We start from the raw sequence: 54,430 nt of genomic DNA on the forward strand, positions 1-54,430 counted from the left end.
GCCCAAAAACCATTTACCATGGTTCAGTAGTGACAACCTGATTTTTCCTTTGGGAACCACTCCTCCTTCATCCTCTCTGTGAGTCTCTAGCACTTCCAGCTCTACCCTCAGTTCTAGGGCTGGGCTTGTGACCTAGGTTTGGCCAATCAGAGAATGGTAACTCTAGACCACAGCCCTTAGTTTGGGGATAAGCATATACATGTATGGCCCATCAGAGTCAGCTTTGGGACTTTTGCCAGGACTTTTGGGAAAAGGACACTTTCTTCCCACTGATGTCACCAGGAATGCAAGCCTGGAGATGTTGGTGGCCATCTTTGTCACCGCTTGGGGAAAGCCAGCCTGAGAACGAAGCCTACACATAGGAAAAGTAAAACGAACAGGAAGGAAGGATGGAGGGATGCTGTGGGAGTCAGATGTTCCCTGGGATGCATGCCTTTGTATAGTCTTTTCCCACACTAAGTCAGAGTCAGAGCTGTTCTCTGTGTCCAATAGAATATGGTAGAAGCCCAGGTCATAAAAAGGATTGCAGTTTCTGCCTTGCTTTCTTGGATTGCTCGCTCTGGGAGAAGCAGCTGCCATGTTGTGAGGATACTCAAGCAACCTTTCAGAGAGGCCCATGTGAGGAGAAAGTAAAATCACCTGCCAACAACCAAAACCAGTTTGAATGGGCCACTTTGGAAGTAGACAGTGCAGCCGCAAACAACATCTGGCCTGCAACCTCATGGGAGAGAACCATTCAGCTAAGTTGCTTCTGAATTATTATTATTATTTTTTCAGGTATAATTGATTCTTGAACTTCAGAAATAGTGAGAAATGATAATTGATTGTTGTTGTTTTAAGCCATAAGTGTTAGAGTGATTTGTTACCCAGCATTTGATAACTAATACAGATGGATTGATTCCTAATGACTTACTCCATCCCTCAGCTGAGGCAGGAGTGGGAATGTGAGCCATACCTGGCCAATCAGAACACTGCCTCTCTCTGTCCTCAGTGATTGGTTCAAAATGAACACCTGACCCAAATCAAACCAATCAGAGGCAGCCCCAGGATTTTTGCTGGAATCTTCAAGGTAGAGGCTTTCTCCTTCCACAGAAGTTGCCTTATTGGTAAGAAGTGAGCATGGGGCTGCTGACAGCCATCTTTAACATCTGAGAGAGTAAACCTGCCTGGGAATAAAGACAATGCAGATTAAAAGCAAAGTCAGAATATGAGAAAGACAAATTTTAAGTGATACTATTTGAGACCTGGGATCCAAAGACACATAAAGTCAGAACTACCACCTCTTCTTTTCAGTTACTTGAACCAATAAATTCCCTTTTTTTGCCTAAGCCAGTTTTAGTTGTAACCAGAAGTCCTAACTGATGCAAGACTTCATGTATTGTTACCAGGAAGTTCCTAAAACAAAACAAACAAAACAAAACAAAACAAAAACCCTCATGATCACTCTGTAAGTCAGTAGCTTAAAGTAGGGAAATAATGACTTTAGAAGCAGGAACTGGAAGAAAAAAACAGCAGTGAACTTGAATCAGGAAACCTTCAATTCCATCTTGGCCACCGACCCCCCCTCCCCCCCCCGCCAGTGTGACCATGGGTCAGGGGCTCAGCTTCTGTGAATCTTTTTTTGTTTTAATTCAAGTTATTTAACATATAGTATAGTATTGGTTTTAGGAGTAGAATTTAGTGATTCACCACTTATGTATAACATCCAGTGCTCATTACAAGTGCCCTCCTTAATGCCCATCACTCATTTAGCTCATCACCCCACCCACCTTCCCTCTAGCAACCCACAGTTTGTTCTCTATTGTTAGGAGTCTCTTATGATTTGCCTCCCTCTCTGTTTTTATCTTATTTTATTTTTCCTTCCCTTCCCCTATGTTCATCTGTTTTGTTTCTTAAATTACACATGAGTGAAATCATATGGTATTTGTCTTTCTCTGACTGACTTCTTTTGCTTAGCCTAATACACTCTAGTACCATCCGCGTTGTTGCAAATGGCAAGCTTTCATTCTTTTTTTTTTTTTTAAAGGTTTTATTTATTTATTTGACAGAGACACAGTGAGAGAGGGAACACAAGCAGGGGGAGTGGGGGAGGGAGAAGCAGGCTTCCCGCTGAGCAGGGAGCCTGATGCGGGTCTCGATCCCAGGACCCTGGGATCATGACCTGAGCCGAAGGCAGATGCTTAACGACTGAGCCACCCAGGCGCCCCAAGCTTTCATTCTTTTTGATGGCTGAGTAATATTCCTATGTGTGTGTGTATGTGTGTGTATATCACATCTTTTTTTTTCTTTTTTTTTTTTAGAGAGGGAGAGAGAGAAAAAGGAGGGGCAGAAGGAGAGGGAGAGAGAGAACCTTAAGCAGGCTCCATGCCCAGCAGGTAGCCTGACACAAGGCTCAACCTCATGACCCTGAGATCATGACCTGAGCCAAAATCAGGAGTTGGAGGCTTAACCAACTGAGCCCCCTGGGCGCCCCCACATCTTCTTTATCCATTCATCAGTCGATGGACATTTGGGCTCTTTCCATAATTTGTCAGTCTCTATGAACCTTAATTGCCACACCTCTCTAGGGAGGAGGAGCACTCACACTGGCCAGCTTGTTGCGATAGCTGAATGGGGATGCATTTGAAAGGCCAGAGCCTGGCGGCACCTGGGTTGTGTAGTCCTTAAGTGTCTGATGCTTGCTTCCTACTCAGGGTCCTCAGGGTCCTGATCTCGGTGGAGTCTGCTTAAGACTCTCTCTCCTTCTGCCTCCCCCCTCCCCACATTCTCATAAATAAATAAATAAATAAATAAATAAGTCTTTAAAAAAGAAAGAATGAACCAGAGCCTGGCATATGGTTAGGACTCAATCTACAGAAATTTGCAAAGAAACTTTCCCATATAGACGCACTCCCCTTTCTCAGTAATTTCTACACATCTGCCCCAGTTCTCCCTGCACATCTGGGTGTCTTCCAACCACTTTGGACTAGAGCAGAAAGGCACCATCTTCTTGCCCTGGCTTCTGTCTTTGTACAGTTGGGGCATCGGTCTATGGGATGAGAAGTCGGAAGCCATCAAGTTCCTGCTCACAAATGTATGGATACCCACACACAACACCCCACTTCTCTCCCGCAGAGACTTGGGGCATAAATTTCAAGAGGTGGCAGAAGTGCCTGTTCAAAGACAAGTTTAGTGGATCAGAAGGGTACTCAGCCTACCATCCTTCACTCCTCCTCAGTTGGTGGCACCATTTTTCTCCCAGTTATTCAGGCTGTCACCATGGAACCTTTGTACAAATGGAAGCCACTCCTTCCTCCAGACTAGTGCTATCTGGCAGAACTTTCTGTGATGATGGAAATATTCTCTGTATTGTCCAATACGGTAGCCACACACGGCTATTGGCTCTCCTCAAATGTCACACCTTGAGACCATTCCCCCCTCACACTTTAGTATTTTGTCTTAATGCCTTAATAGCACTTATCACTCTCTGAGACCATCCTGTTTGATTATTTATAGGACTAACCCTTACCACCCTTCTAGCATGTAGGCAGAGAGCTTGGCTGTCTTGCTGACACCACTCTATTCCCCAGCACCTGATTCAATGCCTGGCACAAAGCTAGTGCTCTGTATTTTTGGATGAATGAATGGATAGGGATCAGAGAAACCTGGTTGAATTCGGCTCTGCCTTACTCTTACTCGCTGAGTTTGGGCAAGCCTCCGTTTTCTCTTGTGTGAAGTGGGGTGGAGGGAGTAGGATGTTGGCCTTGTTTTCTTCCGAGCTTCTGGCCTCTAGCCAGCCGCTGGACTTCTCGCACTTCTGTTCTCCACCTGTATAATGGGTGTGAGCTCACCCCAACGTCTCCGGTGGTAGAGCTGCCTTATAAGGCAGCAGAGCCGAGGGCGGGCGAGGCCGTGTGGGTGGAGAGAAATCACAACATCCGGCTGCGGGGGCAGGGCGGGGGCTGGAGGCCGAGGAGCCGCTGGGGAGGCCAACCACCTCCTCTGGACCTCTCCCCGCTTCCGATGTGCGCTCTCCAGAACGGGCCAAACCAAAGGAATACGGCTGAACACATGGCTCAAAATAGTTCGCAGCCGGCCCGCAGGAGACCCAAGACAGCAAGTGCATCCCCTACAAACCTTAGAAAAGCCAAGGCTGGTCAAAAGGACCCGGGCCACACCCCCATCTGATGGCCCAGTTAAAGTGCAGCGATGAAAATGACTGACGCTCCTTTTATCCAATTAAACATCCGCCCTCCAGGGCGTGACCCAGAGGACCCACCTCTGTTGTCCCAGCAGAGGGCTCGGCCCTAATTGGCAGTTCGCTATCCTACGAAGGCCCAGAAATTCGAACCTAGGGGCTGAACCCCACCTCAGACCAACCAGGAAGAGGTGACGTATTAAGTCCCGCCTCCCTGCTCCTTTGAGCGAATCTCTGGCTCGGAAGGCGGGGGTTAGTGAAGAGGCTGCCTAATGGGAAGACGGCGCGGGGAGCGCCCGCCTAGTTATTGGCCGCGTAAAGTAAACAGAGGGCAGGGCTGGGCGGGTCGGCGCCGGGGTGGCCCCCGGGAGGGGGCGGAGTGTGCGCGGCGGGCGGCGGCGGCCGGGGAGGCCCGGGAGGCCGCGGCGCGGTCACTGCGAGCCGAACCGAGCCGAGCCGCGCCGCGCCGATCGCCATCCGGCCCCGGCTCCCGCGAGCGATCCCGGCCGGCGGCGCGGCCCGGCGGGCCCGGCGGCGCCGCAGCCCATGGAGCTCGAGAACATCGTAGCGAACACGGTGCTACTCAAGGCCCGGGAAGGTGAGGCGGCCAAGCAGGCGGCCGGGTGCGGGGAACACGGGCGCGCGGCCTCGGAGCTCGGCTGGGCGCCCCAGTCACCAGATCCCCTAGGGCAGCGCGCTCCGCGCCCCGCACCCCGCGCAGAGGCGAGCCCTTCCGGCCGGTAGTCCTCGGCACCTGCCCCGGGGTGTCGGGGCCCAGGAAGGGGCGGGGGTCAGGCCACCGCCCTCGCGGCGCGGGGGTGTGGGGGGTTGCGGTGAGGAAAAGAGAGAGGAAGGAAGAGGGAAGGGTGGGACCTGGGTCCTTGGAGAGCCTCTCTGAGGCCTCTCCCAGGTTATAGGTGAGAAGATGCCCCAAGAAAGGGTAGCCTATCCCACGTGCCTCAGGCCCAGACCCTGGCGCCCAGCCTGGATCCGCACAAAGTTGGTGCAGGATAAAGGTTTGGAGAATGAATGAGCGGAGCCACTGCGGTACCACAGCCCACCCGGTTTGGGGAAACTGCTGGTCACATACGTTGCTCCGTGCCTCAGGACACTGGGGACAGAGGCTAATCGGGCATGATTTTTGCCCTCGGGAAGCCCACGGTGTAGTGGGCTAAATGGGCACAGGAATTAAGTGGGAGCTGTGCTTTGAAGGAAGAGAGCATGTGGGGCTGGCAGGACAGTAAGTGCAAGGCCTGGCAGAGGGAGCAAGTCTGGTGAGTGTGTATTGAGCTCCTCGGGGCTCCCACCCCAAATGTTACAAGGCACCTGCTCTCTGAGGGTTCTGGGGGACACAGAGGACCAGACCTGGTCCTCACTGCCTTGTGGTCAGTCTGGCCCTCACCTGCCATTGTCCACCTCAGTAACATAATCACGGAACACTCATTCTGTGCCCTGTCCTGTCTAGGGTGCTGGGGACCAGCGGTGAACAAGACCCTTCTTTTTTGAACTCTAGGGCAGGGAGGTCATGACATGGTCATTTTCCACTCTTTGCTGGGCTTCCAGGCTGAGTCATCTGTTTCACTTTTCTGCTCCGTTTTATAGGTGGGAAACAGGTTCAGACTAGGGACTAGCCCCCAAGTCATACAGTGAGACTGTGGTTGACCCAGGCCTAGGACACAGGATGCCCCCAATATAGTCTGTAGGCAGCCCAGAGGAGCCCTCAGATGGCACAGCATCTGGTACCCCCTGCCTTCCTAGTGTGTGTTGCCCCCTGGGAGGTGCTGCCTGGAAGTAGGCATGGCAGGCTGGGTCCTTAGTGCCCAGAGCCTTCCTTATCTCCTGTCCCTTATCAAGTCTCAGGGCTAGGCCTTCCTCCTAGCCTCTGGGGGCATCTGCCGATTCTGTTCTGCCTCGTCATCTAGCCAGCTAGGGAGGAGGGGTGGGGAGAGCCTGGCCAGGCCTCCCTCCCTAGGGCTGTAGCCCGTTCAGGCCTTAGACCTGCTGAGAGCACTGTCTTGCCTGGCCAGAGAGTGTGGCACCTCCCGACAGGCTTCCTCAGGCCCTGGGTGAGGCGAAGTGGGGTATGGCCGGACCTGGACTGCTGCCTCCCCTGGAGAACCCTTACCCAACCTGGTTCTGCCCCTCCCACCTGCATGCTTCTAGACAGGTCTCTTCTCTCTAAACTTTAGTAACCCTTTTTGTGGAATGGTTGGGGATGGGACATTAAAACTAAAAGAAATCCCTGTTGTCACAGAGTCCTAAACCCTGGCCCATAGACTGGCTGCATTGGAATCCCTTCATTAGCTGGCTGACAGCTTGGGGCCGGGCCTTTGCCACCTTCCCAAGGGATCTGAGGCCCTAAATGGTTTGGGAACGCTGGGATGGCCAGCATGGCGGGTTTGGGGTTGGAAAGGAGCATGGGTTGTGGTCCCAGAGAGCTGGGTTTGAATCCTGCCTCTGGCACCTCCAGGCTTTGTGATCTTGGACAAATTGATTCCTCATTTCAAGGCCTCCGTTTTCTCATGAGGTTGTGCCTAGCGTGGCAGTGTTGCTGTGAGGATGAAGTGGGGCAGCGCTGGGTGGGGGAGCCCTTGTTTAGTCCTCCTTCCTTGCCCAGGTACCCACAGGCACGGGGCGGGGGTTGCGGGGGCAGGCTAGGCCAGGGAGGAGCCCCACCAACTCTGGTGGCAGTTCCAGGACAGGATATTTGCATGTGACTCTTGTTGCTGCCTTGATGTGGCTGGGAGGAGGGGGAGGAGGAAGTAACTGGTGGGGGGAGGCCAGCGGATGGAGGGTTGGGTGAGGGACCTGTGGGGGTGGGGGAGGAGTTCCCCTTCTGAGGAGGCCTTGCCCCGGCTTGGGGGTGGGGGTCTGTTGCTCATTCACAGTGGAGCAATGACTGTGGGGTACGCTGGGTGCAGGCCGCCGCAGGGCTGCTAGCAGGTTTCCCAATGGGTGTCCTGCAACATTTCCTCCTCCAGGCAGCTTAGGTCACAGAACCCAGGGAGGCGCCCAGCTGTGCTCCCTCCCTGGAGCAGCCCCTTCCCCTGTGCCACCTGCCTTCAGCCAGGCCAGATGGAAACAAGGCTGGCTAAACCGAGGGGAAACTGAGGCCAGGCAAGGGAAAGTGGCTGCCTGAGCTTGCCATGAGTTGTTGGAGCCCAGCTTTTGCCCCAGCCCTGCAGAGTACTAGACACAGACTCTCCAAGTCACCCTGACAACACCTCTGGAGGTGGCTTTGGATCCAAGGTCCCTGTGAGGATATTGAGGTTCATAGAGGGCAAGGGATGGGCCTAAAGTGTGAATTGGAGATTCAGACCTATGTCTGTAGGGCTCTAAGACTCGGGCTCTTCCATTTTCCACCTCCTGGCCCATGGGCCACATCTGGCTAGCTCTCTAACATGTTTAATTCATTTGGCTGCAGTGGGTTTTTACAAAAAATATGAACCAGTATTTCATATAACAGTCCAGATTCCCAGCTGAACGCACTAAGCCTGCATTCCTGCCTGGCAACAACCAAGCGGCAGCCGCCCCTGTTGGAAGGGGCATGCACGGCCCAGTTCACCACACTCCTCACCACTCCCTATTGTCTCCCATCTGGCCCACATTTACCATACCCATCTGGCTCTGTAGGCACCTGGGCTGCTACTCTGGTCTCAGCAGCTATAGATAGGGAGTCAGCTAGGTAAAATGAGGCGGGTATTGGGGTCATGGAAGCCCTTGTGTACTGAAGTGGGCATCCCGAATGCCAGCCCTCTTGCCACCACGTTGTCCCGAGTTTCTGATAGCTGTGGTGCGGGGCCAGGTAATAGGAGTCTGAAGCCTTCCCAGGGACCCAGGCCGCCCTGTGCCTCTGGCATGTCTCAGTTATGTCCCACATGTCCTGGAGTCTCTCCCTTCTGCACCTTGACTTACATAGTTCCCACCATTGTCATGTCCTCTGCTTTCTTCCCCTGGGAAACTCTTACCTGGTAGGAAGCAGCTAAGGCTTCCCAGAAGCGCCCCCTCCATACACACCACCCCAGTCCCCCACTCCTGGTGGCCCGTCCCTGTCCCTACCACCCCTCTTGGATCTTCCAGCCCAGGAGCACCCCCCCCTCAGGAGGGCCCAGGGGACCATGTGTGTCCCAGAGCCCAGCGAGGGCATGCTGAAGCATGTAGAATGAAGACCTGAGGTGCCTCCTAAAGTGGGCTGTGCCTGGGCCGAGCCCAGAAGGCCTCTGGGTGCCCCGAGTGGTGAGGGAAGTGGGTGGCGGTGGGACTGGAAACCCAGTGCCTGTTTGCTCCCACAGGTGGTGGTGGGAATCGCAAAGGCAAAAGCAAGAAATGGCGACAGATGCTGCAGTTCCCCCACATCAGCCAGTGTGAAGAGCTGCGGCTCAGCCTCGGTGAGGCCTGGGTGGAGACTTGGGGGTGCTGGGGGAGCCTCCCCTGAGACCTCACCCTGGGGCAGGCAGGGTTGGGGGTTCTGGGGAGCAGGAAGATTGAGTCTGCACCACCCAACCCAGTTTCAGTTCCTGGGCTTGAGATGGGTGTAGAGCACAGTGTAAACAGGACAGCAGAGGTGGTTGGGGTGGGTGGGTGGGGGGACTAGGGCAGGGTCAGATTTGGGGCAGTCTGAGAGAAGCAGAGGAAAGGAGGGTCAGGCCTAGGGTTTGAGGGACAGAAGACTCAGTGGAGGCTGGAGCCAGCCCACAGGTGGACTGCATGAGGAGCCCCAAGCCCGTGCTTAGCACAGCCCAGCCCGGAGCAGGGTGAGTGGTGGGGGCAGCAAAACCTGGACCAGAAGGGCCAGGACCCCAGGTCCTGCTTATCTTGGCTGAGACCTCAGGTCTGCGCAGCCCCTAAGGTTGCCTAGGCCCCTCTGACAGCCTGCACGTGGGCAAGGAGTATACCATGGCTGCTTCCACCGCCTGGGAAGGAGGCCTAGCCTCAAGCTCGCCGGAAGCCACAGCTTCCTCCTGCACTTTCGCCAGGCAGGCAGCAGGTTTGGGCCTAGCCTGGGCCGGGCCGGAACCTCACAAACCACACCCAGGCCCAGCGCTGTGACGTATGTAGGTGGTGTCAACGAGGAGATAGCAGGGGGAGGTGAGGGCCTAGCTCCAGAGCCAAACTCCTGGCTGTGTGACCTTGAGCTAATTACTTGGCTTCTCTGGGCCTCAGAGTCCCAGGCTATGATGGAAATAAGAGTAATGTTGGGGCGCCTGGGTGGCTCAGTCGGTTAAGTGTCTGCCTTCGGCTCAGGTCATGACCCCAGGGTCCTGGGATGGAGCCCCACGTCGGGCTCCCTGCTCAGTGGGGAGCCTGCTTCTCCCTCTGCCTGCCGCTCCCCCTGCTGTGCTCCCTCTCTGGCAAATAAGTAAATAAAATCTTAGAAAGAAAGGAAAAAGGTAATGCCCCCCCTCAGTGTTGTGGTGAGGGTTCTGCAGGAGCTAATGGCTTCCATACCACAGGGCTGGAAGTTGCTGTTGGGGCCCAGGGCCTGGCGGTGTGGACAGGAGGGCCCCGCCGGCAGGCTCCAGGTCTGGGAACCCAGTAACTCCCACCCCTGCTTGCAGAGCGTGACTACCACAGCCTGTGTGAGCGGCAGCCCATTGGGCGCCTGTTGTTCCGAGAGTTTTGCGCGACAAGGCCCGAGCTGACCCGCTGCATTGCCTTCCTGGATGGAGTGGTGAGTGCGGCCCAGGCCAGCCCCGAGGGTGGGCAGAGGCCCCCAGGTCAGGTGTGCTCCATCTCCCCACACCTGCCGTTCTGCCCAGAGCCCGAGCTGCTCTGCCTCCCACCCTGCAGGCCGAGTATGAAGTGACCCCTGATGAGAAGCGGAAGGCCTGTGGGCGGCGGCTAATGCAGAATTTTCTGAGCCACACGGTGAGTGAGCAGTGATGGAGGGATGACGGCAGTGGGCAGAGCTCAGTGATGGGGAGAGGAATGACCACAGCCTGGGCAGAGAGTGCCCTGGAGCTGCTCCAGGTTCGCCAGGCAGACTGCGGGCAGGGAGCCTAGGAGGGTGGGCCAGGCAGGGCGGCCTCCAGCGGCTCTGCTTCACCCTGCCTCAAGGGTCGCAGTGGACCTGAGTTCAGCAACTAGGCGGGCTGGCGTACCACCAGCCTGCAGCTGCTCCTAGCACAGGCTTAAGATACCGGCTGTCTCTGCCCTGGGAGGGGGCAGCTGGCCGAGGGAGCCCCCTGCACTGACCTCTTTATTGCCTGTCCCTAGGGTCCTGACCTCATCCCTGAGGTCCCCCGGCAGCTGGTGACTAATTGCTCCCAGCGGCTGGAGCAGGGGCCGTGCAAAGACCTCTTCCAGGAGCTCACCCGGTAAGCCTCTCCCTGCCCACAGGCCTGGGATTGTGTCCCGAGGACGGGGCTTCTGTGGGCCCGGAAGGCTGTGAACGGCTCAGCAGCTGGTGAGGGAGCTCAGCCTCTCACCCTGGCCTTGCACGTGCTGTGTGAGCTTGGGCAGGTGGCCTTCCCTCTCTGTAGCATCTTCAGCTTCTGCATGGGTGCATGTCTCCCGCCTAGTCGGGTTAGCAAGAGGGTTGGCTGATGATGCTGCCTTTCAGACTGAGCGTGCACATAACAGGGGGTCTGGCCCCATAAGCCGAGAACCTGGAGGGTCAGGGGCTGACCCATGGGCTGGGCCCTCTCAACAGGCTGACCCACGAGTACCTGAGCATGGCTCCTTTTGCCGACTACCTCGACAGCATCTACTTCAACCGTTTCCTACAGTGGAAGTGGCTGGAAAGGTGAGCTCCTTGAAGGCTGGGCCATGGTAGGCCAAGTTGCTAGGACTCTCATGGCCTTGGGCCCCTGCTCAGCCTGTGTTTGCTCTGAAATCCCTTGCCCACAGGCAGCCAGTGACCAAAAACACCTTCAGGCAGTACCGAGTCCTGGGAAAAGGTGGCTTTGGTGAGGTAAGCAGCCAGGCCAGAGCCCCTAATGGAGTGGGGAGGTGGGGTACCATGGGCCCTGGACTGCTAGCCCCCCTCCCCGAACTCCTGTAGCCTCAGGAAGGGCACAGCTAGTCCCTATTTGCCCATCTACTTTGGCTACAGGTGTGTGCCTGCCAGGTGCGGGCAACAGGCAAGATGTACGCTTGCAAAAAGCTGGAGAAGAAGCGGATCAAGAAGCGGAAAGGGGAGGCCATGGCACTCAATGAGAAGCAGATCCTGGAGAAAGTGAACAGTAGGTTTGTAGTAAGTACAGACAGGAGACCCCTCCCTTCCCCCTGGCCACACACTTGCCCTGCCCTCCCCACTCACCAACTAGGTCTCTTCCTGCCCCGCCCCGTCCCCTCCAGGCACCGCCTTCCCGCTCTCAGAGATGCCTGGGAAGGGCGGGTTTGGGGTGTTGACACCAGGCCTGGGGAGCAGGCTGGGCCCCAAGGAGCGGCACTGAGAAGGATTTTTTGGGCGGCTGGTGCCAGCCATGCCACCGGGTGGCCCCTGGCCCCTGCTTGAGGGCTCGGGTCCCCTCGGCCACAGGTGAGCTTGGCTTATGCCTATGAGACCAAGGACGCGCTGTGCCTGGTGCTGACGCTGATGAACGGAGGCGACCTCAAGTTCCACATCTACCACATGGGCCAGGCCGGCTTCCCCGAGGCGCGGGCTGTCTTCTATGCCGCGGAGATCTGCTGCGGCCTGGAGGACCTGCACCGGGAGCGCATCGTGTACAGGTGCCGGGCCCGGGCCTCCCCTCAGGGGGCTGCAGCGGGGCACGGGTGGAGGCTGCCGGAGGACGTTGGTGCGCCGGGGCTGCCACGGCATGCAGAAGCTGGTTTGAGCCCTGCCACGCTTGCGCATGCCTGGTACACTTGAGAGCCTCTGGGTCTGGCTCACACGAATGCTCGTGTCGTCACCCCTCTCTGTGTGACCCTGGGCCAGTCGACTCCCTGCTCCCTACGCTCTTGCCTTTTCTGGGAAGCAGAGACTATAATTCCTGCCTTGCAGGTGGTTTTAGGGACCAAATGAGATAATGCAGTAAAGTGCACAGAGCCCGGCATGGGGGGCTTGGCAGTGGACAGCTCTGCCTGTTGTTATTGGCAGGGATTTCATTTGAACCTCACAACAGCCCCATGGAGGGACAGATGAGTTGCCCCATTTGGCAAGAAAGGTAGAGTCAGCCGCCAGAGTCAGGGGGAGGGTGGGACCCCCTCAATACTAGTGGTGAGCAAGGCTACTGGCGCTGTCTCCCCATGGGGGAGCTGCTCTCCACTTGCCTAGGGACTCCCAGGAAGGGTCCTGGCTGGACAGATCCTTGGGCTGCTCCCTCAAGTCAGGGCTGCTGTGGGCGAGGGCAGGGCCGTCTCTCAGCCTGGCAGTAAACGGCTCCCGCACCTTGCTGCACATTCCATCCTGGGAGACAAGTGAGCCAGGAGGTGGTGGCGTCCCATCTGGCTCCTCTGCAAACTGAACAACGTCTGACCCTGCCCTTCTCTCCTCCCCACAGGGACCTGAAGCCAGAGAACATCCTACTGGATGACCACGGTGGGTGGGTGGGGCCACAGAGGTGGGGTGCCGTGGAGTAGGGCAGGGTCTGGCCCACCTGCTTAGTGGGCCCCCCTGCTTCCCCACCCACTTTCAGGTCACATCCGAATCTCCGACCTGGGGCTGGCTGTGCATGTGCCAGAGGGCCAGACCATCAAGGGTCGTGTGGGCACTGTGGGCTACATGGGTGAGTCTCCCTCCACCCTGACCCCCTTGCTGTCCTGGGCTGGGCCCCACCACTTCTGTCTGGGAGTCTTCTGTGTCTCGGGGAGTAGAAAAAGCTGATGTCCCTTTTTTATAAATTAGGACCGAGACTCAGCCAGGGCCCACACACCTGAGAATACTCATTCATTCACCAAATACTTACTGAGCTCCTGCTATTAGCTGGGCTTGCAGGTGGCTACCAGAGAAGGATGAGAAGGGGCTGATTTGGGGTCTCAGTCCTGCCCTCCCCTGAGCTGCCCAGGTTCCGAGAGGGAGTGCCCACCCGCAGTGCCAAGATGTGCCCCATATTTCCCTTGGGAACCGTGTGATACAGCAGACAGAGTCCCAGTTACAGGGCCCACCTCTTGTTTGTGGTGTGTCCTTGGCCACATACTGCTGCTCCCAGCCTCACTTTGCCCCACTGGAAAGCGGTCGTACTGGCTCCCAAAGTTGCCTTGAAGATGCGAAGAGGTAGGAGAGGCAGAAATCCCCGTGTGCCCAGCCTGGCAGGGCTGGGTATGCAGCAGATGAGTCTCTTCTTTCTATATTAAATCCAGAGATTGCAAACTGGTAACCACACAGGCCTGATGTGGCCTCCATTTGTGTTTAAATCAAATTGTTTTTAAAACACTTGGAATGGGTTGCCAACATTTGATAGGCCAGACAGCGTCACATTAAAAACACGGATTTCGGACTTCTCTTGAAAAGTCTGCAGACCCGGTCCCCTGCAGGGCCACATCGGCTCCCTTTGATGGGGGCATGTGCTGTCCCACGCACTGAAGTCCCTGCCAGGCTGAGGGGGGTGCCTGCTGGCATCAGCTAATGCCCCACCTGATGTGTGTTGGGCCTTCCCGGGGCCCAGGGCTTGGTTCCTGCCTCCTGGCCCGCCCTCACTCCTGTTCCACCCTGCCCAGCTCCGGAGGTGGTGAAGAACGAACGGTACACATTCAGCCCAGACTGGTGGGCACTGGGCTGCCTCCTATACGAGATGATCGCAGGCCAGTCCCCCTTCCAGCAGAGGAAAAAGAAAATCAAGCGAGAGGAGGTGGAGCGGTTGGTAAAGGAGGTGCCTGAGGAGTACTCGGAGCGCTTCTCCCCGCAGGCCCGCTCGCTCTGCTCCCAGGTATGGTGGCCATCAGGAGGCTGACCGGCCAGGCCGGGGGGCAGCGGGCACCTCTCCCGCGCCACCCTGACCACCCCTGCCCTGCTGCAGCTCCTGTGCAAGGACCCTGCTGAGCGCCTGGGGTGTCGTGGAGGTGGTGCCCGTGAGGTGAAGGAACACCCCCTCTTCAAGAAGCTGAACTTCAAGCGGCTGGGAGCCGGCATGCTGGAGCCACCCTTCAAGCCCGATGTGAGTGCTTTCCACTTCTGCGGAGGGCCGGCCGAGCCGGGGCGGGCGCAGGGGGCTCGGGGCTCCTGGAGGCGCGGTCAGCACACCTTCAGTGCAAGTGTCAGCAAACCCACCTCCAAGGGCTTGGCCGACAGAACATAATTCACTGGGCTCACACAGGTGAAAAGCCTCAGGATAGATCTCGCCTTGGCATCCCTGGATCTGGGGCTCTGTTGCAGGAACTCTCTCTTCCTCTCCCTCCCCGCCGAACCGGCCAGTGTGCAGTCTTTGCTCCCTGGCCGCTCTCCCTAGGGTATGGCCGTGGTGGACCCAGTGTTTCAGGTCCACATCCTACCAGCTCAGCCAGCCCAGGAGACCCAGTGTATCTCTTGCCCAATCATTTCAAAAGAAGTCCTGAAAGGAAAAAAAAGAAAGAAAAAAGTCCTAAGGCTAGTGCTGATTGCCACTGATTGTTCGGAGGCCCCTCAGCAGCCACACTTGGATCACTTGCCCACCCGAACCACTGCCGGTGGGGGAGGTCAGTTTCCTAAAGGAAAGCCAACATGCCATTGCCAGCAGGGTAAGGGGCTGAAGATTGGCTCCCCCTTGTAGAGTCTCACCCATTTCCTGAGCATCTCGGTGGGTCAGGTGTTCTGTGGGCAGAGACATCCTCGAGTCCTCATATTCCAAGTGGCAGAAGCCAGCTAAAACTTATGTCCAACATGGAGCTTATTGGTTCATTTGGCCAGATGGTCCTAGCGTCGGGCCCGTGTCAGGGTTTCACGCAATGTTGCCAGAACTTCATCTCTTGGCTCTGCTTCAGCCTGTTAATTGTCCTCCCTCTGAATTCAGGCTTCTGTGTGTGAAGTCACAGGGAAGGTTGTGAGTGGCCAAGATGAAGTTATGTGCTTGTCCCCCTCCCATGTGTAAGAGGACTGGGTCCTGGCATTGACAGTTCACCGGCAGGCCAGACTGATGGCTGTCAGCCACACAGTGACTGTTTATTGGCTCAACAAATATCTGAGTGCCCTTAAGTGCCAGACCTCGGAGAGAAAGAGGTCAACAGGACCCAGTCCTGCCTTCCTGTTGTAGTGGGGAGCATGGCGAAGGAAAGCACTAAGAGAAAAAGCATGTCAGGTAATGTGAAAAAAATAAATCCGGCTAAGAGGGAGATAAGGAATGATGGGGGGGTGGGAGTATTTTTAGACAGGGTGGTCTCTGAGAACCTGACGGTTAAACAGAAGCCTAAAATACATGAAAGAGAGAGCCATGCTGAGTTTTGGGGTGAGAGCATTCCAGGGAGAAGGAGAAACCTCGAGTGATCAGTGAGGAGGCCAGTGTGGCCCGAGCGAGCATGGGCTGGGAGAGGCGCAGGGTTTTATTCCCAGTGTGATGGGGGGCCTTTGGGGAATGTTGAGCAGGCCTGTGAGGTGTAGGGGCAGTGCTAGAGGGGGTGAGTAGAAGCGGGAGGCCAGCTAGGGAGCCGCTGCTTAGGAAGGATTGTGCGTTGTAGGCCTCACCAGCACCCTGGGGTGTGGGCCTTGCTGTGAGTGATTGAACTGAGAGCAGCCTGCCTCGGGGCTGACCCCCCCATCAAGTTTACCCCTGCTTCCAGTGCACATCATCTCATTTAACCTTGAAATCATCCCACCGCCCCTGAGTCTTCAAAGATAAAAAATCAGTGCCCCGGAATTTAACTTTTTTAAAAATTATTTTAATTTATTTTTTATTTTTTTTATTTTTAAGATTTTATTTATTTGACAGAGAGACAGCGAGAGAGGGAACACAAACAGGGGGAGAGGAAGAGGGAGAAGCAGGCTTCCCGCTGAGCAGGGAGCCTGATGTGGGGCTCGATCCCAGGACCTTGGGATCATGACCTGAGCTGAAGGCAGACACTTAACGTCTGAGCCACCCAGGCGCCCTGGAATTTTTTTTAGACGCAATAGATGAGAAGCAAGTTTGATGCTGATATCATTTTTAGTAGCTTTATTGAGATATATTGCACATACCATATAATTCACTCATTTAAAGTGTGTAACTAAATGGCTTTTGGCATATTCAGAGTTGTGCAGTCATCACCATAATCAATTTTAGAACATTCACATCACTCCTTTCCACCCACCCAACAAAAACCCCATGTCCATTAGCATTCATTCCCCATTCTCCTCTCCCTGCGGCCCTGGCCATCACTAATCTACTGTCTCTGTATATTTGCCTGTTCTGGATATTTCATGCAAATAGTGTTATACAATATGCGGTCCTTTGTGACTGTCTTCTTTCACTTAGTGGAATGTTTTCAAGGCTCATCAATATTGTAGCCTGTACTTTGTTCTTTTTTTTAATATTTTATTTATTTGAGAGAGAGAGCACATGTGTGGTGGGGAGGGACAGAGGGAGAGGGAGAAGCAGACACCCCCCTGAGCAGGGAGCCCGATGCGGGGCTCGATCCCAGGACCCTGGAATCATGAGCTGAGCCAAAGGCAGACACTTAACCAACTGAGCCACCCAGGTGCCCTACTTTGTTCCTTTTTTATTATTGAATAATATTCCATTGTATGAATACACCACATTTTGTTTATCAGTTGATGCACATTGGAGTTGTTTCCACTTTGGGCTATTATGAATAATTCTTCTAGTATGAACACTGACATGCAAGTTTTGGTGGGGACATATGTTTCCCTTTCTCTTGGATATATACCTAGGAGTGGAATTGCTGGCTAATATGATAACGCTACATTTAACCTTTTGGGGAAATGCCAGATTGTTTTCCAAAGCATCTGCACCATTTTACATTATGATGTTGTTTTAATTGACATCCTTAATAGTAGGATTTAGAAAACAATGGAGATGAAAAAGACAGTGGCCTTCTGGAGTGAGGTGGGCTCCCAGGAGGGAGGGGCCCTGGGGGTGTGGGGAGTTGGGAGGACCGTTCTAATCCTCTGGTTGGCCATGAAGCTTGAGGGGATGGAGCAGGCCATTGGACATCCTGGGACAGAGGACCTATCAGCTCCAGGCCCTGCATGGGGATGCTCAGCTGAAAGGACCAGCTAAGATTCTGCCATGCGTGCAGTGGTACCCCGAGACAGCCATGTGCGGGTGGAGGGGGTGCCTGTCACTGATTCCGCAGGGCACTGCGGGGGCTGGTTGGCTGCAGCAGGTCAGCTACCATGGACCGGGAAAGGCATGGCCTTTATGCAGCCTCATCAGTCAGGATCAATGAGGGGTAGTGATCCCCAGTTTACAGAGTGGGAATGACCTCAAAGAGAAGGGACTGCTGTGCTTCGGAAGTGCCTGGGGTACCTAGTTTGTGACTCCAAATCAGAGAGCTGCAAGGGTTGGGGCCCAACCAGGCCAAGGCTGGAGTGATTTTCAGGGCTGAGCTGCCTGCATGCGTGTAGATGGGCCGACGTGCGTGTGTGCCCGCTTGGGAGTCTGTTGCTCCCGGCTGACTGCCGTTTCCATCCCCACCAGCCCCAGGCCATTTACTGCAAGGATGTTCTGGACATCGAACAGTTTTCCACCGTCAAAGGTGTGGAGCTGGAGCCCACTGACCAGGACTTCTACCTGAAGTTTGCCACGGGCAGTGTGCCCATCCCCTGGCAGAATGAGGTATGGAGCTGCCCGGCTGGTGGGCCAGGCTCCAGAGGAGCAGCCCCGGAGCCGGTTCTCACGGCTGTCTGTGCTTGGGCAGATGGTGGAGACCGAGTGCTTCCAGGAGCTGAATGTCTTTGGGCTGGATGGCTCGGTTCCCCCAGACCTGGACTGGAAGGGTCAGCCACCTGCACCCCCCAAGAAGGGACTGCTGCAGAGACTCTTCAGTCGCCAGGTAACCCCCAGCAGGGTCCCTGCTTGGCCCCTCGCCTGGCTCCAGGGGACGGTGGGCGGGAGGCAGAGCTGGTGCCCGCGTGTGCTGGGAGTGGGCGTCTTCCAGCCATGCCACGTGTGCCCAGGGTCTCTGGCCTCATTCCCGCCTGTCCCCTACCCCTGGCTGGGCTCACGGCCTCTTTTCTCTTTCCAGAGGTGAGCAGTGTGGGCTCCCCGTGGGTTGGCCTTGCTGCCCGGCCTCGGGGAGCCACGGGCAGCCCTTCCATGGCAGAGGCGAGATGTGGGCGAAAGAAGTCTGGTGCCCGCTCCCCCCTCCCCCCAACTACTTCGTTCCCTGCACCCTGGCACCTTCAAGCTGCTAGCCTTGCTTAGCCATCTGTCTCCCCATGCTCTGCCTCCACCATCTCCAGGGGAGAAGGTCTGGACAGGGCCTTGCTCTGGCAGAGCCCGAGATCCACCTGGACCCTCTCACTTCCGCCTGCTGCCAGTAGACTCTGCGCTGAGGCGCACACACGTCTGGGCCCCTGGTGGGGAGCCCCCAGCCCCGAGCGTAGCTCCAGGCAGCTCCTGGCAGGGCCGGCCTGGCTGGTGGCACCAGTGGCTAATGGCCCTCGCTCTGCCTCTCTCCCTCCGTGTCTTCCCCATCCCTCCAGGACTGCTGTGGGAACTGCAGCGACAGTGAGGAAGAGCTCCCCACCCGCCTCGAGCTCCCCACCCGCCTCTAGCCCCGAGCCTGAGGCCTCCACCGGTGGTTGGCGGTAGCGGCTACTCCGAGCGCTGTTTACAGTTTTGCACAGTGGTCTTGCCCATTGCCCACGCACGTCGTGGCCTGGGGAACACAGCCGGAGCTGTCCCCGGTGTCCTCTGCCCCTCAGCCCCTGGTCTGGCTGAGTTCGGGCAAGGCCTGGGCTGTCCCTGGGACAAAGGTGCGTCCCTTCAGCTCTTGTCTGTGGAGCTCGGGGCTTTCTGTATTTATGTATTTGTACGAATGTATATATCAACCAGAGCGTTCTTAAGACCCACCCTGGAGCTGGCAGAGGGGCCACTGCCAAACTCAAGGCTCCTTGGGCCCAGCTTGGACAGGCCGAGACTGGGTCAGGCAAGGCCCCTGAGCCCCCAGCACTGTGCTCGCCACCGCCGACCTCCGAGTGAGACTCATGCCTGCCTCTGCTGCCTCGGGCTCAGGCCACCACCTCTGGGGTCCAATGCTGTCCCTTCTCAGCACTTGTCAAAGCTGGATCTGGGGCCTCTGTATACCCTAGGCCTGTGCCAAAGTGTGACCAGAGATTGGGCTGACCCTGGGACCCATCAGTCCACTGCCCAGGTTGTCCCACATGGGTCTGCCTCTGCCTTCCAGCTCCTAGGGCGCCTCGTCCCTCATGCTGGGCCCTGTCCTGAAGACACCTCTTGCAGAAACGCCCCAGCCCAGGCCTTGGGAAGGGGGGAGGAGGTTGTCCCTGGCCAACTCTCAAACATTCCAGACTCCCCTCTTAACAATAGACACATGTGCCCAGCAATAATCCATCCCTCCCTGTGTGTGCCTGTGGGGTGTGTATGTGAGCGTGTGCGTGTGTGTGGAGGGGGTAGGCTGAGATGTGTGTGTGCCTGCGCCCCAGGCCCCAGTTCTGGTCCTTCCCAGATTGTGATGGCCATCCTGGTCCCAGTGTTAGGATAGCATGGGATTACAGGGCCCTGGTTTTTCCGTATTTAAAGCCAATTTTTATTACTCATTTTGTCCAATGTAAGCTGCCACGTGTCTCTGAGTGAATACAGTCGAGCACAAACCTGGCCAGCCGCCCTGCCTGCCTCTTTCTTGCTCCTGGTGTTCCAGGGGTCTTTCTGCTTCCCTCGCCCTGCTGGAAGTGGGAAGGGATCAGAGGTGGGCCTGGTGGGGGCTGCCCTTCTCACATGCCCTGGACATCCCCCCCACCCCCCACCCCCATGGCTGATCTTGGAGTAGCCTCTCCAGGCAGCCAGGCCTCAGTGGCCTTTGGGCTCATCCAGTGGGTTTCTCAGCTTCCTAAATGAGAAGAGGCCTGAGGGAAGCCTTGGGTCCCCACTAGGGTACGAGTCTGGCTCTCCCTGTACTGGGGAGGCAGGTTTAGCTGGAAGGGTCCCCTCCAAGGCCAGGGTGGTCTGGTAACCAGTTGTGGGCTTGGAGCAGCTTGGGGAGCAAGATGGAAGCTGCTGTTAGAAACATCTGCCAACTCTGTCTTACCTGGACACCTGTTGTGTGCTTTGCCTAGGGCCAGTGAATTAAGGCCATCCCTTGGCCCTGGAAGCAGGCAGTGTGGCTGGGCAGAGGTGAGACAGTGGTGATGCTGGGAGTTAGGCTGTGGCAAGGGTGTGTGGGGACCAGCTATGGGGACATTAGGGTTCTCTGAGAAGTTGAGCCAGGTCTTTTTTTTTTTTTTTTTTTTTTTAAAGGAGACTTACCCATCTGGGGACAGAGGGATTGGGGGAGCATTCCATAGCGTTCCACCTATGCAAAGAAGGAGATGACAGTCTGTTGACAAGTCCGTCCCAGACTTCATAAACCTGTTGCCGCACTGTAGTCTCCCAGTGCCCCCAGCCCTCCAGGGATGCTCTGTAACCACAGTAAGGGTTTGTTCCTTGCCTCTGGGCCAGGCACCAGTGCCACGGGCCACATGAGCTTTGCAATTGGACAGTTCTGGGTTCGAGTCTCAGCCAGGCCACTTTTCAAGCTGGCTTTGCATAGGCCCTTCCCTTGTCTAGAAAGATGGGTGTGATACCCATCACCTCACAGGGCAGCTATGAGAATCCGTGAAAGCAGCTGGTCGCCTCCTTTTGCCCCTTTGTCACTGACAGGACTCTTGCTGATTAGGGGAGTGGGTGCTGGGTGCCAGGCTGACAGCTATCTCAAGGGCATCCAGAAGGTTCTAAGCACTGACTTACTAGAAGGGGCCTCTCTGGTGGTGGCCCAGCTCTTGATGGATGTGGAGCATGCGCTGCTGCTTCCAGTAACTTGAGGGAAAGGTCTTCCAGCTGGTGAGTGGCTGTTGCATGGTGGCAAGGAAGGGAGCTGAAGATGAAGCTGGATCCTAGCCATGATGGGTGGTGTTGGGGCCTGAGGTGCATTTGCCCTTCTGTTTTGGTGGGAGGGCAGTTAGGTGTCAGTTGGCTGAAGTCCAGCCCTGAGCAGGTGTACAAGGGTGAGTGGGTACCATTTGGACCAGTAGGTCCCTGGAGCATTCTGCCTGTGGATGGGTCAAGACCTCCCACCAAGCTTCCCCCTTGGGCTAGGTAGGCATCCAGGGAACTTGTTGGCTACAGTTCAGCTCCCTTTAAAACTCTTAGCACAGTGAGTCCAGCTCTGTGGTGGGAGCTGGGGACCCTGATGGAGACAAGGACCCCACCAGTTTGGAGCTCAGTCTGGTAGGGAGACAGAAATGGTAACAGTTAAGACCCAGTGTGATCAGCACTGTGGCAGAGATGATTCTAGAGCTGGTGGGGCTGGGTTCAACACCAAGCAGGGAGGCCTCTTGGCCACAAAAGTCTCAGAATTGGAGCACTCCAGGGTAACAGAACTAGATGTACCTGGGTGGAGGAGCCAGATGGATGATCCAGGGCCTCTAGTGGCTTAGGATGGCTTGGGGTGGGAGGGGTTGGTGATGGGTGGGTGAAGGAAGTGACTGGAGCCAAAGCCCGTGAGCGCCATGCAGGGCTTTGAAAGCCATGTTAAGGATGCGGGGCCTCATCTAGAAGGCAGGGGCATCCCTAAAGGATTTCAGCTGGTTGTATTGGGATGTCTGCCTAGTATGTACAAAAAGCACCCCATGTTTACTTTGGGGAACCTTCTGTCTCAGTCCATGTGATTTTGATGGGGCCGGTTTGCACCCCCTGCATACATATACACCTAGAGTGTGTGACCCAGGTGAAGCTGTTAGAGATCTTTGGTTGCAAGTGACAGAACTGTCCTCCAACTAAGAATGTTAAAAGGATATGGGGGAACATGATAGGAAGAACCAGGACTGGGGTACCTCCAGGGTCTTAGTCACAAACCCCATTCTCATCAGGGTATGATCCCCAGGAGCAAGATGCGACAGCCATGTCTGTGTCCGCATCATTAAGCCTGACTGCAAACCCAAGGAGCCCAAAAGGCCTAGCTGGAAATCTGCCCATGGATGCACTGGGGGAGCAGGGCACTTGGGTTCAAAGGCCCAGCATGATGGCACCCATGGCATGCAGTGAGTCCCCCTGATGAAGTAGGGTGCTTGTACCCAAAGAAAAGGAAATGGATACTGGGTGGCTGAACATATATCCTCTCCCCAGGCATGAAACTGGATTGGTTCACCCATGGACACTAAGCCAAAATGAGTCCAAAAAGACTCTTTTGGGGCACTTGCTAGAACTATTGGGAAAGAATTGAGGTTCTGGGGTTGGGTGGCAGTATATAAGCCTAGAGCCGTGGGGGTCATCCTTGCCACCACCTGGGAATTTTCAAGAATGATGCAAACAGAAGGCAGAGTGGAGAGAACATATATCCGATACCATTGTTGGGACACCTGGAATCAATTGTAATCACAGATAAAATCTACATCTGGACTTCCTTGTTACATGAGTCAAACACCTTTGGGCTCAAGCCTATTTATTTTGGGGTTCTGTCACTTGCAAATCAAAATGTCCCAGCTGATACGGTGGTGGAGGGTGTTTTTGGAAGATCACCGTAAGTGTGATATAGAAGTTGGACTGGAAACAGAGAACCCAATTGAGACTGATGAAGAGCCAGGTTCAGACTCAGCCTACACAGTGGGGCCCTTACTAGGCCTCACCTCTATTCCCTGGGGATGAGCAGGGTCCATGTAAGACCGGGGCTATGGGTCCAGCACTGAGTTCTTCCTGTGCCATTTCTTAGTAGACATGGGGTGATGTATGCTCACTGGGGACGCACTGAGGAGGGGCCGTGAGTTGGGAGGGGGCAATGTATTGGTGAGTTGTAACAACACTGGGGTGCCTGCCTGCTGCAACCCTTGCCCACCGCATGTGTGCAGTGCCCCCTAGGATGTGGCCGGGGCGTGGACGTGTGTGTATGTGTGTTTTCCGGGTTGAACTATGTGTGTGTGTGTGTGTCAGGGTCCTTGACCTCAGCTGCTTGGCTTGAGCATCCTGTGTGCTCGGCCGATTGTGTACACCCCGTCTGCCTGCGTGCGCCCGGTTGCGGACAGCCTGTTGCCAGGAGCTGTGCGGCGTGGCGCGTGCATTCCCTGTGCAGGGTGAGCCCGGCGCCCCGCGTCCGAGTCTCCGCGCGGCAGGTGGGTGCCAGGTCCTCCGCCTTCGGCTCCCAGGACAGCCTCCTCGGCGGCGAGTGGCTGGGGGTGGGGGCCCTCTGCCGGCTGCCGCGCGCGCGCGCACGCCGGGCTGGTACGCGCCGTGTACGCGCCCGTGCGCGCGCCCCACGGCTCCAGCCCAGCGCTCGCAGCCGCCTTCGCTGCCACAGTCAGCTCCCCGGTGCCGCCGCCGCCTCCCCCAGGCCGGGGGCTCTGTCCGCGGGGCCCGCGCCACTCGCCCCGAGCCAGGAGGACGAGCTCGAGGAGGATGCCTGGGCCCGTGAGTACCGCGGCGGCGGCGGGCCGGGCAGGGCCGGAGCGGGGGAGGAAGATGATCCTGGGCTGAGCCCCTCCCCGCGGGCAGCTCCGCGCTCTGGCCCCGGGTCACCGCCCCGGACCCCCCGCCCCGGCCAGCCCCTCCCCCAGCCCACTCCGGAGGGAGGGAGAGAGAGGGAGGGCGCCAGTGAGCGAGGGAGCCAAAGCCGGGCGCGAGCCGCCACCGGTTCGCTTGGAAACGGTTGCCACAGCAACGGGGTTGCGCTCCCCGGCAACGCGGCTGCGGGGCGGCGACGCCCCCTCCCACCCCTCCCCCACTCCGAGCAGCCTAGGGGCGCAGGGGGAGAGAGGGTGCGGGGACTCCCTCTCGAGAGGTGGGGGTAACTTCGCCAGTCTGGGTGTGCCTGCCTCCACAGCTCGTCGAAGATGGGGGTGGGGGGGGGGTGAGCGGCCCCGTGGGCACGAGCTGGCTCCCACGTGGCTGCAGTCGTCGCAGCAGGGCTCCTGGGGTGGCTGCAAACGTGGGGGCGGCCCAGCCCTTGGGCCTGCCGCGGGAGAAGGAGGCTTGGAGGCTGGGTCCGGCGTCTGCACTCCCAACACCACCCCCACCCCCACCACCACTACCACCTCTCGCCAGGGAAATGGCCTGACCCGAGTTGGGTGCCACAGAGGCGATGTTCCTTACCAGGGGGGAAGAAAGAAGCTCACATCCCTCCTCCTCATGGGCAGGGCATGTGCCAAACCGCGGCTAGGGCCTGTTGTGGGTTTCTGCTCCGTGGTCCAAGCCACCATTCTCCCGGGAGTGGTGGGAGCAGAGTGGGCAGGAGCAGAGGAAAGGACATTGCTGAGCCAGGGAAGCTGAAGCTCAGGCCAAATGGGAGCGCCCCGGCCCATTGTCTGGATCACAAGTGTCCCTTTCTTATCTGAGCACAAAGCCCAGACTGTGCTGGGTGGCATGCAGGTTGGCTGGCAGGCAGGCCAGCGCCACATGGAGATGCTCTGTCCTCCAGGGGAGCTCCTCTGGGAGGAGAGTGGCCGCTGAGTCAGAGGAAATGACCTCTGGCTCCTCTCCCAACCTCCCCCAGCTGGCAGCGGCAGGGTGCTGGGGAGAGAAATGGTCCTGCTGCCAGCTGTCCCAGACCTGACTCAGCAGACGCCAGCCTCCAATCACAGACCTTGGACTCAACATTCCAATGACCACAACCACCCTTGGGTTTCCTCTCCCATCCAGGAAGGTGTCCTGGGCACCAGGGATGACCATCACCCCAGGCATTTGAGGCCTTGGCGTAAGATGCCCTTAGATAGATGGTGCCCAGAGCCAGTCTTGAGTCCCCCTCCTGCAGGCAGGAGTGCCTTTGGAATTATTCACAGGCTCCTTTCATTCTGTCCCTGTTCTGTGCGAGACCTGTGTTGAGTGTTCTGCGTCCATTATCCCCTAAGCCTTTCAACGGTTGTACAAGGTAAGTTTATTATCCCCATTTTAGAGATGAACACTCCTAAGGCTCAGGGAGGTAAAGCGATTTCCCCAAGGTCACACGATCAGTAAGCGGTGGAGCTAGGTTTCTAGTGACGGTTTCTCAGCAGGCACAGCTGCTCTGCCTGCCACACACCATCTCTTGCGACCCAGGCAGAAAAGAACTGGAGGGCCTTCTAGAGGAGCATTCTTAACTTTCTTTCATAGTCTTCCGGTGAGGCAATTCCCCAGGTCTTTCAAGCCTTAGTACACCTTTCCTTCTAGCAAAATCAGCTAGATTCTTGCTCACTCAGATGCTCTATGGGACTGTGATGCTGCTGGACGGGCTCCCTTCCTCCATTTTCTCTCTCTGGGTGAACCTGAGCAATGAGGGCTACCTCAGTTACCTGGGAACCCCCCAAGCCCCTAGTTTTTGGTTTGGGGGCTCTGTGGCCTGACCAGCTTGCAGCCTTCGCTGTGGTCGAATTCAGCAAAGATGGGTCTGTGTAGTGCTGGCTGTTGTGGGTGCTCACTCTAGTTCAGGGGCTGGAAACCCAAATGCCTCTAGGGCCCAGGGAGCAACGGAATGAGTGAAGTGGGCCAGGGAGCTACTCAGTGACAGTCTGTGTCACTACGTGAGAATGTGGACTTGGAATGACCAGATAATTTTCAAGATGAGCCAAGAATCCCGACTTTTATGTAAAATCTCCTGGGCTTTAAATTTGGCAACTAATCAGAATATTTTTAAAAAATTGATTGTGGGCCAACAAAACATGCCCATGAACTGTGTCCAGCCTGAGAGTCACAAGGCCATGACCTCCGGTCCGTGGTAAAGTGATGGCAGTTTGTGCTGGGCCACTCCCAGGCTTGTGTTGATGTAGCACCATGGGCTGGTTCCCATATCTGAGCCTCTCGAGGCTGCAGAGTGCTGGCAGTTGGCTTGTCACGTGCGGCTGGGTACACCGGTCTTGAAGTATTTTCACTCCATCAGTTTTGCTCCTCCCTTGGCAGTGCTAGGCCGATCGTATCATCCCTGTCTTACGAGCAAAGAAACTTCAGCTCAGGCATGGGCACAGCTGGGATGGGGCCACACAGCCTGATCAAGGCAGAAGCAAGATTTAAACCCTGGGCTCTCCCTTCAGTGCTCTGTGTGTTACACCATGCTGCCTCTCGGAGAGGCCGTCCTCCTCTCCCCCCAGCCCCTGAGGTGTGGCCAACTCCCTTGGAAGGACAGATAGGAATACAGTAGACACTGAGCCCCATAGGGCCTCTCTGCCTACAAGCTCTCTTGAGACCCCAGTCCCTGTTGTCCTGTTCGCAGTTTCCAAGCTCCGGGTTCCTGGGCCAGTGCCAGGGTGGGGTCACAGAGGCGCTACCTGTAGGCAAGCGTGCCAGGCCAGTACCTTGGCCTAGCTGGAAATGAGACTCTGGTCAGCTCTATGCCTGGCCGACTGGCGGCAGCCCTCTCTGGCCTCAGTTCATGTGTCTTGGTGTGGGAGGAGTGTAAAGTTGTTACCAGGGCCTGCCTGAAATGCCCTTCCTGCCAGGACAGTGGGCTTTGCAGTCACCTGGGCGTCACAACCACCTGCCTGTGTGGGCCTGAACTGCCCCAGCTCCTTCTCTGGACAGTGGGGCTGGCAGGAGCCACCTGCTGGGTGTCACTGAGAGACTGAATGTGAAGAGGCCAGCAGTGGACCTGGCATGCGCTGGGCATGCAGGACAGGGTAGCAGTAACTTCTCCCACCCCATCCTCACTCTGTACACCACATTTCCCCTCCCTCTGCTGTCCCCTGGTCTGAGTCCCTGTCCCTTCACTTGACCAGCAGCTCTGGCCTTATATCCAGGGAACCTTATGACCTGGAGCCCCTGCTGTCTGGGGTTCCCTCTGTCCACTGCAGAGCCCCTGACATATGCCTCCATTTCCTTTTATTCACATGGATGTATGGATCCTCATCTCGTTTGTAGACCACCCTGCGAGGGCCAAGAGCTGGGTGATGGCTTCTCTCCCAGTGACTGTTTGGTGAACGGCTGCCATTTCCTAGCAGTGAGCGGGATGCAGACCCAGCTCTAGAGGTGTGCCCTGTCCTACGGCTAAAAGACCGGACGGGAAGTGGGCGGCTCCAGTTACCCAGCAAGTGGTTTTGGAGCTGCCGCATGCCAGGTGACAAGACCGACGCCACCCCTGGAGGTGCACACAGACAGCCGCAGCACGCTGTCCTACCCCTGGGCTTCCCCTCCAAGCCTGGGCAGTGAGGTGGCCCGGAGCTGACTTGTCTAGCAAAGCGACAGTGAGGCCATGAAGCTGAGCAGTAAGTGTGGGGGCAAGAGCTTTGAGGCTGTGTTGCAGGCCCCTCGGGGGAAGAAAGCAGGACTCTCAGCAGCTAGGACGGGAACACGGGCTGGTTGCAGAGGGAAGGGCACTGAGAGGTGAGGCTGAAGAGGCCTTGGCAGGAACTCATCCCAGAAGCCACTGATCTAGGTCAGTTCTCAAAGTGTGCTCTCTAGACCACAACATCAGTATCTGCTGGGAATTTGTTAGAAATGCAAACTCTCGGGTCCAACCCCAGACCTACTGAAGCAAACACTGGGAGCAGAGCCCAGCACTCTGTTTTAACGAGCCCTCCCTGTGGCTCTGCTGCTCATTCAAGGTTGAGAGGCACCCATCCAGACTGTCTTAAAGAGCCGGGCTGCCTCCTGAAATGGTGGGGAGTTGCCAGAGCGTTCAGGCAGGAGAGGGCCTGGGGGAAATGGGCAATGTGGAAAGTGGTAGGCTGGGCAGGGGCACAGCATGGAAGGAGAGCAGTGGCAAGCATGGCAATGGGGGCCCAGGTGAGAGATGATGGTGGCTTGGCCAAGGTGGTGGCAGGGGGACCAAAGGAAGTAGACAGATGAAGGCACAGTGCACTGAGGGTAAAAAGAACAGGATTTACTTTTTTTTTTTTAGATTTTATTTATTTGACAGAGAGAGACTACAAGCCGGGGCAGTGGCAGGCAGAGGGAGAGGGAGAAGCGGGCTCCCCGCTAAGCAGGGAACCCGATGTGGGGCTTGATCCCAGGACCCTGGGACCATGACCTGGGCCGAAGGCAAACGCTTAATCGTCTGAGCCACCCAGGCGCCCGTACTTTTTTTTTTTTATTTTAAAGATTTTATTTAGAGAGCGTGAGCAGGGGGAGGGGCAGAGGGAAAGAGGGAATCTCAAGCAGACTCCACACTGAGCTCAGAGCCTGACGCAGGGCTCGATCTCATGACCCTGAGATCATGACCTGAACCGAAATCGAGAGTTGGATGCCTAACCGACTGAGCCACCCAGGCGTCCTGTAAAGAGAACAGGATTTAGTGGATGGAGTGAATGGTGGGCCCTTTACTGAGATAAAGGATCCAATAGATCTTTGGGGTCTAAGACTGGAGTGCTGGGATTCATCATGCAGAGGAGCAATGTGGTAGGTGCCCCCAGCAGTGTGCCAGGCCCCAGAATAAGAAATCTGTGTGACCTTGGGGGACCACGGAATCCCTGTGAGCCAAGTGCTCTCATCTGTCAAATGTGAGGAATGCTAACGTAGTTTGTAGGATACCTGAGAATGATTTGTGATGTCCAGCCCTCAGGCAGAGTGCCTTAAGGATACACACATCTCGGCGTCCCCAGCTCAGAAGCCACCATCAGCAGCACTAATGTTGTTGGGCATCTCCAAATCCTTTGCATGAACTAGCTCAGTTTTCACCATGGTCACTGACAAGGAAACTGGCATCATAGGCCTTAAGATATTCACCTCCTGGGGTCTCGTTTTTTGTCCTCCTGCTATACTCCCAGTGAATGCATGGCCTAAGAAAACCATACAAAGCAATACACGCACAAATTCTACAAATAAATCAAGATGGAATCCTAAAAAATGTTCAGATAGCCTGCAAGAAGGTAGGAAAAGAGAATGAAGAAACAAATCACAGAATGGCAGACTTAAGGAGGAGTCCATGTGGGGGCACCAGCCCTAGCACACAGTTGGAACTGGACAGGTGCAGCATTTGCCCTGGACAGTCTGGAGGGGATGGGGAAGTTGTATGGCTGCAGGCAGGGTCTGTTCGGAAGGGCTCCTCAGACAGGCAGGAGCATGCAAAGAAGCATGGAGGAAGCTTGGAGAAGCCTGGCCTGTCAGGAAGAGCATCTGGGAAGGTTTGAATGACTCTCTTGACATTTATGTATCGAGCACCTACTGTGGATTAGATGAGATGTACTGAGCGACTCCTGTGGGCTAGACAAAGACAGGAGGGAGGCCTCAGGCAGGATCCATGCTCTCTGGGCCTCCCAGAGCACCACTGAGTGAAGTAGCAGCCCAGGACGGAGTGTTTAGCATCAAACCCCTGCCCACTCAAACTGGGTATTGGCACCAGTGTGACATCAGAGAGCCTTCCTCTCGGACCTGCAGCGGCCTAATCTGTAAAATACGGCAATGGTTCCTGCCTCCTGGCTGAGGAGCCATACTGGCACCTCAGGGGTCTTGGGTGTGGCCTGCTGCCATGCACCCTAATGCCCAGTCAGCTGAGCTGGGCCCCTCACGCCAGAGTCTGTCCTTTATTCCTTGTTAACCTTGGAGCTGCCATCCTGTTTCTCTACCCTACTGCCTTTTCCTACTCTTGAGTTGAGGGCTGGTGGCCGGAAGTGCCAGGGTCTTGTTGGGAAGCAACAGGAAAGTGTGTTTTGGCTCCAACTTGGCCAATTGGCCCAGTGTCTCTATGGCTGCCAAGTCCTCACGTACCAGGTGCTCACACGCACCGGGCTCTTCGTCTACATTCCGGTGGCCACATAAGGGAAGGTATTTTGACAGACTCTGGATTCAGATTCAGGCAAATCCTAGCTCCTCCCCTTATTAGCTGTGTGACCTGGGGCAGGTCATTTCTCTGTCTGAGCTTGTCTCCTCATCTATCAAATGGGCCCTCACTGAGCAGGTGGTGTTACATATCACATGAAATTCTGAATGGAAAGGGCCTAGAACAAGGCCCGACATGCAGTAGACAGTTCTTGGCAGGTATTTCTATTTCTAATTCAGCTAAACTCCATCACCTCCAGCCCCAGAAGTACCTTTTCTGATCTGAAGCTGTTCCTGCTGTGCAGGCCAAGGGGCCCCTTAGTCAGTGCCAGCTTCCTCAGAGCATTCCTGAAAATTCCTGTGGGCTCAGGAAAAGGAGAACAACAGATTTAATTAACTCCCAGTGACTGGCAGCATCGTGTTTTTATCTGGGCTGCGTCGCCATGGCAGCCTCATGGTAGGGTTGTGGAGGGGGCGGGTGGAACTATTGTTCTTGCCATTGTCTGTTCTGGAACACAGGCCCAGCAGAAAGGGACTGGCACGGGGACCAAGTGGCACATGGCACAAGGCAGCCACAGAATCAGACAGGAGCCATCTGGGGAGAAGTGTGGGGTGGCCTCTGGCCTGGCTTCCTGTCAGAAGCCAGGCTTCCTCTGGCCCGGCTTGCTGTCAGAACAGTCTGAGACAGCTTGATGTGGAGCCCCCTGCTTGGGGCTCAGGCCCACCATGGCCCCAGAGCTAAATGTGTGTGTGCGTTGGACATGCTGAGGAAGTGGGTGTGGGGGGGTCCATGGGGCTCTTGGAAGAGGCCCACAGAGTAGCTCAAGCAGCAGCACCCTCCCACCCCGGTTAGGGTTTTGTGGCCAGGCTTGGGTTCAGATTAAGGCACTGCCATCTGCCATTTACACAGCTAATTTCTTTCCCCCCTCCCTCATCTGTAAAATAGGAATAACTATAGTTATCCCAAAGGGTTGTATGTGAAAGCCCTGGGTAGTTAGAAGGCATTCAAGAAGGGCACACTTCTGTTCTGTGGGGGTGGTGAACAGTCGCCTGCCACCCGTCACTCGGCAGTCAGGGCTCCCTCCTACATACCTCTTAGGCTGCAAGGTTCCCCTCTAAACCCTGGCTGTGGAGAGGAGGAGGCAGAACTAGACGTGCCCATCTGGAGTGATGAGAGACCAGGTGATACAGTAGCAAACGAGCTACTTCTCCTACCCTCTGCACAAACGGAAAGGAATTGAGAGGAAGCCATACCGCGCACAGGAGCTAGAAGGGTAGGGCCAAGCGGGGCTGCAAATTGGTAGGAGGCTGGGGAAACGGAGACGGAGCTGGGATCTGACAGGCGGAGGCGCCTAGAGGAAAGGAAGAGGGAACGGCCCACGCCTGGCGGTGCAGACAAAGGCAGGCCAGTGGCACGCAGTAACGACCCCGCCTGAGCCCCCTCTACGAGAGCGGCGACAGCCAGGAGGCCGCAGTGCGGGCCTGGATGTTCCATGCTTTGGGCGGCCAGGGGTAGGAGCGGGTACAAGGCCTAGAGCGCCTGGGGCTGCCAGGCGCATGCACTGGGCTGAAGCTGGGCGTCGGTGGGCGGCTTGTGGGGCTGTAGGAGGTGGGCCACCCTTTCCCGGCCGCGCAGCAACCGCCCCGAGACGCCTCTTCAGCGCCCCGGGGGATCTATCCACTGGCCTCTGCAACCCTTTCCGAACTGGGGTACCTTCTGGGGTGGCGAACCTCCCGTGCGCACTGAGGCTGGCTGGCTTTCGCACGCCCTCTGCTGGCCCGTCTGGAGTCCCCTCGGCTCCGCAGCGGCGGCTGCCGGGTCTCAGATCCGGGAAAACCCTACCGGGGGAAACCTCGAGATGTGACGTCATCGTCCTCGGTGACGTCACCGCCCCCCCGGGGAGTGTGGGGGTTCCCGCAGAGGAGGCTTCCCCGGAACTGCGCAGGGCACCGGCGCGGGCAGGGAAGTCGTCCGGGACTGCAGCGCGCCTTCACCGCGCCCTGTGTCTGTCCTACAGGTCCCGCGCGGCCCCGGGTGAGGCCGGCCCGCGCGCCCACCGGCGCCATGGGAAGGAGCAGGCGCCGCTGCTGCTGTCCCCCGCCGGCGCGAGCACAACTTGAGTCCCGTCGCGGGCAGCCCCCGGCCGCGGGTCCCCGAGTGACGCTGGCGGCGCCTGGGAGCGTGGCGCGGGCCCGGGGTCACGTAGAGGAGCCCAGTGTCCAGTGAAGCAGCCGAGGACCCGCCGCCCCGCCGCCGCCATGGTTATGTCCCAGGGCACCTACACGTTCCTCACGTGCTTCGCCGGTTTCTGGCTCATCTGGGGTCTCATCGTCCTACTCTGCTGCTTCTGCAGCTTCCTGCGCCGCCGCCTCAAACGGCGCCAGGAGGAGCGACTACGTGAGCAGAACCTGCGCGCCCTCGAGCTGGAGCCCCTGGAGCTCGAGGGCAGCCTGGCCGGGAGCCCCCCAGGCTTGGCACCACCGCCACCACCGCAGCGCGGCCGCCTCGAGGCGCCGGCGCACGCGCATCAGCACGTGCACGTTCACCCGCTGCTGCACCACGGGCCGGCGCAACCACACGCACACCCGCACGCACACCACCACGCGCTTCCGCACCCGCCGCCGGCGCACCTCTCCGTGCCGCCGCGGCCTTGGAGCTACCCGCGCCAAGGTGAGTCCTGACCTCTGCCCGGGGCAACGCGGGCCACTAAGGGTGGGCGGGACCACTGCTGACCAGCGAGGCTTCCAGTGGACAGCCTCCCTGAGGACCTTGGAGGGAGCGGGCTGGGCCGGGGGTTGGCGGCTGGCCAAGGCCTCCGCGGGAGGCCGGGGACGGGTGGCCTCACCCCTCGGATCGCTTCCCACTCTGCAGCGGAATCGGACATGTCCAAGCCACCGTGCTATGAAGAGGCGGTGCTGATGGCCGAGCCGCCGCCGCCCTACAGTGAGGTGCTCACGGACACGCGCGGCCTCTACCGTAAGATCGTCACACCCTTTCTGAGCCGCCGCGACAGCGCGGAGAAACAGGAGCAGCCGCCGCCCAGCTACAAGCCGCTCTTCCTGGACCGGGGCTACACGTCGGCGCTGCACCTGCCCAGCGCTCCACGGCCCGCACCACCCTGCCCTGCGCTCTGTCTGCAAGCGGACCGTAGCCGCCGGGTCTTCCCCAGCTGGACCGACTCGGAGCTCAGCAGCCGCGAGCCGCTGGAGCATGGAGCTTGGCGTCTGCCGGTCTCCATCCCCTTGTTCGGGAGGACTACAGCCGTATAGAGGGGCGTTCCGGGCCCCACCCGCGGACTCATGGCCTGACTGCGGGGCTTTTTAAATGCTTCCCTTGGACTGCGGGGGGAGGGGGGAGGGATTTCTTACCCCGTTTGTTACATTTTGAGGATAATAAAGGTGTGTGATCTGGTTTGGTACAAGCGGAGGGGACACCCACTGCTTGCGCCCAAGGTTCTGGTAGCCAGGCGTGCCTGGGCCTTGGTGGGACAGAACCTGAGTGCGCCTTTTGACTACAAACTGGCCTGAGGGTGCGGAACCTAACTTCATAGGCTGGTTCCCCTGGGAGCCCCAGACCCTAACTTCCCTGCCCATCAGATCACAGTGAAGGCAGCCCCGGTGACCTTGGAGGTGGGGAGAGTTGGGAATCGGGATCAGGGAAGGCGGCACACCCCAGATCCGCCCCTGGAGGCCCGGAGCAGCAGGCCCGAAGGGATCTGGATTTCTTTATTAACAGACATGAGCACGACCCGTTACAGAAGTTTGTGCTTTCCAAAAAACAGTTACTGAACGTGAAAAAGGAACCCAAGCAAAGAGGGAGGAGTTGGGGAGGGGCCACCCAAGCCCCGGGCCCCACCAATAGCCCTGACCTGATCCTCGCCTAGGGCCTCCAGCTTGGGACCTGCCCAGCAGGAGGGGGGCAGGAAAGGGCCTGGAAGCTGAGGGGCCCCAGTTGGGCCTACTTCCTTTGGGACAGGCGGGGAGGGGTCAAGAGAAGGGCGGGGAGGGGGTCCCAGGGAGCCAGAGCCCACGAGCCATTTATTGCCATGTTTTAAAATTCGTGCAAAATATCTGAAGCCCTGGACAGAGAATACAAAGTGATATTTTTCCAAGAAACATAAAACTAGGAAAAGAGGTGGGGCATTTTCCCACCAGAGCTCCCCCGACGCCAGGCCCCAAGTAGGGTGAGGCCTCCACCCCGGCCAGCTTGAATGAGCAGGGAGGACTAAGAGCTACAATCTGGACCGGGCGGGGACGGGGTAGAATTTGCAACAGCGTCTCAACTACCAACGGGAGGAAAACCAGTCAACTGTACAAGTCTCCTATCAACTTTAAAAAAAAGAGAAAAGCTGTAAAAGTCGGGCCCTGTGGGTAGGGAAGCGGCCAAGTCCTGGGCCAGGGCCGGAATCCGGAGTGGGTGCCAGGCGGAGCTGCTGCGAGTGCAGGCGCGGCGGGCCGTCTGGCCAGAGGCCGGCACAGGTGGGCGGCCTTGGCAAGGGCAGCCTGAGGGCGGGCGCCACCGCTAATCACCGCCCTCGAAGCCCTCCTCCTCTTCTGGTACTGGGTCTGCATCCCAGCAGGTGATGTCGATTTCTGTGACGTTGGGAAGGGAGTGGAGTTAAGGAGATTGCCCAGCAGATCCACGGCTGTCCCCCAACCCCTGGGAGCTGTGGCTGTGTGTATATGCAAACACACTTGAACCCAGCACCGCCAACTGATTGTGTGCGTGCGCGCACGCGCATGTTCACACTTGAACCCAGCACCCCTACCGGAATCCCCCCATCGCCCATCCCAGTACTACCTGGAGGTTTGTTGTAGAACACAGGAGGCGGGGCCTTTGCGCACGGCTCTTCCGATTGGGCGAACTCCTCCTCCTGTGATTGGCTGAAGTAGCCCTCACTGGCCTGCAGGAGGAAAGCTCCAGGTCACTGGGCCCCACCCAGGATGACTAGGGCGGACCTACCAGGCCTGAGCTCGTTTCCCCAGCAACCAGTGATTCCATCAGTGGTTTCCAGGGAAACATATATACCTGCCTTGGGCAAAAAAAAGCAGAGCTGGCCCAAGGAGGAAGAACGGAATGACCCTCCAATAACGTGGGTCACAGAGAAAGGGGGTACCCTCCTGCTAGAACCCTGACCACCACCCCTCCCACCAGGCTGTCCCTGCCCCACCTGGGTCCCCTCCTTCTGGGTGGTCTCGCCATTGGTCAGCAGGTGGGGCTCTGGCTCTGGCTCCTGATCCAGCTCCTCTAGAGCCGAGGGCAGAGTTGGGACCTGGGGGGCAGCTAGGGGCTCCCCTTCTAGTTCCTCCTCTGGGTCACAGAAGGTAGCTGGCGGCTCAGGCAGCTCATCAAAATTGAGAAGGTTGGCACAGCCTTTGCCTGCCAGTGGCAGTGGCTCCTCAGCCACCTCGTCTAGCAGGGGTACCTCTGCCAGAGTGACCTCGGCACCCGAGGGAGGTGTGGGGACCCGAGGCTCAGCCTGGGCTGTGGAGGCCTCTTCCCCGTTGCCAGGCCATAGGTCAATGAGGCTGGCAGCGGCGGGGGTTACGGGGGTGGCAACAGCGGTGTGAGCAGTGGCAGTGTCGGTCTCTACGGCCTCCGCGGCCGGGGTGTCAGCTGCGGTCGCACTGGCCGCGGCAGGCTCCAGCGGGGCAGCCAGGACGGCCTGCTCTGGAGCTGCCGTGAACATCAAGTCCTCCGTGGGGCTGCCTTGCCCCCGGGGAGGCTCCGGGGCCTGTGGGGGCTCCTCCCCGGGGCCGGCCCAGGCCTCAGGGGCTGCAGCTCTGGCCTCTTTGCTGGTCTCTTCGCTATCCAGGCCGGGCCCGGGCTCCTGGGTCTCTGTCATAGCACACATGGAGGACAGACAGGTGGTCAGCTCCCCCAGGAAAGGACGCAGGCCTGGGGACAGCCACCCTACTCTGCTCTGCCCACCCGCTGGGGAGTCAGCGGCTTCCAGGGGAGGAGGCTTCCATGAAGGGCTCCATACGGAGCACCTTCCAGCACACCCCCTGGGCCCTGCTGCCCCTCTATCTCCTAGGCTCTTTCAGCTGCTCGGCAGCCCCGGGAGAAGGCCGGATCCCCGTGCCAGGGAGACACGCCGAGGTTGAGAGACGGCAGGCCTGACCACAACACCAGGGCTCCCCCCGGCCATAGGCACCCTCAGCGCAGTACAACGTGGGTGATGGCTGACTCAGATCCCCGAGGAGGTGCTACCATGGCCACGTGGGGGTCCCAGCCCAAGGACTGGTGGGAGCCCTGGGGCAGCTAGGGTGTAGCCCCTCACTCACCTTGCGGGGGTGGCGGGGGCAGTGGTGGAGGCTGTGAGGACATGACCTCATCCAGAGCCCGCTCAATCTGTTCGGTGACAGGGGTAGAAGCCGTGCTGGAGTCAGATGGGCTCCGGGTGGGGATGGGGGTGGGTGCCATCCTCCGGTGGCTGTCCAGGTGGCTGCCTGTGGAACAAACCCCCAGGCTGGTCAGGGAGGGCCCGGGAGCCAGGTGGGGGCCAGGACTGTCCACCTTGGGGTCTGGCCAGCACCTCCTGTGTGGAGTCTGGGTGGAGGCTGGGAGCCCCCCCAGGCCCCTCAGGGGCCAGACCACAGCTCCAGATCCTATAAGCCAGGCCCCTTGGGGTCAGAGCCCCTTCGGGGCCAGGGGAAAGAGGCAGGTAGTACCTGCTCTGGGGACAAACACCAGAGATCAGCGGTCAGGCTGGGGGAGTGAGGGTGGGGGCACTGCTGGGAAGCGGGGCCCTCCTTACCCCTCCCACTGAAGCCTGGGGCTGCTACCTACATGGGAGGGAGGAAGAGAGGTTTGGGGTGCGGTGACAGGTGATATAGGGAAAGGGAGTCCGTGGAGGGGAGGAGGAGGAAGAGGAGGAGGAGGAAGGCCCACTGTCCGATGCCTTTATGAAAGGGCAGTACGGACGACCTGCCAAGAGAGACAGACAGAGAGAGACAGAGGACAAGAGAGGGTCAGTCTCCCCCACCCCTGCCTGAGGCCTCACCCGCCCCCAGGGCCGGCCCTAGCCGTCCAAACTGCTTTCAGCTAGGGCGCACAATCAGCCACGCTAGGCCATAGCCTCAAGCCATCAGATGACTCCCACCAGCACCAGGCACGCACAGCAATGAGCCTGCCACACCAAACCAGCCCCTAAGCATCACGGGACAGCGGGCCCCAGCCCTGGAACCCCAGCACAGGGCCAAGCACACAGCAGGGGCAAACACGCAGAGCAGCGGACAGAGTGGAAAGGTGCTTTGTGGAGGGAGGTGGGAGCCGCACCGCGAGAACCCCAGCAGCGAGCACTGGGTGCAGGGTCCCAGGCTGCTCAAACTCAGGTCCAGGGTCAGAGCCCACCCCACATGCACCCGCAGCCCTGCAAGCAAGACCTAGTTCAACCCCGGCGGGGCTGCTCCCTGCAGCCAGGGGGGTGCCTCAGCCCATGCCAGAGCTGCCCGGATGACCTCTGGCACTACCCGCTGCTCAGCCAAGGCCAACACCGACCCCGGCTTGAGCCCCTCTCAGTCCTGCCACCTCGGAGCCGGGGAGTGAAAGCAGACTCGATGAGTGGCCTTGCCTTCTCCAAGGGGTCCTTGGGCAAGGCTTCCCTTCCAAGAAAGAGCCGCAGGGAGGCTCAGGCCCCAGACCTGAGGAGTGGGGGTCAGGTGGGGGTGGGACCTGGGACTACCTGGCCGGTGGTTGAAGGGCGAGGGTGCATCGCAGCTGCCCGCAGAGGCTGATGCAACTCGTTCCTGCTGCTTGAAGAATTCCCGCGGGTTGTCAGGCCGCTGGGCAATAATGGCCGCTGCCTCCTAGGGGCACAGAGAAGGGGTCAGGGCGGGCCCAGCGGAGGCGAGCCCTGCCCACCTCATGTGCCCTCTTCCCAGCTCTCACCTCTACCTCCGATTCGGACTTCTTCATCTGGGTCTCTTCCTCCTCGTCCCGTTGGTCACCCTGGAAACCCAAGGGACAGTGTCCTGGGCACCCCACTCTCCCTGAGCTCTTGGCCTTCTAACAGGCCCCATGTTTTCTCCACAACCTGGCAGGAAGGGGCTTGGAGGTGGCACCTCTGCTCCCTTCACCACCCAGTCACATAGCTCCCTCTCCACCTGCACTGTCACTCCACAGCTCTGCGTCTTCCAGAATGAAAGTGCAAGTCCTCCTCTGACCAAGCTCTCTCTCTGGACCCTGGAAATGACCTGCTCGCTGCAGTCCCCACCATTCCCTATTGCACTGCACCAGCTAACTGCACTGCAGTTTTGAGGCTGCAACCCCAGGAATAAAGGTAGATGGGGCCCCTTGTTTGTCCCACGTTCCCTTTCCTCTTGTCTGATCTGGCCTGTCACCGCTCTAACACCCGCCTCCTGCCCTGACTCACCCACACACCCTGTAAGATGTAGCCAGAAAGTCTCACTCAGCCCGACGTGGTCACAGTTCCTGGAACAGGAACACCGTCTCCCCCCTCCACGCCTTCGCACAGGAGCTCAATCTCTCCTGCCCCAAATGCCCAACTCCCACCCCAGGTCCAACTCTTCCCACTTCCAGCCTCAGCTTGGGCACTGCCTCCTGGGGAAGAGCTCCCTCGCCCATTCAGGTCATTTCTGGGTCTCCACGAGGCGGTCCAGGCACACACCCCAGGTTACACTGTATCCTAACTGCCTTTTTCCGGGATCCTTGCCCCATCCTCTGTGGGTGACACAGACCGGGAAGTCGGATCTGCGTATGAGCGGCCAGCACAAGGGTCAGCTGGTGCACGTTTGCTCACCTGCACTCACTACAGCATGGCTTCTGAACCATGCTGCACCTGCTGCTAGTGCGGCGGATGGGGCGGGAGGGGCTGTGCCGAGGGTACGGCGGGAAAGTTACAGGGCTTCTTTGTTTTGCACACATAACCTAAGACTTCAACTTTTCCCTCAGGATACATTAAGAGAATGGCCCTTCCAAGTACCCCCCTCGAGACGGTTGTCACTCCAACCACAGCTCTGCGTCTTCCAGAATGAAATCTCAAGTCCTCCTCTGACCGAGCTCTCTTTCCAATCAAATTTGCCTTGCTCCTCAGCCCACTGGGTTCTAGTCAGGCTCGCCTTCCCATAAATTATATCCCACCAGCCTTTGCTGGTATTCCTGCACTGCCTAGGCTGACCTCACGAGATTCCTCTGCCTCGTTCAAATGAAAGGACTAGAGGCAAGCTCACCACAAAAGCCTGAACTACCAACAAAGTACAAAACATTGAAACAAACTGGGCTACGGGTAGGAAAGTGAGATCAATACGCTAATCACAGGGTCAAAGACACCGCTGGGTCTGACCATTTTCAGATACATGGGGGCTCCCTGGCAGCCCACGCAAAAAGGGAACTCAGACAAGGAATGCAATTCTTCACAAAGAGAAAGCAGAACGACAGCTTAAGCAACGGGAAAGCATTTTATGGTTCTAAATTCCAAAGTTCTCACATGGGACCTTCTTCAGAGGGCCTGAAGTTGTAGGGTCACCACGCTGACCTGCTAGAACATCCACTGTCACTGTCACACGAGCCACACCTGAAGGGCCGGATGAGACTATAATACAATGGTGTGAGACCTTAAGACTTTGCCTGAGGCGCTGACAACTGGTGAAGATGAGTGATCACTTCAGGGGACTCACCATACTATTCTTTCAACTTTGGGGTGCCTGTGTGTGAAATTTTCTGTCAAAATACGCTTTTCCAGAGTGACCTTGCTCTGAATGGATAAACAACATGTGGCGTATTCATACAATGGAATATTATTAGCCTTAAAAAGGAAGACATTCTGACACGTGGATAAACCTTGAAGACACTGTGCTAAGTGAAATAACCTAGTCACAAAAAAAAAAAATTACGATTCCATTCAAATGAGGTACTTAAGAGTAGTCAAATTCACAGACAGCAGAAAGGCAATTGCCAGGGGTCTGGGGGAGGAGAGAATGGGGAGTGAGTGTTTAATGCGGACAGAGTTTCAGTATGGGAAGATGAAAAAAAAATTCTGGAGGTAAACAGTGGGAACAGCTGTATGATGTGAATTTGTTGGGAATCTTAATGCCACTAAAATGTAATCTTAAAAATGGTGAAGACAGCCCATTCTACGGACATTTTGGCACAATTCAAAATAAACTTGCTTCATCAATTACTTTTGTGAAAAGTCTTGCCCACCTTGTCTGCCACTGTTTCTAACCCGCGGCAAAGGTGCGCCGAATGAATGGCTGCAGCTGGAGCTCACTACCCGCATGGCGTCTGACCCCCAGGGCTGGCGTGACTTCATGCCAGGGGCTGCAGGGCTGTCTGGTCTTCGCCCTCCCAGCCTCCTGTCTGGGTCCTCATGGCACAACTGGTCAGCACAGTCCCGTCCAGAGAACTGCCCACCTCCCATCCAGAACTACACCACGCTCCAGCCTGAATGACCTTCGCTATTTCAGAAATACAAAATTCCATTCAAAGCATGGAGACTCAACTCCAATACGATTTTGTGGGCCACCCCAAGGTTTGGAGGTCAGACAGCACCCTTGGGACGACACACACATGTGCACAGGTGCTCCGAACGCTGGCCCAAACTCATTCATGTGGCTCTGCGGCACAACTGTGGTGGGGGCCAGGCCCTCAGCCCCCAAAGCGCAGGAAGCCTGTCTAATCCACCCCAGCCTCTCAGGCTCCACTGGGCGGGGGGGAGGGGGGGTGCGCCTGGTCAGTGAGGGTCTGGGTCAAGGTAGATTTTCTCTTTCAGTCTACAGAATAAGGTTCTTCAAAGAGGTCTCTTTCCCCAGCCAGGGAACAGAGACCCACGTGGTTGGGTGACAGGCCTGACACTCTATGACACTCCGTGCCCATGCAGAGGTACTCCGAACACCCAGAACTGTCCCCAAGCCACTGATAACCATCCCCCCGCTCCAGGCCCCCCTCCCAAGGCCCAGGAACACAGGGACCGTTCTCACATCCCCTCACCAGGAGACCGGGAGCCCTGGCTAAAAACTCACAAAGACAGACTGCTCCTTCAACCGCCGCTTGGCCTCCTCGGCTTCTAAAGTCTGCTGTTTCCTCCTGGAACGAGAAGGTGGCATGCACACCTTAGGGTGGGTCCACACGAGGCCGGAGCAGGTGGCCTAGGGCGGGGCAGGGCCAACCTGTGCTCCTCGATCTGCTGTTCCCGCTCTCTGTAGCGCCGTTCCCGCTCCTCCTGCTCCTGGCGCTCCTGCTCCATCCGCTCTTGCTCAAACCTCAGTCTCTCATCCAGGGCCTTCTTCCGCTCCTCCTCCTTCCTCAGCTCTTCCTCCTTCTGCAACCCCCCACACCAAGGCAGTGCAGGCCCTGAGCTGGGGCCCGCCCCTGCCCCTGCCCCTCCAGCCCATCCCCAACCCAGGACCAGGGAGGTTCTGGTTCTGGGAATTATGCCTTATGGGCTTAAGGCCAAAAGGGCTCCCTCTTTCAGCCGGGGTACCACACAAGACAGGACTCACTGTTTAAGGGACGGACTTGGGGACAGAGCCCAGAGCTATGCCTTGGGGCGGGGGGGTCAGGGAGGGGCAGCTCAGCCTGAACGCTGGGGCGGGGTCCACACCTTGGCCTGCTCCCAGAACTGCTCGCGGTTAAGCCGCTTCATTTCCACAGCTGCATCCGTTTTCTGATAGGTGGTGCCCTGCAGAGTCAAACAGCTTGGCATGAGCGGGCGCGAGGAGCAGGCCCAGTGCTCTGGGAGCTCCCGTTCACAGACGGTGAGGACTGACTGGCAGGAAGGGGGTGGCCGAAGCCCTGGCAGGCCAGCCCGCCCCGGGCACACACTGACCACCGGCTCGGCGCCCTCATCCTCCCGCAGCCGCAGTCGGTGCAGCACGGGGCTGGAGAGCCGCGCCAGCCCGTTGGAGAGCCGCTGTCCGATGGCACCCGCATCGATGTCTTCCACGCTGCTGGCATTCACGATCACATCGACACCCTGCAGCAAGAAGGCGTGTTCAGGCGGCACGGCTCCATCCCGTGACCACCACCAGCCTGCAGACCCGGCCCCTGGGAGTCCGGCCCCACCCCCACGAGCCCTGGCCCCACTCGCACCTGGAAGAACTCAGCCACCTTAGCCACGTGGCTGGCACAAGCGCATTTTCGGGCATCAGGCACATCTTCACCAACCTGCAAAGCACCCAGCAAAGAGGGGGTCGGGAAAGGACAAGAGGGGGAGCAGCCTGAGGCCCCGGGCTCTCTTCCCAAAGGGCTAGTGGGGCTCTCTCTGGCGGTGTCGGCAGGAGAAGCGGGGAGCAGGGGGCCTGTTCTGGGCCCTTCCCCCCTCCCCCAGAGCACAGCTGCATACCCAGTTGATGAGCACGTATTTTGGCAGAGCAGCCTGGGAGTCCTTGACGCTGCAGAAGCCGTACATCACCTTCTGGTTCTCAAAGTGGCCGGAGAGCTCCTGCAAACCCCCATCTGGGGGCATCAGGAGGGTGTCAAGCAAGACTCCCCATCTCCTGAGCCCTTACCCTGCAAAGGGCCCGGAACCCGAAGGAAAGACTCCTCTCATGGGCTCTGCCAGGCGCACCCAGAGATCTGGAGGTCCCACAGCTCTGCGCTGGTGTGAATAGGGACAACAGGCAGGGGCAAGCTTTGTCTCTGAATTCCCCAGGGCCCGATTTAGGACTGCGGAAGTGTTTGTTCTTCACACATCCCATGTCTCACTCTTCGCACATCATCACCTCTCACACAGTGCTATGCCCAGTGAGGTAAAATAAAACCCCTGGGCTCCGGAGAAAGTGGATGTGATCTGGGCCATCCCTGCCAGCCCCCTTCTCCCTAGCTGTGTGACTTTGGGCAAGTCACTCTCCGTCTCTGAAGCTCAGTCTTCCCATAATCAAAGAACAAGCAAGGCTCCCTCCCTCCCCACCCTGGGGATCTTCGGGATGGCTGGAGGAAGGACACAGGCAGACAAGTGTGGGTTGGCTGGCTGCAGGCAGGGAGATGGCCCAGAGCCAGGAGGGTGGGGAAGAAAACAACCGGAGGAGGGGGCGGAGAGAAAGGCAAAGGAATGGCTGGAATTCTTACCTCCTGATGCTGCAAGCTTGAGGTCATCTGAGCCATCCTCATATGTATACAGAGCCCTGGGGAGAGGGAGGGGTGGCTCAGAGTACTGACAGGGCCCAGGCCGCCAATTCTGGGTGGGGATGGCCCTGGGGAGGAGGAGGGACCCAGAGCAGGCAGGACAGGAGTAGGGGTTCTGGTCCAGCACTGCCATGTCATCATGACAGCAGGGCTAGGCACCAATTCTGGCTGGAGCCCAGTGGGGGGCAGCCTGGGACTTGGTAGAGGGAGGCTCGAGTCAGGTGGGGAGTAGGCAAGGGGGCAAAAATTGCTGCCTGGTCGCTGGCTTTGAGGGAGCCCATGTGTCCCGTTCTCAGAACTCAGGCCCTGGCAGCCTACAACCCAGTGAGCGGGTGTGAGATGGAGACTCCAAGGCGACGGTTCCTTGGTTACCGTTCCCTGGCTACCACGATCCTCAGCCCCCATTGGCCGGCGCTGGGAACCTACCTGGCGTGTTCTTCAAGTATCCACCGCCCCTCCCCTTCATTGCAAGGGAGGGGGAGGAGAACCTGGTGCTCTCTTTGCTGGGCATCCCTCGGTAACCATGGCAACCTGGCAATTGGCACATGCTGGGGCCCACCCCAGCCACATTCTCCTGAACACAAAGGACCCTGGGGACATGCCCTTGGCCTCAATCTCCACCTCTCAGAAATGGGGATGAGGTCGCCCAGGTTACTCTTGCCCAGACTCAGACCCCTGGTGGGCATGTTCTCCTGAGCTTCCAGCTCCTAGGCCTCTGCCAGAGCTGAGAAGGCCCTGGCCTCCTGGGAATGCTGGCCTTTCCTTCTGCCTTAGCTTCACCAGAAAGCTGACCCTAGCAGCCTTCCTCCTTCCCCCTCCTCCCTGGCTTTTTCTGCCCTGGCGTTTTCTCCCTAGCCGCACCGGCACGGCATCCATGTCACGGAAGGGAAGGCAGAGACGTCTCCTCCTGAGAATCCAGTGGGGCAAGGGAGCAGGGCCTTGTCCTGGAGGCTCAGGAGGTCTCAAGCCCCTTCCCCATGCTTTCCTTTCCCTACTTGCAGGGGAGGTGGAGGAGGGTGGGGGCTAGAAGAAGGGGAGGCAGGGTGATGGAGAAAAGAAAGGGAGGGAGAAACAGGGAGAGAGGAGGAAGAAAGAGAAAAGAAAGGAAGGAAGTGAAGGGATGAAGAGAAAAATGAAAAAGGGGGGGAGAGGGAGGGAAGGGGGAGGAAGGGAGAGCGGGAAGAGGAAGGAGGGGGGTGGAGGAGGAGGAGGGAAGGAGGGAGGAAGGGAGGAGGAGGGAGGAGAGAGGGAGGAGGAAAGGAAAAGGAAGGCCTGGCCCAGTCTCATGAGGTCAGCACAAGTCACTGCCAGGGCCAAATGGCCCCCTAGCCCCCACCCCCCCCTTCTCCGGGAGCCCTCCCTCCGGAAAGGGACACAGGTGGGTTGTGGGGCTGGGAAGCTCCCGGTCCAACTGTTGCCTGGGCCCCAACCCTGGCAGCTGCTTCTCAACACAGCTGTCCCACCACCTGTCTGGCTACCCTAACCCACCACTGGGAACAAAGGGCCCTCAGAGAAGCAGGGGTCTGCCCCTCTCCACTCCACAGACCAGAAACAGAGGCAGAACTCAAAGACCCTGGGTGCCAGACACTGCTCTAGCTAGCACCCCTCCGTGGGACACCTTGTCAGCCTCTCTGAGGGCCCAGGGACACCGGCCCTGCCAAGGACCCCTTCCATCCTCAACCCTTACCCACTCGCCTCTGGCCACCTTTCCTGCTAACAGCCACAGCCCTGGAAGAAACCAGGCCTAAGTTCAAAGCCTTCAGCGGGCCTTCAAACCCTGAGCTCTGCCCCCGCCTGCCTTTCCAACTAGACCTCCAGATCCGTACCAAACACCTGGGATGCTGGATGGCTCCCTGATCCCAAACACAATTCTAGATGTTTCCCACCCGGGGGCCTCTGCATATGTGGTTCCCTCCACGGGAGGGCCAGTCCTACTTCTCTACCTCCTGGCCCACCCCTGGCTGAAATCCCTCAGGGACCCAAAGCCAGCTCCCGAGGAAGCCCTGCCCTAAGCCGCACCTCCCCAGAGCACTTACCATACCCCAGCAGGGATGGCAAGAAGCCTCCGAGCCCACCCCACATCTCATTCGACTGGGCTTCTCAAACACATCAGAGGCAGCCCAGGCCTGAATGGGTGGGAGCTGGTGAAGCCACAAGGTGTCAGGATGGGGGGCCCAGGAATCTACATGTCTCTCCAGCTTCAACCCCTGGAGACAGACAATGCCTCTCACGGCAAGCTGTGTGAGGCGGAGACATCCGATTCAGTCAAACCAACACCTCTCACTCCCTGGGTCCGGGGGCCAGCACAGGGCAGCCCCGATAGGGGCTGACACGGACTCTGAGAAGCCACCCAGGCCAGAGACACTGGACTCGGGTGAGGTGGGGCTGGAATGCAGCCAGTCCAGGGAGATCCTGCATTCAGCTGAGGTGGGGGACCAAAGGCACGTGGACCCCTCAGGACAATCCCACTCTCAGGATGTCGGAGCTGGAAGGGCCTTGGGGGTCCCGGATATGGCGGAGTCCCATCCCCTTTCTCTTTTCAAGAGGACCAGAGAGGAGCAGACACTTGTGTGTGGTCCACACAGTGAGCACACAGCCGGGGCAGTGGTCCATTTCAGAGGCTCCGCCGCTTAGGAGTGAGCTCCCCCCTAGGAGGCAAGGTAAGGGAGGGCAGTGCCAAGCCCCTTGACCAAGACAGCAACTAGACCCAAGATGCCCTCCTCTGGCCTCTGAGTGCAGAGTCTGGCCCTGAGTCTGGAGACTCCACTGTACCCCTGGCTCTGTGCTGGGCGCTGGGGGCACTCATGCCCCACTCTGCAGGATGTGACCCTCACACCCTTTTCACAACATGCTATCTAGGCCCTCGGGAGTGAGCAAATGTGTGTGTGTGCGAGGGTCCGTGTGTACGTATGTGTGTATCCCCCACACACAACCCAGATGGGGGGTGACGCATGCCAATGATGAATAACTTGCTTTGGCCACATGGATGCTGCTGGGAGGTGGGAGCCCAGGCCTCTGCTAAGCAGAATGTGGCCCAGCCGTGGTTGTGTGGCCCTGCACTGGGCTGCCAGAGCCCTGCTGTTAGGAGGTTAGAGGGAAATGGGGTGATGGTAGACAAGAAACACCAGACCAGAGGGTGAGAGGGGGGTTTTAAGGTGGGCTGTGCCTCTCTGCAGGCAAGGCCCCCTATCCCAAGCCTAGCTCCTCCACTGGGCCAAGCCGGCCCCTTGTCCTGAACTCCTCCCATGATCTCAGCCCCCTTGGGGCAGGGCTGGGACAAAGGGTGGGCCGCCTGCCGGCTTAGCCTGTGCTGGCCTCTCCTGTGGCTGACCCGGAGGACATGAGAGCTCGTCTCCCGCGTCCATCCCTCCAGGCCTGGCTGCCCGCCAGTGCTGCAGTACCATGGCGTGGATGCCTGGCCATCTCGCCCGGCCTCCAGCCCCCAGGGCAGTGTCCCTACCCCACTGCCCTCCTAGGATGAGGGGGAAGCCAGCCCAAGTGAGGTCCCTCAGACCTATCCTCTCTCTGTGCCTCAGTTTCCTGCCTTCCAAGAGAAGATCAGGCCTAGAGAACCGAAAGGGCACCTGTCCCGGGAGAGAGTATTTTGGAGGAAGAGGATTCCTGAATGGGGTAGTGTGGGACCCCTTTGCTTTCCTGCCCCCCAGCGGACTCCAGCCCAAGAGCAGGTGGTCCATTCCCTCCCACAGCTCAGGGGAAGACAACAGCAGGGGAAGGGGGAGACGGTAGTTCAGCTTTTCCCCCACCAAGGAGCTGAGAGCCTCTGGCCACAGGGCCATGAAGCTTAGGGGCTCATTGGATCTACTCACTCTCTCATTCCTCTTTCGGGGCTCCCTCCACACTTGTGCGCCTGAGAGCTTCCCCTCAGGGACCCCAGCTGGTCACCTCGCCAGGCAGTTCAGTCCCCATGGCATCTCCCAGCCCTGCGGTCTAGTCCCCGCAACCCCCTTCGGGATCGGGGAGAGGAGGACTCATCTCTGCCTCCTCCGCGACCCCTGAGGGGAAGAGGAGTCGCTTGGTGGTTGCTATGTGGCAGTGAACGTCTCTCCATCACACTCCAACTCCGAGAGGCCCCCGGTGGGCGGGGCGCCCCGGCCCCCAGCCCGCTCCGCTCCTCCCCCGCCCTAGCTTTCCTTTGTGCTGTGGCCGGGCCGGGCTGGGCCAGGCAGGCTGCGCTGGCTCCGCTGGCTCGGTCCCCGCCTCGTCCCCGCCCGCTCCTCGCCCGCTCGAAGGGGGCGAAGGTGCCCTTGGCCGCCCCGTGCACACCTGTCCCCCGGGCCCAGGGTGGGAGGGCAGAGGGCGGGGGATGGGCTCCCGCAGGGCCATGCGGCTCCGGGCCACACATCTGGACCCTGCGTGTCCCCGGCCGGCGTCCGGCCACCGCTCCCACCGCGCGACTTGGACCGCCTGTGGGCGCTCGGGGCCCGGCAGTGCCCCGCCTGGCCCGGCCCGGCCCCTCCCCCGGCGCGCACAAAGGCAGCCCCTCCCTGGCCCTCCCGGGCCGCTGCACCATTTCGGGATCTCCCCCTCCCTTCCCGGCTGCAGGGCGGCGGAGCCGGGTGGAAACAAAGGCGCGGCGGCGGCGGCGGCGCGGGGACAAAGGGGCCGGGGGGCGGGGGGCTCACCAGTCGGCCGCGCTCTCCTCCCGAATCACCTCCTCGTACGCCGCCAGCAGCTCCAGGCGGTGGCCGCTGAAGCTGACGCCGGCCATGCTGCTGGCCGGACCGAGGCCGAACGGACAGACGCACAGACGGACGGACGTCCAGAGGAGGAGGGAAGGAAAGAAGGAGTCGCCGCCGCCGCCGCCTCGAAGCCTCTGCAGCGTTGCGAGCGGAGCGAGCCAGCGGCCGGGGGAGGGGAGCCGGCCGGCGGGGGGCGGGGGGCGCAGGCTCCGCCCGGCTCGCTCCCTCCGCGCGCTCGGTCCTAGCGCCGCCCCGGCCCGGCCCAGGGGGGAGGGCCGCCCCCCCTTCCCGGCCTGCCCCGGGGCGCCCCCACGCCCCTCACCCACAGCCCGTGCGCGCCGCGCCCCGGCGCGGTTCTGCCCTTCCGCTCCCCAGGCGCGGCTCACCCACGTCCCAAACCCTCGCCTACCGTGTTCCCAGTGTAGGCGCTCACCCTCTTCCCCAGCCCCATACCCCGCGGCGACCCCACCTCACCGCGATCCCTGTCTGCAGCCACTACCCAGGCCCGGCTTCACCCCTGTCCTTTCCAGCTCCTGGTTCCAGTCCCAAATTCACTTCATTCCAACCGGGCCCAGCCCCACTCCGTGCTTAATTTCTCCCCGCCCCAGCCTCAGCCCCCATCCCTGGTCCATTTCCGTCCCAACCCCCAACCCCAACCCAACTGGACCAGCCACCCTGGCCCATCCGCAGCCCATATCCACCTCTGAAAGTTCCACTCCTAGTCCATCCCCATCACTATCTATTGCCATCTGTGTCTCCACCCCACATCCAACCCATTTCTTTCCCAGCCTACTCCCAACCCCATGATCAGTGCGCACCTCCACACATTCACAATCCGCCTTCGCTAGCAGCACCCTCCTCAGTCCAGCCTACCCTATTCCCGTGGGGTTCCCAGTTCCCAGTCACACCCCTCCATCCCTGCCTCCTTGACCATGCCCAGCCCCAATCCAGTTCAGTACCCCAACATTCCCAACTTCTTCTCGGTCCCTGCCCCATCCTGCTTCTGGGCACCCCCTCCCTTACTAGCTGCCCCCAGGGCTGTCTCAGATGGGGCCAGCCTAGGAATTCTTTTGCCTTCTCTCCCAAGGCTCAGGCCTCTCAGAGGAATCCCCAGTACAGTTCCAGAAGCAGCATCTAACCCCAGACTCCCAGGGCAGGGTTCCTCCAAGGACACTACTGGGCCAGCCTTCTGCACCTTTATTTCCCAAAAGCTCTGGGCACAGAAGTCCCCTACAAGGGAGTGAGCACCACTGCCAGGGCCTCCTGGAACATCTCCACCTTGCTGAGGTGGGACCCTGAAACCCTCCCCAGCTCTAAGAAGCCTTTCCACCTCCTACAAAGCCTCCCACCCCCAACTTTTGGGGGGAGGTGACAGAACCAAGCAAGCTTTACTTGGTCCAGTCTGGGAGATGGAGGAGGAGGTGATCCCCAGCTGGGCCTCTGAGTTCTGAGTTGGGTAATCAATTACACCAAGAGGAGAAGGAGATCAGTGTGCGTTGATCAGCAGTGAGTCCCAGTGCTTTAGAGTAGGAATAACCTCTTCAAACCCCCTGAATTTCACAGACACCTGCCTGGGGAACTGCACCTACCATGCCCATGGATCCCTGGCCCTAGCAGTTTCTCCACAGCCCCCACTTGGAGCAAGGCCCAGGCAGAATCAGTGGGATTAGGGCTGAGGGGTGCCTGGGAGGGGTAGGTAGAGGGATCTCAGGCCTCATTCCCCTCCTGCTCCCCTTGACGTATCCCAGCTCAGAACTCCCCACCACCTCCTCCTCCCCAGCCTCCTGCTCACTCAATTTCACATCCAAAAAACAGAAGTCCAATAAGCATACTCTCCCTTCCTCAAATTTCTGCTTCCCCTCAGCCACCTACAAACTCTCTCCAGCCACCCCACTCTCACCTCTTTGCCATCTATAATTTTAAATAAACTTTTAATTTTAGAACAGTTTTAAATTTACAGAGAAATTACAAAGATAGTACAGAGTCCTCATATGTCCCATGCCCCGTTTTCTTTATTTTCAGGGAGAGAAAAGAGGGTTCCCTGCTTACATGCCCTGGAGCCTACTCCTTCTGGTCTTCTTACCTTTCACCCCTCCATATCACCTGCATCCTATAATTTGTAGATCTGCAGTCTGTCCCTCCTGCTCCTGTTGTTCCTGGCACTGCTCCAGCCAGGGGCACTAAGGACCCTTAAGTTGCCAAATTTAGTGGCCCCATCATAGTCTTCAGTTTCCTTTACCAGTGGGAGGAAGGTGACCACTGATCTCCCTCTCCTCTGTGAATCTGCCTTTCTTCAGCCACCTGCTACCCCCGAAACAAACCCATGTGCCCAGCCTTGATGGGTGGGTCTCAGTGCCTCCTTGGAGGTCCCCGCCCCCCCAGGCTTTCATGTCTCCCACTCCCAGCACTGATCACCCTTCATGTCACTAACATATTGGGTGTCTCCCATCCCTAGAGTGCAAGTTCCCCTCCACACTGGGAAGCTGGTCCTGTGGCTCCTGGAGTAGAAAAGACAAGAAAGAGGGAGGATTCAGATCCAGAAGCTGGTCACTGGCTGTGTGACCTTGGCTAAAAGGCTTCCCGTCTCTGAGTTTCCTCTTTGATGACTTATAAAGATAAAATGTGACTGGATGGAGGCTTAAAAGGTGAGAAACCCCTCCCCTCCTCCTCGAAGCCTGGCTTTCCCACCTTCCACACCCATCTTCCCATCTTCCCATCTTCCCATCTTCCCGTTCTGTGCTTCCCCACAACTCTCAGGGAAGGTTTCAAGGCTGACATGTTGGCCTCAGCACGCGGTCAGCACCAGCTGGTAGAGCCTCTCTGCCCTCACCCTGCCTCTGCCAAGTTCCAACCAAGCACCCCTTCAAGAGTACCCATTATCACTCCAGTGCTCCCCGCATTTCCCAGGCATCGGCCCCTGGCGTGGGGCCAGCCACTTGACCACACTAGCTCTGCTCCTGCTAAGTCCATTGCTGTCACCGCACAGACTTTGCCAACCGTATAACCTTAGACTCATTGCTGGACCTTTCTCGTCTCACTCATCTTCCACTATAAAATGGGGATGATCATGATGGTGCCTACCTCATAGTGTCTGAGGATTTAAAAAAAGTAGAACGTGCTTAAAATGGCAACTGCACATAGTAGATGCTATTGATGCGTTGGCTGCTATTCCTGTTTTACAGATAGGAAAACTGAGGCTCAGAGAGGAGCAGTGACTTGCCCTGAGGCGTGTAGCTGGTGAGTGACAAAGTCTGGATGGGAACCCAGGTCTGTCCCATGTCACTTCACACCACAGGCTCTCTCTGCTTCCCCTCCTAGCACCCTCATTTCCAGGGGGTGTGGCCTAGCCTAGAGTTTGGTCAGAAGTAGTTCTTGAGGCTACAGCTGTAGAGACGAGGGTGGGACTCACAGGGCTGGGGGGGGGGGGGGTGGTCCAGGACTCGGAGGGGAGGAAGTGTGCCCAGTGCTGTGGATGTCCATGGTTAGGTGTCCCTGTCGCTGTCTTCTGGCTGCTTTTCCACTGCAGGCTCCAGATGGGAGCATGTAGTCCAGGCCGGTGGGCAGATGCAGAGACTGCTTCAGGGAGGGACACGTCTCCCAAGTCAGTCCAATGGGTGTCAGCTCTAAGACTATTGCTGGAACCATTAAGAAAGGCTCCACTGGGGCTACTGAGCTGGCAAGATGTGGGCCTGGGGCTCGTTGAGGGGCATCTTTGCCAATAATGGGGAGACCCACCTGAGAATACAGCCAGCATGAAGAAATCAGAGCTGAGAGATGGAGAGTGAGGGAGAAAGCAAGCTCAGAGAGACTCCCACTGTCATTGACCTTTCCAGTTAAATGAGACAAATTCTCCCTGTTTTTGCTAAAACTAGTTTGAATGGCAGCTGAAAGAGTCCTTCCTAATCTACCTAATCCCCAAGTAGTAGTCATTTTTGTCTGCGGCAAGGACGTGGGTGAAAGCTGAGCTGGCCTTATGGTGCCCCGCCCTGCCCCAGCCCTGAGAGGGAGGACCCTCCCTGGCCACTCTGTGGTGACCTCACCGCACAATCTCCCTGGGCTGGCCCCGCCCCCCCACCCCCCTCCGAGTTCTTCCCAGACTCCCAGCAAGCTTCTTGCTCCACTGTGGCCCCTGGAGCCCTGGTCCCCACCTCCTCTAGGCCCTGCTAGGGAGGGGCCCTTCCTCCACTCACAGGGTTGTTGGAATCCCAGCCTGGCGGCTGGTCCCTGCGTGTTGTGGGGCCCGGCCCTTCAGCCCACGGCCTCAGCTCCCCTTCCCTAGCCAGGCTGCTGGGAAGGGCCCACAGGACTGTGAATATTCCAAGGCCACGTAGGACCTGGCACTGAGGAGGCAGCCCCAGAATCATCAGTTCTCTGTACTCTGTCCTCCGGTGGAACAGTCCCTCGCCCTGCACTGCCTCTCTCCCCGCTGACTTCAAATGAGCTCAAACCGCTCAGAGCTGGCAAAAGCCCCTCCCCTGCCTGCTGCCTCTCCGGCTGCCCACTCATGCCCCCGCCGTGGGGCTCTGCCCCCTTGGCTGGAGACTGTACTCTCCAAGGGCGCTAATGGCCTCCCCTGCCTGGCACAAGGACATTGCCCAGTCCCCATAGCCTCCACCCGCCCAGCCTCACGCCCCAGCTTTGGAACACCGTGGTCCCTGCAGCTCTGTGGGGAGGTGCCGTGGGGAGCACTTCAGCCTTCGATCCTTGAGCAGCAGACCCAGGCCGTTCTGGCGGGGGGGCTCTGGACGGGTCACTTCCACTCTCCGAGCTTCAGTTCCCTCCTCTGAAGCATGCCTTTAATCGCATCCCTCTTAAGTGATTTTCTATGATTAAATTATATATAAGCCATTGCTCTGTGGTTCCTGGCAGAGGGAGCGGTACCCCACGCTTGTGTTTACTTCCATCTAGGCTAGCTCCTCTTTCCTGAGATTCGGGCCCCCAGTTTTCTGCTCCTCACCCTCCCCTCCCTGTCCACCCCCTCCCCCAACTTCCCTTTCTTCAACCACCTTCCCTGGGCAGAAGCCTCCCAGCTTCCTCCCTCCACCCATCGGGGCTGTCCAGCTGCCCCTGGCTGCTAGTGGTCCGGCTTCCTCCTGGCCCACCACAGCCAAGCCTCTGAAGAGCTGTCTACACTCTCTCACCTCCTCTCATTCCACATCTCGCAAGCCCTCCCCCTTGTTCCTCTCATCCTGCTGCCCCAGCTCTCTGCTAAACTGATCTGGCAAACATGGTCGCTTTGTTGAGAAATGCAATGGGGACTCTTTGGCCTTATCTGCCTGGATGACACACTGTTGGCAACTTCTGGAAACACTCCTGCCCTGCCCCTGCCTCCCTGCCCTGAGCTCTCCAGATGCTGTCATCTGTCTGCTTCCTCTGGGATATTGCTGCTTCCTGGCCTCTCATTTCTTCCCCTGCTGTCCTTATGCTGGATTTGTTCCATGTTTATTATTTTTGTAACAGATTAAAAAAGAATTGAACTTAATTGCCAACATCCAAAAGCCAGATTTCACATAAAAGTCTGAATCTCTGGATTCTGTTGGTAAACTGTCAGATCTGGCACAGCTGGGCATTCCTACATGGTGGCCCTTGCTTGGGGCCGAGAGTGGCTGCCCCCAGAAGACTCCCCCCAGACTGCTCCCAGCAGCTCTCACCATCTTCCCCTGTGCTCTTGCTCACCTGTATCCATGGAAACCAAGGATGGACTGAGAGGGCTTCACGGTTCAAGAGAAGTGGGAGAGAGTACATTTCTTTGTGGAAGCGAAAGATACTGTGTTTAATATGCTAGGGATGTCTCAGTTGAAAGGACACCGCATCTTACCTGCTTTACTCCTGCTGTGACCTGCCTGGGCCCCTGCTCCTCTCGCTCTCTGGGCATCAATTACATGCATCTGTGACCTCCCCGGCCCTGTCCCAAACTCATTCCTGAATTGAATCTGAGGTGAATATGGACTTGAATCTTCATCTACTCCCTGAATTTGTCACATAAATGTCCCACAGGCACCCCATCCAGTCATTCAACAAACATTCACTGGGCATCCACTGTGTGCCAGACACTGTTCCAGGCTCTGGCAAGGCGTGATGAAAATGACACAGGAAGCCCTGCCCTCATGCTCCAGGGGTCCTCAAGAGAACACAACAGAGAGGCCATCTCTTCTCTTGAAAAGGATGGGCCCAAGGACCTGCTGAGAATGCCAACAACTTCAGACATGCTAAAGGTCCCCATGCCAGGTTGTCCTGGCCCTAGTCTGGCTTCTCCTCAGTCTCTCTCCAGTCCAGGCTTGAGACGGGAGGGAGAGATGACAGTTCTCCTAGGGTGGTGGATGGTATCGATGGGAAGCAAGAAGCCCCAGAGAAAGATGGGGCCACTACCAGAGCCTCCAAGTTTCAAGACAGCAGGCAGAAGGGAGCTTCCAAGGCACACTCACTGATGAAGGATGCCCAGACTCAGGTCTGGCATCCAGTCTGGCTCATGGCTCAGGAGCTATGAAACCTCGGTCAGGTTTCCTAACCTTTCATTCCCACAGTGAAGGTAAACACCTCCCAGGATGGCTGTGAGAATGGCATGAGATGGTGTGAGCAATGACTGGTATATTCCAGATGCGTAGCAGAGTTGCCTTCCTGCCTCTCCTCACCCCTCATCCCTCAGGCCCCCACTCTAGGCTCCCTGGGTTCCATCTCTGCCAAGTCACTTTCTGCTCCTCCCTTTCTGTGGCGCCTGCCCCTCCTCCTAGTCCCCCTCCTTCCGTCCACCTTGCTCACAGCTCTCAGAGCTCTTTTACAATACAAATCTGAACAAGTTGCT

At 58.0% G+C, this 54,430-nt stretch overlaps 3 protein-coding genes across 8 annotated transcripts; 2 read left to right on the forward strand and 1 right to left on the reverse strand.

Moving 5' to 3' along the window:
- The first annotated feature begins 4,556 nt into the window (after positions 1–4,556).
- GRK6 (G protein-coupled receptor kinase 6) lies at positions 4,557–19,809 on the forward strand. 3 transcript variants are annotated; one of them, XM_035015142.1, is made up of 16 exons: positions 4,557–4,775; positions 8,470–8,565; positions 9,736–9,848; positions 9,968–10,045; positions 10,394–10,494; positions 10,830–10,922; positions 11,027–11,090; positions 11,232–11,372; positions 11,661–11,851; positions 12,625–12,662; positions 12,760–12,849; positions 13,781–13,989; positions 14,080–14,217; positions 17,668–17,805; positions 17,888–18,022; positions 18,215–19,809. In XM_035015142.1, the coding sequence occupies exons 1-16, from the start codon at positions 4,724–4,726 to the stop codon at positions 18,218–18,220; spliced, it is 1,683 nt and encodes a 560-aa protein (XP_034871033.1). In that variant the 5' UTR covers positions 4,557–4,723; the 3' UTR covers positions 18,221–19,809. The 3 variants fall into 3 exon arrangements, with proteins under 3 accessions (XP_034871033.1, XP_034871024.1, XP_034871040.1); XM_035015133.1 differs by having other exon boundaries at positions 18,675–19,809; XM_035015149.1 differs by lacking the exons at positions 4,557–4,775; positions 8,470–8,565; positions 9,736–9,848; positions 9,968–10,045; positions 10,394–10,494 and adding an exon at positions 10,503–10,583 and having other exon boundaries at positions 18,673–19,809.
- Positions 19,810–32,024: 12,215 nt separating this feature from the next.
- PRR7 (proline rich 7, synaptic) lies at positions 32,025–33,177 on the forward strand. The gene is made up of 2 exons (XM_035015155.1): positions 32,025–32,509; positions 32,711–33,177. Exons 1-2 carry the CDS (start codon positions 32,098–32,100, stop codon positions 33,106–33,108), a joined length of 810 nt encoding a protein of 269 aa, XP_034871046.1. The 5' UTR covers positions 32,025–32,097; the 3' UTR covers positions 33,109–33,177.
- Positions 33,178–33,550: 373 nt separating this feature from the next.
- On the reverse strand, positions 33,551–47,821 carry DBN1 (drebrin 1). 4 transcript variants are annotated; one of them, XM_035015191.1, is made up of 15 exons: positions 47,572–47,821; positions 42,872–42,927; positions 42,147–42,259; positions 41,894–41,968; positions 41,631–41,777; positions 41,406–41,483; positions 40,972–41,123; positions 40,825–40,888; positions 37,733–37,792; positions 37,527–37,650; positions 36,632–36,769; positions 36,127–36,291; positions 35,010–35,677; positions 34,640–34,742; positions 33,551–34,431 (listed from the first exon to the last, which is right to left on the reverse strand). In XM_035015191.1, the coding sequence occupies exons 1-15, from the start codon at positions 47,655–47,657 to the stop codon at positions 34,361–34,363; spliced, it is 2,100 nt and encodes a 699-aa protein (XP_034871082.1). In that variant the 5' UTR covers positions 47,658–47,821; the 3' UTR covers positions 33,551–34,360. The 4 variants fall into 4 exon arrangements, with proteins under 4 accessions (XP_034871082.1, XP_034871072.1, XP_034871058.1 ...); XM_035015181.1 differs by lacking the exon at positions 36,632–36,769 and having other exon boundaries at positions 35,265–35,677; positions 47,572–47,819; XM_035015167.1 differs by lacking the exon at positions 36,632–36,769 and having other exon boundaries at positions 47,572–47,819.
- Positions 47,822–54,430: the final 6,609 nt, after the last annotated feature.

This window comes from Mirounga leonina, unplaced genomic scaffold (genome assembly GCF_011800145.1).
Source record: "Mirounga leonina isolate KUSES-001 unplaced genomic scaffold, KU_Mleo_1.0 Mir_104, whole genome shotgun sequence".
Lineage (NCBI taxonomy): Eukaryota > Metazoa > Chordata > Mammalia > Carnivora > Phocidae > Mirounga > Mirounga leonina.

What these genes read in the sequence shown, in the direction of transcription:
- GRK6 (XM_035015133.1), top strand. Translation starts at nt 4,724, where the DNA reads ATGGAGCTCGAGAACATCGTAGCGAACACGGTGCTACTCAAGGCCCGG. An exon ending in AAGTGAACAGTAGGTTTGTA is followed by an intron (nt 11,373 to 11,660) that starts GTAAGTACAGAC and finishes CCTCGGCCACAG; the next exon opens with GTGAGCTTGGCTTATGCCTA. An exon ending in CCATCCCCTGGCAGAATGAG is followed by an intron (nt 17,806 to 17,887) that starts GTATGGAGCTGC and finishes GTGCTTGGGCAG; the next exon opens with ATGGTGGAGACCGAGTGCTT.
- PRR7 (XM_035015155.1), top strand. Translation starts at nt 32,098, where the DNA reads ATGGTTATGTCCCAGGGCACCTACACGTTCCTCACGTGCTTCGCCGGT. An exon ending in TTGGAGCTACCCGCGCCAAG is followed by an intron (nt 32,510 to 32,710) that starts GTGAGTCCTGAC and finishes CCCACTCTGCAG; the next exon opens with CGGAATCGGACATGTCCAAG.
- DBN1 (XM_035015191.1), bottom strand. Translation starts at nt 47,657, where the DNA reads ATGGCCGGCGTCAGCTTCAGCGGCCACCGCCTGGAGCTGCTGGCGGCG. An exon ending in GCCCCCGCCACCCCCGCAAG is followed by an intron (nt 35,678 to 36,126) that starts GTGAGTGAGGGG and finishes GTGCTATGACAG; the next exon opens with AGACCCAGGAGCCCGGGCCC. An exon ending in GTTCTACAACAAACCTCCAG is followed by an intron (nt 34,432 to 34,639) that starts GTAGTACTGGGA and finishes CCAACGTCACAG; the next exon opens with AAATCGACATCACCTGCTGG.